The following is a 71,486-nucleotide window of genomic DNA, read 5'->3' on the forward strand; positions in this document are numbered from 1 at the left end:
AAGATACCTTCTCCCCCAAGTCCTCGAGAACTGGGGGGGGGGGGGTATGCGATGAGTCTGGGGTAGAGAATAGCTGTCATGTCGTGGCAGCTAGTCCTCGCTCTGCATGGGGCCAGGCAGGGTCACACCACTGTCTGAGGTCAGCACTGGAGACAGAAATCGGGCGAGGCTGCAGAGGCCCTTGGGTGTGTGCACGCGCCTAATAATCCAGTCTTGGTTTTCTGCACGGCCAGGCTTTTGAAATTGCTGGGGTTGCCCAAGGGAAGCTGGTCAGCTCTGCCTTGACTCCTGTAGCTCTTCTTCCTTCCTTCCTTCCTTCCTTCCTTCCTTCCTTCCTTCCTTGCTTCCTCCCTCTCTCCCTCCTCCCTTCCCTCCTCCTTCCTTCCTTTCTTTCTGTCTTTCTTCCTAGCAGCCTCTGGCTCAGCGCAGCCAGCTGAGATGAAGGAAGGAGGATGGAAAGGGTGTGGAGGTGGGGTATCACCAGGTCTAGAGTTGACAGTCCCACAGTGATTCAAGTGTGTGTATGTGTGTGTGTAGGGGGGGGTAATCTAGTGAAAGGGGGGAAAAGGTAGAGGGAGGGAGGGAGAAAGTTGGAGAAGCAATTCTTATACTTTGTAAGCATCCTGGTATCCCAGCTGAGTTAGATTGTCTAGGGGAGGGAGGAAGAAAGGGAGAGAGGGAGAGAGGGAGGGAGGGAGGGAGGGAGGGAAAGAGAGAGAGAGAGAGAGAGAGAGAGAGAGAGAGAGAGAGAGAGACTCTCATACCTCAAATTCTGGAACTTTAACCCCGGAAAGCGTCTCTCTGAAAGCTGCTGGCCGAGTCCCAAGACTCTCCCAGGTCCCCCAACTCCCCAACTTTTCTTCTCTGGAGGTGCAATGGCAGAGCAGGGCACTGCGACTGTATGTTACTGTTTGGGGGTGCTCCCGGACCTGCTGTTTAGTTTCGCGTTCTTCTGAGACCTTCTGCAGCCTGACAACTTAAAAGTATTTAGGGCTAAGGAGCAGCCAGCGAGCTGTGGAGGAGGTGTGCGCTGGAGGTGGGCAGTCGCTGGGAGGTTCCCGTAGTGGGTACCTCGTAGCAACAGTAGCAACAGCAGCTCAGACTCCAGAGTCACCATGCCTGCACCCCCACCTGGCCTCCGGCTTTCCTGCTAAGAGGAAGAGGGGTGGTGGTGAATGCTGCCGGCTGCACAGAGCGAGGTAACCGTACAAACAGATGGCCGGGCGGGAGCAGGCGGCAACAGTCGGCCGGGGAAGCGGAGAATGGCGGACTCCAGCCTGTCTCCCATTCTGCAGAGTCTGGCTTGCAGAGATTTTATCCGGGCCTGGACCTTTCAAGGCGAGAAGGAGCCGGGAGGCTGCCGAGGCTGGGGGAGCAGCGCTGAGGCTTGCAAGGCACACGGCCTGGTTCTGTCAAACCACATCTTGCTCGCCTCCGCCAGCCCCTCAGCTTCCCGGGATCCTGGCAATGGTTAGGGTGGGTTTCTTCCGGCGATGGCTGGCGGTAAATGCGAGAGTGTGTGGGGCGCCAGCCCTGTTTTCCTTTGTTATGAGAAGACTATGGGGCTCCCGTGGAAGTCTCCCCCAACTACTCCTGAGGGCAGAGGAAGAAAGCTGTCAGAGAATTGGGCCTCAGAAGCTGTCCGTGATCCCATTTCTGTCTCAGGCCACTACAACCCAGGTTGGGATCCAGTCTTTTTGCCTAAGAAGCTGCTAAAAGTGTGTGTGTGTGTGTGTGTGTGTGTGTGTGTGTGTGTGTGTGTGTGTGTAGGGGGCATCTCTTTCATGAAATCTTCTGGTGTTTTGAGGTGGAGGCGGTGGTAGAAATCCTTCTTTGAGGAAGAAGGCTGATCGAAGAACTTCAGCTGCTTCGGCTTCTTTCGTTGAAGCCCGGGGCTGCCCTAATAACCGCCTGGGTCCCTGGCAGCCCATTCAATGCTTTCTGCCCAGGATTTATCTGGGAGTGATTTTAGACTATCCTGGGAGCCAGCCCTGCAGTTTGAGTGAGCCAGTCCTGATTGAAGCTCAGAGAAGTTCCCTTTAGCCTGGTCACTCTACAAAACGCCTCACCACCCCTGTTTGCTAGCCATCTGAAAGAGCTCGAGGAGGAGGAGGATACAGACCACCGGCTTGCGGTTTGCAGTGGAGAGCCAGAAGCAATATCGCTGGTCTCTCTCAGATCTACCTCCTGTTGTCCCTCCCGTCTTCAGTGCAGCTACTTTTAATTTTAAAAAAATAACATTGCTTGAAGTTGGGAGAGGGGAAGACTTAATTTTAAATGTTGTTTCATGTAAGGCCTGTATAGTGAGAGGTCCACTCTTCTGTTTCCTCCGGGTGCCTCGATTCTAGCCCTTTCTCCCCTTGTGTTTTTTATTTTTGCAAGATGCGGGTCATTCTGGGCCTTTTGCCTATTGTGGGAAAATAATGTTTCTTAGGAGGTTTCATTTAAAAACAAAATGCTGGCATGGCCTCCTGAATTTGACAAAGACCATTTCTCAAAGGGGTGCTGGGTTTTTGTTTTCTGTTTTGTTTTGGGTTCCTACCCGATGGCTTCCAAAAATACCGACGCCTTATCTTTATTGGCTCTTCCAGGAGTTCAGACAAATTTGACGGACAGCTCTCTTATCGCCCAGAGCCTGAGCAGGGGGCCTTGCCGCCTCCTCCCTGTCTAAAGCGGGTATTTCGCAAGCAGTGGTGCGTGGTCGGAAAGTGAAATAATAAAAAGACTTTCCACAGCCTCCTTCAGCTGGGAGTGGAGGATCAAACTGCTGTCCCCGAAGTCGCTACACACTCTCCAACTCTGTCTCTTGTCCTCAGAATAGAACCTCGCGCGGGCTCAGGACCCGGGCGCACCATGGCGGATGCAGATGAGGGTTTTGGCCTTGCGCACACGCCTCTGGAGCCTGACTCCAAAGACAGGTCCTGTGATTCAAAACCCGAGAGCGCTCTGGGGGCTCCCAGCAAATCTCCATCATCCCCGCAGGCCGCCTTCACCCAGCAGGTAAGAAAAGCTGGCCCAGCGCTCAGACCGAGGCCTGAGCCCGGCTCCCAGCCAGCGGTAACTCCCCGCCTCTTTACTGGCTAGTCTCATCCAATCTCCCCCAATTCCACTCTATTCCAATCCACTTTATCGAGGCGTTTATCTTTATGGCCTGCGTATTTTAGAAACCTATTTACATTATTGGAGAGCTCTCAATTATCTGACTATTTGGGGTCAGCTAACAATGGCCCAGATAATTCTCTCCCAGCTGCCCCGGGTATGCCTTATTAAGGGTCGGGTCAGCGGCCGCTTCAGACCGGCATGAGCGATGGCTTGACCCCCCTTAGATCTTTCTTAGCCTTCGCCTCCGCCCGCCTGCTCTGCGTAGCCCGCCTTGCCTCTCACGCAATACCATTTATCTTGCTCCCGGGGCCTGGAGGAGAGCATACGAGGCTGGGACTAGGGCCCCCGGCGCCCCGAGCTCCACCTGGCTGGAAGCTGGTCCCGAGGAGAGGGAGGGGACTCGCACCCTGTGTCCTGCATCCTGAAACACTCAGCGTTTTGGGTGCTCCAGGTGAATTTAGAAACTAGTGTCACCCGGCACTGAGCAGGGAGACTTGACCGGGGAGATGGATTTGATGTTGAAATCCTTCCCGAGGAGTTCCATTTCCAGACTCCCTCCTTAACTTCACGTTTCCAGAAGGTGTCTGTGTATGCGTGTGTGTATGTGTGTGTGTGTGTGTGTGTGTGGTGGCAGTGATGGTAGTGATGGTAGTAGTGATAGTGGTGGTGTGTGTGCACGTGTGTGTGTGTGTGTGTATTAATAAAAGCAGAGAGGCTAAAGATTAGTTGGGAAGAAATTTTGCAGACTTTTTAAAAAGGGAAAACAAGTCTATTTTCTAGCCAACTAATAATTGTTTCAAAATGAAGATTTTTGTCTGAATGCTTTGGTATTGGTTTTTAAAAATAACTTCCAGTTGGAAGGGAAAATGTTAAAAAGCTCTGGGGCTTCCCCAAGACAGAGGTTGGGCAGCGGGATGGCCAGGGCCTGGAAGGACTGCTAATATAGACACTGAGAACTAATTTTTGGGTTTTGCTGCTGGGGGACGGAAAGAAACATTTTAAAACTGACTGTTTCCAGATAGTACCTCACATGTGCTAGAATCTCGGCACTTGGGAGGCCAAGGCCAGAGGATTGCCAAGTGTCTGATATTAGTACATGTGCTGGGTAGTGAATTCCAGGCCTGCCCGGGCTGCAGACTGAGACCTTGTCTCATGTAATAACAATAATGAATAAGATCGAAAAATTCTTGTATGTTTATAGTCACACCCAGTGATGATGATTGGCAGTAATGTATTTGCATAGCTGTGTGTTTTGCATCTGGGTGACTATACAAGAATATCCTGGTGGGGTTTTCTAGAAAGACAGCCTCCAAGCCATATCCCAGCTAAAAATGGATCAAAATTAGCTGGCCTGGTCTTCTCCAGAGGAGCGCAGTGGTGGGAGAGATGATTCCCAGTCCTCAGGCTGGTGGAGGAGACAGCAGGTACCTTGAGCAGAGAGGTTGCTGGAAGCAGGCTCAAGTCAGAACCCCCTTTCTTTGAACTTGCAGGATTGGGGTGGGGATAACAGAGAAGCCGCCTCTGCACACAGGAGCCCTTAGGGAAGAAGAAAGATTGCCCCATAAGGCTCCTCACTGACAAGTTTCTCTCTGTCTCTCAGGGCATGGAAGGGATCAAGGTGTTTCTTCATGAAAGAGAATTGTGGCTGAAATTCCACGAAGTAGGCACAGAGATGATCATCACAAAAGCGGGGAGGTGAGTCGGGCACAAAAGCCATTGGAGGGGAGACAATGGGGAGACTAGGCAGGGAGAAAAAGGGAACAGAGACAACATTTAAAACCAGAGCTCATTGTGGTTAAAGAGTCCTCAGCGGCTGGGGGACCTACCCCAAATGCTTACTTACCTCTGAGTGAGATTAAAGTGAACAGGAACCTGAACAGGTTATCATGGGGAGAGAGAGAGAGAGAGAGAGAGAGAGAGAGAGAGAGAGAGAGAGAGAGAGAGAGAGAGAGAGAGAGAGAGAGAATGGAGGTGGAGAAGGATTTGGACTTGATCCCTTGCCCCCACCCCTATTCCCACAATCTCTGACCTTGGAATAATTCCAGAGTCCCACCGACGATCGCCAACCCCTAAAACTGTTGAATGTATTCGCTACCTCTTTCATTGTTTATAGAAAGCCGGCGAAGCCTTTGAAAGCGAGCGGATGGCTCCTCTGAGCTCTGTACACAGACACGGATAAACACAGCCGATCAGCCATTGCGCAGGGACTAAAATTGCTCTACAAGGCTGGCCGAAGTTTCAACTAGAAAGACTAGGCCTGGGGGGGGGGGGCGGGGAAGGGTGGCAGAGCAGTCGCAAGCTCTGGGTCTCCTTTTGCGTGTCCCGGCCTGGGAAGCTACCCTTTGCTTCCTAACCGGCCATGCCACATAGGTTCCCCACCATCTAAGAGCATCTAAGAGGTCGGGAAATTGGCTAGAGCCAGCGTGTGAAGAGACGGAGGCCAGGCCAGTAGGCCCAAGATGCCGGGTGTGTAAAGGCAAAGGGTGGAGTTGATTTTTCCAGATTCCGCGGGTTCTCTAGCCCAAGCCGCCCTCAATAAACTGACAACGGTGACGTTTATTATTTCTTGAAATTAAACAATGTCGGCTCCCCCGCTCAGCCCAAGGCCCTAGTGAACTAGAAGGAGGTGGGTCTGTTTATATCAGACATCTGAGGTCTCTTTTCCCATCCTACTCAGGAAGGAAAGTCCCAGCCGGCTGCCTTTTTCCCCCTCGCTGGAGCCTAGAGGATTTAACTATAAAAGGCTTGCAAAATCAGTCTCTGGTGCCTCTGCCTGCCGGGCAGGCGCTCTTGCTAGGGCAGATAAACACGAAGAGGTCCGGGCTCCGGGCCTGTGACGGAGAGGCCTTCTCACCGCTCTTCTCACGCCGCTCCAATTTAGGTCCAACGACTTGTCCTGATGCGCAAAACCAGTCCGATGCCCTGCTTTCTGGGGCGCTGTGCCTCACCAGACCTTAAGGAAAAATTTCTAGTGGGGCCGAGGCACGGAGTGCCGGGAATACGTGTTCTGCATCAGTTCGGTGCCCTTAGCTTTCTAGTACAGGCTTTGGCTTTCTCTAAAACAGAATCTGGAAGGGGTTGGAATTTCTTTCCCGAGTGCCTGGGAGTTTAAGCTCCCCAGGGAATCCTGCCAAGCTCCGTGGAGAAGTTACAGATCATTTATGAGTAACCGCACGCTGGCGATGCGGGGCTGGCCGCTAACCCAGCGGACTTGGGAACCTCTTGGCACTCACCGTAAACCTGCACCTTCAAGGGCAGAGGACTAAAGTTAGTATCTAACGTGATGTGTTCCCGGGGTGCCACGTTGGTGGGCGGTCACAGGACCAGAGTGAGAAGGCCGCTAGCTTTGTGTGGAATGAGCTTCTTTCTCACCCTGATTCCAGGTTCCCCAGAAAGTGAGTCTCTGAACATAGAAGTCTGTAAGCAGCGCTCTCCGGGCCGAGTTTCTTCCTAGGTGCCTCTGCTGCTGCCTTCCTTCTAACTTCAGGGGAAACCCGGGGTGGATCTCACCGGGGATGGAGTGGGGCCAGTCTCTTCATTTCTCCAGGAACTGCTAAAATATCAGAAAGGGCTCTTCTGAGTATTGGCATTAACTCCCCCCTCCCCGCTTGCTTTCTCTCTGTGTGTTCCTCTCCCTCTCTCTCCCAGGCGGATGTTTCCTAGTTACAAAGTGAAGGTGACTGGCCTTAATCCCAAAACGAAGTACATTCTTCTCATGGATATTGTTCCCGCGGACGACCACAGATATAAATTTGCAGATAATAAATGGTAGGCGCCAGAGTTCCAGAGGGCAGGAGCGCTGGGAGGGAAGTGTAATGCCTGTTCCACCCCCAGTCACTGAACCAGCAAACTCTTTAGTACTTTCTTTTAGCTTCCACTAAGGCGCAAGACTTGTGTGCCTATTCTACTGCACAGAAAAGGGCTGCAGCAACTAGCTCCCATTTCATAGGCCTGAAAACTAAGGCTGCCAGGAAGCGAGGGGGACCCTGTGTACTTCTAACTCCATATGGGCTGCACATTTTTTTACTATTTTATTTTATTTTTTGTTAAAAGGGTATTGTTACCAAGTACTGGATATATTTCTGCGGGGCACAAAACCATTTACAGTTATTTTTTATGAGTTACCTGCTTTGAACATGACTTTTTTTTTTTTTTTATGAAACTGCAAAACCGGCCCATGGCTTTACTGGTAAAGCAGCCATGAGAGGAGAAGCCATTGCTGGGCTCCACCGCACTGTTGAGGCAGAGGCTGGAGGAGGATGGCTTCTTTGAAAGCACTTAAGGAGTTTTCAAGAATTTTGCATGTGTAGATCTTCAGCTCTCACCAATAATTTGTGTGCAGCAGAGGCCTTGCGGGCTCCCCACACTCCTGGAGCCGGGCTGGGGAAGGAACTGAAGATAGGGGAAGAAGAAAGAATCAGTGTGGGGTTCTCTGGAGCAGCGGAGGCTGTAACCGTCTGAAGGAGACCAGCTTTTTCCCAGACCAGTCCGGCAGCAGCCTGCCTCAGGCCAGCTGCCTCTGGACCACAGAAAGCCCAGCAGCTCTCATTTCCTCCACCCAGGTCCGTAACCGGCAAAGCCGAACCTGCCATGCCCGGCCGCCTCTATGTGCACCCGGACTCCCCGGCAACTGGAGCACACTGGATGCGGCAACTTGTCTCCTTCCAGAAACTGAAGCTCACCAACAACCACCTGGACCCTTTTGGGCATGTAAGTACCCTGGTCCACATCAGTGTGTGAAACAAACCCCCACACATTCACCCCATTTCCTCACTTCTCTCTGGGACTCAATCTTTTGAATCTAAATTTCTCCATCTATCTATCTATCTATCTATCTATCTATCTATCTATCTATCTATCTCTATCTATTTATTCATTCATTCGTTCATTTGTTTATTTATTTATTTTGGTTATGCTTCCCCACTTCCCTAGTTCTCTCTCAAAGGTTCCAGTCACGTAACCTCAAGCCGTCCCTTAACTATTTGGGACCCTCTCCAGGGCTAGGATTATCACTAAGAGCAGCCACATTCATCCCTTCCTCTACCTTTCTCATCTGGACATTTTTTGCCCCACCTTCCTGCCTCCTGTTCTCAGCTTCCCTCTTTCTCACATTCTTAATTCACGGGTACCTCTGCCTTCTTCTTCCTCTGTTTCTTCTATCTCCACCACTCCTTAATGGAAGGGACACTCCCTGTGGTCTACCCTAGAATCTGCCTTTCTTCTTCCCTGGGTGGCTGTCAACGGGGTGGGGGTGGGGGCTTCAGGCCACCCTATTTCTAAGCCCTAATTTGTAATTGAACTTTCTCAATGAAAGGGGAATGCCAGTATCCTGCCCCTTCTTTTACAGGTGGCAAGTGAACCCTGGCACCAGCTCCTGCTTCAAGCTTGGTGTTCTTGGGCAGAAAGATTTTATTTTATCTTACTATCCAGTCTCCTTTCTATTTTCATGCTTAGAGCAGAAACCTAAACCTGGGATCTCTTTAACTCCGAGAGGGAGGCTTGGTGAATCCTCCCAACTACATGGGGTATAGTGAGTGTGCAGAGCAAGTGTGCATAGTGAATGTGTATAATGAGTATTTATGGCTCCTCTCTTTAGTGATCATTGCCTTCAGTGGGTTCCCAGCCCAGCCTCACCCTTATTTATCCAAGCAACAAACAAACAAAAACAAAAAACAAACAAACAAAAACCCCACAGGCTTTTGGGAGAAGTAGTCCCAAATCTCTCAATTGCTTTGGCTTTGAATTCTGCATTTAGAGCCCATTGCTAGATGGTTCAAACACACTCATCTTTAGAAAGCTGTTACTCAAGGTTGTTTCTGCAAAGGGAAGTAACGGAGGTGCATATAGTCTTTTGGGGGGGGGGGTCAGAGGATTCACTGGGAGGGGCACATAGCCTCCAGTTTAGGGAAATGGGGGCCTGGATAGGATGGACTTGGGGATAAGTTCAAATGTTGAGTCTGCTCTTTCTGGGTGGCAGTGAAAGAGGCCACCAGGGACCTCGGTGGCAGGATGTCCACTGAGGGTTTCTGTATATGGGAGAGAAGCCTGGGTTGTGGCTCTAGTGCACAGATGGCCTAATCTCCAGGTGCGGGATTAGAAAGTTTGGGGTGTTCCTGTGGTTGCTTATCATGTGCATTAAGGTCCTGGGAGGCATGTTCCTCCCTGCCTCCTCATGAGTGCTGGGACCCTCGAGGGGGGGGGGTTTCTGTGAAACTGTCACATGGTCATCTCAGCTCTAAACTGCCCTTCTGTTTTTCTGACAGTGCTTTTTGGGGTCACTCTGGAGTAGACATCCAGGAGAGGTCCTTAGCCCCATCAACAAATACAGGCCACTGAGTGGTTTTTGTTTTGTTCTGTTTTAGTTCCTTCTCAACAACCTAAGGAAAAAAAGAGGGAAGTACTCTATCCCAACTTTGAATCTAGAGTCATCCTGATGGAATTAGGGGCCATTAGATCACCCTCTTTCTGCAGTCTCCACACTGTCCCCAGCTGTCAAAGCAATTTGGTTAAGCCGGGAGGACGGCTGTGCTGGCCCAGGGGTTGTGGCAGTCAGTCTGGGGCCCCAGTGCGTCTCTCTGTCGCCACACCGCCTGTGTCAGCCTGTGTCACCATAAGCCTGTGTGTGTGTGTGTGTGTGTGTGTGTGTGTGTGTGTGTGTGTGATCAGAGGTAGACACCTTCCAGTCATGAATTAAGGAGTCGCATCTCAAGGACCTTGCTCAAGGGAGTCTGCAAGCCAGAGACACCAAGTGGAATCCTGGCTCCATTGGGGCTTGGGATTCTGTGGGGAAAGCAGACCAGGTTTGGGGAATGGGTAAATGCGGCCTGTTGCATTAGAGAAGTTTTGGTGACTTTTAAACAGTCACACACACACACACACACACACACACACACACACACACACACACACACACACACACACACACACACACCCCAGCATCAAAATATGGGCATCGTCTGGACAGCAAGCCTGCTTTTATTACTCTGAATGCTTATGTAGTTGTCTGGACTCCATCTAGAACTGCAACCAGGATCCTCCTCCATCTCTGTCTCCTGATAATATTAACCTGATTGTAGCAATAGCCACAACAACGGGAGTAAGCCCCACTCAGGCAGGGTACCCCAAGAACTGAGAAGGACACAACCTCCATTCCAGCAGATATCTGTCTTTGAGTCCCAAATGTTAGAGAAAAGAAACCTCCAGGTCAACCCTCAATGGGGTTGACAGTGGGGGGGGGGCACTTCCTCCCCACCTCGCTGTTTTAGGAAGCCAGACTCAGCTCTCCCCCACCAACAGACTCTCTCTCTCTCTCTCTCTCTCTCTCTCTCTCTCTCTCTCTCTCTCTCTCTCTCTCTCTCTCTCTCTCTTTCTCTCTCACCTTCCCTCCCTCCCTCCCTCCCTCCCTCCCTCCCTCCCTCCCTCCCACGTTTCAAAACAAAGGGCCTAGGTTTGAGGTCTCTCCGTCTGGAGTTTCCTCAGCCCTTAGTCTTCCTCAGAAGGACTTTGAGGAGGGGTGTGTGCCATGACTATTTGTATGTATGGATGTACATTCTTCCTGTACCTCACCGGGCCCCATTGCTGTCCGGCTTTCCCAACCCCCACTCGTTCCCGCCTCCAGACTTGCCAGGCTCCCGTTGGGGGCGGGAAGTGCCCTTATACACAGAGTTAATTTATTAAGCAAACTTTATTAAGAATTCTGATTTACTGCCTTGTGTGCTTTGGGTAGGTTCCTGGAATATTACCTTGACTTTCTCATGTGGAAATTGTCATTTTTGAAATGTTTCTTTTAAACGAAATCACTGGCCCCTTTTCAAAACAGAAGAAAAAAAAAGACTAATTTTTTTCTTCCCGGAGAGCCTATATAATAAAGCTAATTGGCAGTGCGGATGGGGGAGGAGCGAGGATCTAGCTGGAAACAAAGGGAGTTTTGATTTTGTTTCTTCTGACAATCTCATTTTCTGTTATTTTTTAGATTATCCTGAACTCCATGCACAAATACCAGCCCCGATTACACATCGTGAAAGCAGACGAAAATAATGGATTTGGTTCAAAGAATACTGCGTTCTGCACCCACGTCTTTCCGGAGACCGCGTTTATCGCCGTGACTTCGTACCAGAATCACAAGGTAAGCCCCACTCTCTGGGAGCCTGTAGCGGCAGACGCCTGCTGGTATACGTGGACGCATGCGCTGGGTTTTCGCCCAGAATGCAGTCCTTTAAAGGCTGAGGGTGGGTCCGCAGTCCCGCAGACTCAACTTCTAGTCCCCTTCAAGGGCCTGGGCAGGGGTCGAGTTGGGTTTGTTTGTATTATATTCATGGTGGGGGAGGATCTCTCTCACCTACCCTTTTCTAGTTAGAACCAAATTTATTATTCACTTAACAATTGGCGCGAGCCTGCCGATAGGGTGGGGAGAAAAGTGCTAGAATTCTTGGCTAATGCTACCCTTGGAGAGGTTGCCTTTTCTGTTGAGACCAGTATCCTGGGTTTTTAAAAAAGAGGTCCCTCAAAAGACAATGGGGCAGGTAGCATAGCTGATGCTAACGTGTACGTGCGTGGGGGAGGGTGCTCCGTGTGTCCGCGTGAACTCAATGAGGGCTGACCCCCTGTCGTGGACCCTGCCCCACCCCCTCAATCTGAGCGAAGTTAGCTATAGGTTGCCAGGCTGGCAGGGCAGGGCATGGAAGGGTCATAGGCAGGTTTCGTTCCGGGTCATGCAGTGGAGCTCATCCTGGAGCGGGCTGGGTGGTAGATAATGCCTCAACCAATCCTGTTACAACCCACTGTGGGTAGTCTCTGAATTCAGACTGTGATGGATGGATGATCCCTTCCAGATCTAGAGAGAGCTCGCCTTCCTTGCCCCAGAAGAAACCCCTGCCCCCTCCCCAACACAAGAGCTGACTCCATTTGCAAGGGCGAAATGGTAAGGTCGGCTGAGGTGACTTAGTGAGTCTACCCTGAGTGGCACTCCTAGAGATCCCGGGTGACTCTGCAAACCCACACCCTCGGTTAACTGCTTAGAGGGTCCCAGACCTGACACACAAGGACCACAGATACCGCATCCTCCTCCCACTTAGGCAAGCCTAGGTTCATGGAGGAAGGGTAGTGTGTGTGTGTGTGTGTGTGTGTGTATCCTCGGCGCCTCGGCGTGGTCTGAGTTCTGTCCTGATAAAGCTGTGGCATGTGCACTGTGTGCAATCTGTAGACATTCACAGTCTGTTTCCCTCCCTTCTCTTTTTAGCTTCACGTAGTGTGCACTTCATTGTTTGTTTTTGTGCATGCTGGGCTTTGAACTCACAGCTTCAAGCATTGTTAAGCACACATCCTGCCACTGCGCTGCATTTCTGGCCCCTTGAGAAGACTGCCATGTCATGTGACATTTGGACGTAACCCCAGGGACAGTGTCATATTTCTGCGCGCGCGCACGTGTATGTGTGTGTGTGTGTGTGTGTGTGTGTGTGTGTGTGTGCGCGTGCGTGTGTGTGTGTATGAGTGTGTGGGGTTATATAAATGCTATGATTTGCTTATCTAGGTCAAGGCAGCACAACTTGTGTGAATTTATTCTTTCTTGCTACCTTTTTGTGAGTCTTGGGAATTGAACTCAGGTCTTCAGACTTGGAGGCAGGCCTCTTTACCTGCTGAGTCATTTTCTGACCATTGTGTGTGAGTTTTGAGCACAGTTTAATGAACTCTGGTCTAAATGTCACAGATCTGCCAGTGTGGGTCTCCAGCCACGCGTTTGGGTGTGTGTTTGATGACTGCATAGAAACCCCACTCACAGGAGTGGCTTCCTGTACTTAGTTGGGTGTGGTACTCTGGTTGAACTGCACGGGAAGGCCTTTTTAGCCAGGTGGAGAGATTTTGGAGACATAGAAGAGGGGAGATGAGTTTCTGCCTCCCTTCCATCTTCCACAGAATCTTCCCTACTTCTTACCTGTTGTCCCAGAGTTGTGACCAGAGTCCCAGAGTTGTTAATTTCCCACGTGAAGAGCCCTAAGTGATGCACTTCCCAGTCAATGCCAAGACCCTAAGAAACTTTCCTCAGGTCGATATGCAACGTGTAACACGACTTGGCCATGGTTCTTTATGATCTGTGGACAGCGTCTCGAGCTCTATTGTCCCAGTTGGAATGGGTGCCTAGAAGGCTGAGGGCACGGGTAAGCCAGCTGAGACGTAGATAAAAGGGTGGACCCGAGGACAGGGGAGGGGCAGAGTGCTCAGATTCAAAGTCTCCCATCTGTAAAATGGGAATCACGATAGCATCCACCTCATGAGGTTCTCGTGAGGATTACAGAAGATAATCACAAAATAAGCCCCAGGAGTGGTGTAGGGCTTCATGACAAGACAATGGTGTGGCTCTGGCCACTGCTCAGTTTGTTTGCGGGTCAGCTCTGTTCACATTTTTATTTATTTATTTTTATTTTTTTGGTGGTGGTGGGGATTCTTTGCCTGCTCACTGTCACTCTTTGGTTATATTAAAATCGGAATGACTGACATTTTAAAATTAGGTCTATTATTGTGGTTAAAAAAATAACTACGAATGTCAGTCTTTGTGAACTTCCTGGTTCATTGCCAATCAATAACTGGCTTGTTTTGTTTTGGATGAAAGAGTCGGGGGAGAATATTCTGGATGAGTGGACAGCCAGGAATATCTGAGGAGGGCAAGTCACTGTTTGGGGAGGGCTCCAAAGAATTCAGAGCCCCCAGGATGCTTTCTCCAGTGAGCCAGGTAGGGATGGATACTTAGCCAGGCTCCTGTCTTAGGCGATAAGGCATACACACACCTTTTCAGCACAGGACTCTCAGTGGCGACTGTATTTCCTCAGCCCAGCTGTGATCCTAAGCTGGATTCAGGAGTTATTTCCCCAGATGTTTGGCAGCCTGGAAAAAAAAAAGATATTTAAAACCTCAACTCTTCCCCAGCTTCGATGGACGTTCACTCCGGGAAACACATTTTGTAAGGGTTTTCACAGCGGTTGTCAGCAACTCCCAGCACACCGCCTAGAAACGTGTAGGTGTTAAACACCAGTCCCTCGGGCATTCCATTTCCCGTGGCTCTTGCTACAATGGCCGTAAGTGTGTGCAAGCATGCATGTCCCCCCATGTTAACTGACTTTTCCATTCCGAGGTGCCTTGCTCCAGCTTGACTCCTTGTGTATGGAGTCCATATTTATGAGGCACTAGCTTTCTGGTTGGTACCAGGAAATGAAGCCCCTAATAGAGAGACATAATTAAGATTTTTTTTGGCCCTCGTGAGTTGTTTTTTTTCCCCCAAAAGCAAGAATTCGCAACAATTATTTTCATTAATTTTTACAACCGCTGTCTCACCAGTTGGAGCCAGCATTTATATTCGCCCCCCTTCCACTCGCTCCCTCCCGGATATCCGGTTTTATGCTGATTTGAGAAGGGGGCGCCTTTGTATGGTAAATAGAAGTAGGTTTCCCTGGAGCTTTTGGTAGATGTGGGGCTTCCAGGTGTATGGATTTGGGGGCTCCTGAGCTGACGTGCAGTCTGCAGTTTAGAGACTGGTTTATAATGGATGAGGCCATGTGCAAAATAAGATGTTTTCCCGCACAGCCTGTCTAGAAGGATTTCCCCAGGATGATTCTCTGCGTGTGTGTACGTGTGTGTGTGTGTGTTGTGTATGCCTGTGGTGTATATGTGTGTGTGCACATATGTGTATGTGTGTTTGCTTGTGGTATGCTTATATATATGTGTGTGTGTGCACACATGTATGTATTATATTCATATATAGATGTGTGCTTTGGTGTGTGTATGTGTGTGTGTGCACTCTGTACACAAGTGGAGGTCATATGACAACTTGAGAGGGTCAATTCTCTCCCTCTCTTTTTTTTTTGGTTTTTCGAGACAGGGTTTCTCTGTAGCATTTTTAGAGCCTGTGCTGGAACTAGCTCTTGTAGACCAGGCTGGCCTCGAACTCACAGAGATCCGCCTGCCTCTGCCTCCCGAGTGCTGGGATTAAAGGCGTGCGCCACCACCGCCCGGCTCTCCCTCTCTTTTCTCAGTCCTAGGGATAGAGTTCAGGTTGCCAGGCTTGGGGACACACACCTTTCCCAGCTAAACCTCCTCTGGGGCCCACCTTCTCATTGAGACAGGGTTTTTCACTGAAGCCAGAACTTCCCAATTGGCTAGACAGGTTAGCTAGTGAGTTCCTGGGGATCCTGCCGTCTCCATACCCCTAGAGTCTGTGCTAGAGGCAATCTCCACCTGACTCATCAGCCAGCCCTCCCTAGCAGTCCCTACATCGTGGAGGTGTCTATGTCCATTAAGGAAGGGAGGCTGGATGTGGTGCAGCGCAGAGCCCTGGATCAGTGTGTGCCAGGCCCCGGATTCTATTTCCAGTACCGCCTAAAAGTAGACACATTTAAAATCAATTTAAAATCAATGCATTTAAGTGTATCTGTAACTATTTTTTTTTTACCCCATGCAACAAGCTTTTGTTTCATTTTTTGAAACAGAGTCGCAGTAAGGGTTTTCAAATTCTTGACTCTTCTGCTTTAGTCTTTCTGTAAGGTGGGATTATAGGTGTGAGCCACCATGCCTGGCTCTTGTCATCGTTTTGTACAAATTAAGGAACAGTGAAATTGCAAGAGACTTGAAGTGTCACAGAAGAGTCAGTGTGAGCAAAAATTCATTGTGTGTGTGTGTGTGTGTATGTGTGTGTTTGTTTTGGTCATTTTTGATTTTTTTAAATGAGTGTTTTGTTTGCATGTACGTCTGTGCATATGTGTGTGTGTGTGTGTGTGTGTCTGTGCATGTGTGTATGTGTGTGGTGCCTACAGGAGCCAAAATAAGGCATCAGATTTCCTGGAAGTGGCATCTCAGGAGCCTGTGAGCCACCATATGGATGTGGAGAAGCAAACATGGGTCTTCTAGAAGAGCAATCAATGTTCTCAATTGCTGAGCCGTTTCTCAAGCCCAGCAAAAAGCCTTTATTTATTTATTTTTAAGACAAAATAAAGCACATGGTTTTCACTTTTCCTTTGACCAGTTTTCAGGTCTTGAGTTCTTAGTGGGACAGTCGTGTTCTGGGCTGGGCTCTGATTTCGCCTGGGTTCCCAGTTCATTTGTGCTCCATGTTGTATTGACTAGAAGGGCTCAGCAGCAGGGGCTGCATGGGAGGCGGGGACACAACTGAGGATTGTTCCATCCTGTTAAAGTGGTCTAGTTATTGCTATTTGGTTTGTTTGTAATAGAGTTTCATGCAATTCAGGCTGATTTTCAACTCAGTATGTAGTCAATGACCTTGAATTTTTAATTCTCCTACCTCCATTGCATGAGTGCTGTGATCGCAGATGCATGACGTGGTGCTTCATTTACTCCTCTGCAATTGGATCTAGGACTTTCTATATGCCAGGCAGGCAACTAAGCTCCATGCCCCGTCCAAATTATTATTATTATTATTATTATTATCATCATCATCATCATCATCATCATCATCATCATCACAGGGTCTTGCTTATGTAGCCCAGACTAATCCCCAAGCTCTTGATCCTCCTGCCTCAGCCTTCAGAATGTTGAGATTACAGGTATGTGCAAGCATACATGGCTTTGGTTTTCAGTTAATCTTTGCAAATTCATTTTTTTAAAGAAATGATCCATCCTTCGTTGTATTGTACCTTTTGACAAACTCTCAGAAGGACAGGCAGACCTCTGAATTCAGAAGTTAATGTTTCAAAGATAGTTTCCTGAAATGGCACTGCGGGTTCCAGACAAAATCAGAAAGTGACAAGCGTGGCCACGCAGGCCTGTGATGCCAGCACCCAAGAGGCTGAGGCAGGAGGATCAAAAGTTAGAAGTTATAATTCAGGAGAATCCAGGCATGCAAGAGCCTTTTGGTATCCAGTAAAAAGATGTCAAACTTTTTTGACACCCACAGAAAGTTCTGAGACCAAAGCCTGTCTTCTGGCTTTAAAGATACAATTGTTGCCATTAGAGAAGGTTCTAGGACAAGCTGGTCCTGAACTAAAACTCACTCATGGAAAACTAGAGAGTTCATGGATCAGATTGAGCCATTCTCTGTCTCATATTATCCAAACTGTGAGAATTATCTCATCTGCCCAGCAATACACACACTTCAAAAAACAAACCTTGCTTTCCAACTTGACGGCCTGAGTTCCATCCCTGGGACCCACATGGGTGGAAGGTGAAAACTGACTCTCCCAAATCACCCTCTGTTCTCCACGCCAATGCAGCAACCCCCCCCCCCACACACACTTCAATAATTTTCTGATAAATTTAATAACTTGTCTTAGGGCCAATGAGATGGTTTGGTTTGCGATATACCTGCTGAGCAAGCCCGAAGACCTGAATTTGATTCCTAGAACCTCTGTAGAGGCAGAAAGAGAGAATCGCCTCCCTGAAGCTGTCCTGTGACCTCCATACATACTGTAGCACACACAGACACATTTACACAGGTGGTAACAACAGTAATAATAAATAGGGGCTGAGATGATGGCCCAGTTGTTAAGAGCACACCCTGCTCTTGCAGAGACCTTGAGTGTGACTCCCAGCGTCCACGTTAGGTGGCTCACAACCATCCAGGACTTTAGTTCCAGGGGATCCAGTGTTCTCTTCTGCCTCTGCAGGCACCTCACCCAGGTGCACAAACACATCATTTAAAATAAGGCAAATCTTTTTTTAAAAAAATAATAGTTGATTTTAATTTTTGTGGTGGTGGTGGGGCTTTTCGAGACAGGGTTTCTCTGTAGTTTTGGAACCTGTCCTGAAACTTGCTCAGTAGACCAAGCTGGCCTCGAACTCACAGAGATCCGCCTGCTTCTGCCTCCTGAGTGCTGGGATTGAAGGTATGCACCACCACTGCCTGGCTGATTTTAAAATATTGCATAAATACACATATTCCCTCCCTTGGTTTTGGTTTTGTTGTGGTGTATGTGTGTGTGTGGTTATTCAAGACGGAGTTTCTCTGTGTAACCTTGACTGTCCTGGAACTCACGCTGTGGACCAGGCTGGTCTCTAACTCACAGAGATCTGCCTGCCTCTGCCTCCTGGGTGCTGGGATTAAGGGTGTGCACCACCATGTCCACTTCTTTGTTTTTTACTTAACCAGGTCCATTTCTGCAGCTTCTTTGCTCCCCACTTCTAACTGATGCAATTCATGAGTGCTCTGGTTTTCCGTGAGTGAGTTTTAGCTCAGGACCAGCTTCTCCTAGAACCTTCTCTAATGGTATCAGTTGTCCTCTTAAAGCCAGAAGGCAGGCTTTGGTCTCAGAAATTTCTGTGGAGGGCTGGAGAGATGGCTTAGTGGTTAAGAGCACTGACTGCTCTTCCAGAGGTCATGAGTTCAATTCCCAGCAACCACATGTTGGCTCACAACCGTCTGTAATGAGATCTGGCGCCCTCTTCTGGCATGCGGGTATACATGGAGGCAGAATGTTGTATACATAATAAATAAATAAATCTTTAAACAAAAGAAATTTCTGTGGATATCAAAAGAGAGAGTTTGTCATCTTTTTTATTGAATTCCAAGTGATCCTGGCGCTTTTGGATTCTCCTTTGTTGTATAGAGTCGTTAACAGTATTTCCAAGTAAAATAGTTTTGAATAGAAAGGGAGTTGATTTAAATAAAAATAATAGTTGGGTGTGGGGGCTCATATCTGTTCCCCTATAACCCTAGCACTTAGAATTACCTTAGGTTGGAGGCCAGCCTGGGCTTCATAGAGATCCTGTCTCAGAAAAACAAAAGTAAATTAAAAAAAAATTCTTAAAATTGAGCTGGCTCAGCAGATAAAGTACTCACTACACAAACCTGAGATCTGGAATTCAGATCACCTAGCAACCACACAAATGCTGAGATGGTGCAGCTGAGCACCTATAGCCATGTTACTCAGGAAGTGGAGACAGGAGGAACCTCAGGGCAATTGGATAGCTAGGCTAGTTGGACCTGTAAGCTCTGGGCTCATGGGAGAGATCCTGCCACAGCATATATGGCGGAGGAAGACCCAGGAAGAAGCCTAGTGTCAACTTTGGGTCTACACATGCATGCTCCTAAACACATGAACATGCATATACATAGACATGTATACACACATACATGTAAACAAAGAAAAATAGACCCCCAATTTAAGCAAAGCAGTGTATAGATGCTCTTAGATGTGGCAGTGGCCCTGAAGGGGAACCCTGAGCCACTGATGGCAGCCATAATGCCCTAGTGTCTGTCATGAGATTCTTTGTGTGGCAGCTAAACTCACATACAACGTTTAGGAAACACTTGTAGCAAATTCCATATGGATGCAGTCTGCCACCTGGATCCACTATTACATTGACGCTAATATAATACGTGTTGATGGCTTAAATTAAGAGCTGGGTCCTGAACCAAAGCGTGAAAAAACACACAGTTCTGCTTCGGGGTTGTGACACGGATCTTAAAGACAGAGTCCCCACCTCCTTGCCTAGAAAACCGTAGCGCGTCAGAGCCACAGGACAGCCCCCATCTGCAGGAGCCTTAGGCATTGGTGTTTATTGTACTGGGCAGCGTTTTACACCTGGGGTCTGCAAAATGCTGAAATGGGGCATGACCGGACCTTTGAAAGCAATGATCAAGATGTGTTTTCTGCGACAGGGAGATTACCACATTGTGTGGGAAATGCAGTCACCACGTCAACACTCATGGCTGTCTAAGGAAGAGGAGCCAAATGTTGAGGCTTCCTTTCTCTTTGAAATGCAAAATGCTCCACACACATGTGCACGTATGTGCGTTCGTGCACGCGCGCACACAGACACACACACATGATGCAGAATATGACTCCAATTAATGAATAAACCAAATCCAGGTTTTCCCCTTAACAACCATCTGACCGAGGACATTTTCAAAGCCTCCACTCTAACGTGGAGTCCTGTCACTGTGACAGGCTGTTTTGTGTCCTCTGGGCTGTCCGGAGCCTCTTTCCCACATTTGTTATGCACTCTGGTCCCAAGGTCCTCTTGTGGTAATCAAGTGTGAACCAACTTGTTCTCCCTCCTCCTCTCAGATTACACAGCTGAAGATTGAGAACAACCCCTTCGCCAAAGGCTTTCGGGGCAGCGATGATATGGAACTGCATAGAATGTCTCGGATGCAAAGGTAAGAAGTCAGGGCAAAATGCACCCCACAGACTCTCCCAGCAGCATTTATGCCATCCAATGGAGAAAGAGGTCTCTCCCTCCCTCCTCCCTCCCTCCCTCCCTCCCTCCTCCTCCCTCCCTCCCTCCTCCTCCCTCCCTCCCTCCTCTCTCCCTCCCTCCCTCCCTCCCTCCCTCCCTTCTCTCTCCCTCCCTCCCTCCTCTCTCCCTCCCTCCCTCCCTCCCTCCCTCCCTCCCTTCTCTCTCCCTCCCTCCCTCCTCTCTCCCTCCCTCCCTCCTCCCTCCCTCCCTCCTCTCTCCCTCCCCACTCCCTTCCTTCTTCCTCTCTCCCTCCCTCCCTCCCTCCTCTCTCCCTCCCTCCCTCCCTCCTCTTTCCCTCCTTCCCTCCCTCCTCTCTCCCTCCCTCCTTCCCTTCCTCCCTCCTTCCCTCCCTCTGTCTCTGTATGTTCTCTCTCTGTAGGCCAAAGGTCAACACAGGTACCTGCCTCAATCACTTCTCTACCTTATTTTTTTGAGACAGAGTCTCTCACTGAACCTGGGCTCCTGATTCAGTCAGGCTGACTGGCCATTGAGCTCCAGGGATCCTCCTGTGTTCACCTCCCAACAAGTGGGATTGCGGGCAAGCCTCAGCACACCTAGATTTTGGGCGCCATGGGTGCTGGGGATCTGAACTCAGGTCTTCATGCTTGGGCAGCGTGCACTTTATGGAATGAGCCACTTTCCGGGCCCCCAGCCCTTTCTCTGATAACCTTTATGATCTGGATGGGCACTTTCAGGCAGCCTGCAGTGTGAACGTGGGGTAGGATAGAATCCAGCTGGCCCGGGTTCCAAGGCTATATGCTTCCTCTTCCGTGTGTCCTTCCCCTCCCCCCTCATCAAACTCTTCCACTTCCCTCATCCATCTCAGCTGCTGAAGGTTGTTCTTTTGGCAACAGCTCTCCATCAATGAGAGAGAAGTGAGCAACTCCATTTCCTGAGGGCGAAACACAGACCAACTTGACACCAGGTGGTTTCCAGGGAACCTCATGAGGATGGGAGTGCCGGTGGGGAGCCAGTACCAAAAAATCAATTGCTAGTTTTACATATCCTGTGGTCACAGCCGCTGAAATGACAGATAGAAAGGCCTGGAACAAACATACACAGAGAGAACTGGGTCTGATGGAAATGAGTGATCAAGTAGGGCAGAGGGCGTCGATTGATCTCTCAACTTCCAGCTTGACCCACTGCATGGCAAGAGAATTAGAAAGCACATCTTCAGCCGCTTGATCAAATGTGTGTGTACAAGCGCAGGTATGCGCATGTGCACACACAAGCATAGTTACACATGAATGAGTACATGCTAACACATACACAAGCACACAGATACACATGCATGCACACACACATGGTGTACATACAGATACACACGCATACGTACACACACACACAGTGGATGTACACACACTCTCTCTCTCTCTTTCTCTCTGTTTCTCTTTCCCTCTCAGCGCGTTTTGTGATTCAAAATAAAACGAAAGCATTGGTGACATTCTGGAAGAGAAGAAAAGGGAAAGTCAGTCATATTTGGAACATGGTGATTCCAAAAAGGGTGAGGGACCAAAAACAGAGAAAGGGATGGAGGTCCCATAGTCTTGGAGTCTAAATATTGGTCTAAGAACTGTGTGCTGTGCTATCAGTTTACCTTAATAAATATCATTTTATTCATATGTCTATGTACTATGTACATTCAGTGGCCACGGAGGCCAGAAGAGGGTGTCAGATCCCCTGGCACTGGGGTTGCAGATGGCTGTGAGATGCCATGGGGGTGCTGGCAGTCGCATCCGGGTCCTCTGGAAGAGCTCTTAACTGCTGAGCCGACTCTGTAGCCCCAGGAACATTTAAATCCAATCTTTGCAATGGTTTTTTAAATTGGCAGTTGCTATAGTTCTAGGGTCAGAGGAGTCTGTGCCAACAGCAATCCCGTCTAAGCAGAGAGGGATGCTACAACCTGAGGCTCCCAGACAGCCACGTGCAGAGTCACATTCCATGCTGATGGTGACTTTGCCTCAGACATTGCAACGGCCATTCTGAAGCCCTGTCTGAGAGCTACTGGTGAAGCCCAGGTCAGCAAAGGGTCGTAGCATTGCCCACCTCCTCCATCCTTCCTACAAGGCCACGATGGATTGGAGAGGTCAGGAGGCAATGGCCTGCTCTAGCCTCAGCAGTCCTAAGGCAGCTCTTTCTGTGCCGAGGACCGAATTCAGGGCCTTGCACGCAATAGACCCATGTTCTACTGCTGAGCCCAACTCTTCTTGATGCATCTTAGCATTCAGCACCTGTCTCCTGCCACACTGAACTCCAAGCCTCCTTGGCAGCGGCAGCCTCTTGACTTACATACACTGACTGCAGCCCCTTCTCCTCTGGAGCTTTCTCCAGGCAGTCCCACTCAGAGCCTTGGTGAGCACAACCAGACAAGATCACCGTGCACACGGGAACTCTCCAGGTTTCTGTCACTGTGGAAGGAGGTCCGGCAGACCACTTACCACTGATCGACCACACCCTTCCCATCAGGCCCCGCTACCCTGGCTTTGTTCATTTGGCTCATGGTAAAGGAGACACTCTGGATGCTTTTTCTTGTTTGTAGCCCTGGGACCTGTGTTCGGTTTGCCCCTGATCGTTCCCCTCCGTCCCCTTGCCTTCTCTCTTTCTTCCTTTAATAGTCTTTCCCTGATGGACCCGGCTCTTTGGAAGCTCACAGGAGCATGTGCAGATACTAAAGGAGAGGCAGGTGGGGAAAGGACAGGTGTTTGAGAGCTAGGACCCACGGATGTCCTAACCCGCCTTCACCGCCACCACCGCCGCTCCAGGTCGAGTAGGTCTCTTTCCATTCAGGTGTCAGATGGGAGAGAGGAAAAGGGAGGGGGCGAGGAGGGAGGGGGGAGGTGAGTGGCAGTGGCATATCATGCTGGAGCAGATCTCTCAACCTAAGAACTATAGGTCTTTGTGGTCATAGGAGTTGTGTTGGGGAAATGGGAGAAGGCTAGACCTTCTTGGGGATTATCCAGCTCTTTGTAGGTGGCCTTAGGGACAGTGATGGAGGAAGCAAAGTGGCTGACATAACAGAGTTTCAAGGTCAGTGAAAGCTGGGGTCATCCCTTGCTCTGTGTCACTTGTAAGAATTACTTGGCTGGGAGGTGGTGACACACGCCTTTAATCCCAGCCCTTGGGAGGCAGAGGTAGACTGATTTCTGTGAGTTCGAGGCCAGCCTGATCTACAAAGCCAGTTCCAGGACAGCCAGGGCTACGCAGAGAAACCCTGTCTCAAAAAAAAAAAAAACAAAAAAACAAAAAAATGAAAAATAGACAAACAAAAAAAGCATTACTTGAGAAAATGCCGGCAGGGATCCTGGGTCCCGGTTCAGGCAAACTCTCCCTGGGACTCTCGGTTCTGACTTTATTCGGAATTTATTTTGGGCTGTTGTCTCAAGTCCCAGGTTGCTGTAGGTAGTGACAAGCAGGGACCGCGGCTCTTGGAGTCAGCTGTGATAAAGGCCGGCTCACTGTTAATCTTGTAATTCTGTTTCCTGTCCCCCACACACTCGGTGACAGCTGATGTAGGAGGAGGGATGGAATCTGGAAGGGAGAGAGAGGCGGACACTGGAGGCTGCACAGCTCCTCTAGGGCAGCTTGGCCAAGACCTGGACACGCGTCCTGCTCTAGCGCGGTGCTCTCTCTCTTCTGATTCTGCGTTTGGGCAAACAGGGCAGTGGCTTAGCTCTTCTTCATATTCATTTATGGTGTCTGGTTACAGGAGCTGTCACTGCTTATAATAAACACGGGAGAGCTGGGGGAAAAATTGGACCACGTAAAAGGCCCATTTCCAGCTTCCTGTGACAGTGTGCACACACCCAGGTGTTAGGAAAGGCGGGGACTGCCGTAAAAACAGCTTCTCGGGGTCAGTGTTCCTCAAAATTCTGAGAGACGAGTGACGGGGGAACTGGTTTTAGAGGGTGCATGGGATCACCCGCGTGTCAGTGCTGAGGTCTCAGAGATGCTACTATGTAGAGAATGAGACTAAGTCAACAGGAGGGGAGGAAGGAAAGGGGAGAGGAGGGAGGAAAGGAATGAAGGAAGAGAGAGGGAAGGAAGGGAGGGGGGACACAAGGATAGAGGGAAGGAGGGAGGGGGAGGGAGGAAGGGAGGAAGGGAGAGAGGGAGCGAGGGAGGGAGGGAGGGAGAGAGGGAGGGGCAGAGGGAGGGACGGAGGGAGGGAGGGAGGGACAGAGGGAGCAGGCAGGAGGGCTCCCAGCTGAGTGAAGGAAATGACTGACACTTGCAGTGGTTGGCGTCCAGAATAGGTGATGTCGAATAGACAGGTGATGCTGTCGAGATAACACAAAGACAGCAGAAATGGCGCACCTGCGCGCACAGCAGCTCAGCCACCAGGGAGGACTGAGACTCCTCTGTGGCCAGAGACAACCCTACACCCTGCTCTTCGCTGATGTCCCTGCCTTGAACTTGGCTTTGGTGTCTATGAAGTATCTAGACAGCTTGAAAATACCTGGGAATTGCAGACGATCAGGGCCCGTGAGGTAAAGAAATGCTCTAACTCAGCCTTCCAGCATTGCCACAAATCCCCGAGATAATCACCCTAATAAGAGAAAAACTTAACTGGGTCACAGTTTCAGACATTCCCGTCCACAGTGGGTGGGTGCTTGGTTCTGTGGCAAGGCAGAAGCCCAGGGCAGAAGACAGCAGCAGATCCAGAGACTCACCTTGTGGCAAGTGCCAAAGGGGATGCATGCAGGGGGGGAGTCTTCCAAGATCCTGTGGAGGGCAGACCCTGAAACACACGGGCTTCCTGCTAGGACTCACCTGTTATATTTTATTTTATGAGTATGATTATTTGCATATCTATGTACCACTTAGATATTAATGCTCTCAGAAGCCAGAAAAGGGCATTGGCACTGGAGTTACAGATGGCTGTGAGCTGCCTTGCAGGGTGCTGGGAATGGAACCTGGGTCCCCTGGAAGGGCAGCCAGTGCTCTTAGCTGCTGAGCCATCTCTCCAGCTACAGGTCCCTCTCAAGTCTTCAATCCATGAGCCTTTGGGAGAGACTTACCTACAGGATAACTCTTGATGTCAAATAGACAAATCCCAAACAGTCCTAGACTGGCTGGGAGGTCCTGTCCCGAGCTTATTCTGTCCATTCTTTGTGTGTGACTGTCTGAGCCAGATAAAGTGGAACACAGGGTTACCCCAAATTCCCTGAAATGCATCTTTAGGCTGCATACAGGAGAAAAGGGTGTTGGGTGACCTCAGTTCTCCCACAGAGGACCTCGGGGCCATTGAAGGACTGTTGCATTCCATGTCGTAGAGTTCAGTGAAACCCGTCTATGATCCACACTTGCAGCGTACGCTGACCAGGCCACACACTGCTTTTGATTTCTTTATCTGGGTGGGGCTGGGAGCTGAGGACTATGACTTAAGGAAGGAAAGGTAGGTTCTCAGGCAGTCCCCTCATGGTCTGCATTCCATGCTGCCAGTGCACGGGAGCACCACAAACAGCTTCTCCAACACAGGCTCTGTCTATAGGAGGAGATTCTTCATGTCCTTCATTGGCCTAGATGGAGTGACCCTGAGGTTTAAACTGCCTGGCAGGCACAGAAAGACACAGCCACAGGGACGTCCCATGTTGCTTGCTGGCCATGCTGGGTGACGGTGCATATCTTGGAGAGGTCACAGGGCAGGCGGTCCTGTCACGATCACACAGGTGACTGAGATGCAGAGCAATCTCTATGAGCAAGGTCTTGGGGGTGGAGGGGGTCCCCTCCTATATGATGAGAGGTGTGGAGGGAAGCCCCCTTCTACAGAGTGAGGAATGGGCATTGAATTCAAGGCAGCTGCAGAGGCCCCTGGGTGCGCTTTACAGAATGAACCCTTGTGGCCTTTCTCCTACAGGTGGTCCAGACTGAATGTCCCTCACCCAAAGTGTTTAAGCTCAGAGACCTTTCAGAGTTGGAAGTTCTGTGAATTTTGGATCATTGCATGTACATGAACGATTTCAACTGCACATACGAAGATTCATTTGTGTCTCCATGCCTTGTACACACAGCCTGAAGGGATTACTATACAGTATTTATTTATTTATTTATTTATTTAAATTTTATTGATTTTTATTGAGTTCTACATTTTTTGCTCTTCTCCTCCCTGCCTCTCCCCTCCTCCTCAACCCTCTTCCATGGTCCCCATGCTCCCAATTTACTCAGGAGATCTTGTCTTTTTCTACTTCCCATGTAGATTAGATCCACATGTCTCTCTTAGGGTCCTCATTGTTGTCTAGGTTCTCTGGGATTATGATTTGTGGGCTGTTTTTTTTTTTTTGGTTTATGTTTTAAAACCACTTATGAGTGAGTACATGTGATAATTGTCTTTCTGGGGCTGGGTTACCTCACTCAAAATGATGTTTTATAGCTCCATCCATTTGCCTGCAAAATTCAAGATATTGTTGTATTTTTCTGTAAATGTGCCACGTTTTCATTCAGTCGAGGAGCATTTAGGTTGTTTCCAGGAGTTTTGTTTTGTTTTGTTTTTTACAGAACTTGTCAGTTCTTTGGATTACTTATATTTTGTTCTTGCTTGTTTGCTGGGGACAGACCCCATGGCTTTTGCACATGCCAAATAAATGACCAATCACTGAGACACATCCCCAGTCCTACATCATCATCATCATTATATTATTATTATTATTATTATTATTATTATTATTATTAGTGTGTGTGTGTGTGTGTGTGTGTGTGTGTGTGTGCATACCATGCATGCTTGTATTGGCAGTAAGAGGACAGTTTTGTAGAGCTGTTTTTTTCATTTTTCCCCTTTGTGGGTCCTGGGGATGGAACTCAGGTCTCTACGCTAGTCCAACAAATGCCTTTACCTGCTGAGCCTTCTTGCCTGTCTTGTACCTGCGCTTTAGATTGAAGCAAGTGTGCAGTTTCCCAGTCCTAGGTGGTCTTCCCAGTGCTCAGAAGGCTTCAGGCCTTGGAGCATTTGGATTTGGGGGTTCAGGATATGCAGCCTGTGTGGAATCAGCTAATTTTGTGATTCAGCACACTTCGTGGCTGTGATGCCCTCAGAGAGGAGTGATGCTATCTGTGTTTCTTTGTTCTTTTGATAGGAAGTGGTTGGTAAGGTAGATGTAGCTGGATTTTGAGCTGTCCTAGGCAGACAGCCAGCGTGGGGGAGTTTGGATCTCAGGACACAGTAGCCAGGTCAGAACCACCCACCCCCATCCCACCACAGTCTTGGAGGAACTCATCCTGGCTACATTGTACAGGATCATTCATTGTCTTCCACCTCTGCTCGGCCTTGCTTGTATCACTCTTCCCACTGTGTCCTTTCCCCTTCTTAAAGTCAAATGAAAGCAGCTGGGAGTGGCGCAGGCCTCTGTCTTGGGAAGCAGAGGTAGGCGGATCTCTGAGTTTAAAGCCAGCCTGATCTACATAGCAAGTTCCAGGACAGCCAGAGCTACATAGTGAACCCCCCCCTCTCTCTCTGTCTCTCTCTGTCTCTCTCTCTCTCTCTCTCTCTCTCTCTCTCTCTCTCTCTCTCTCTCTCTCTCTCTCTCTCTCTCTCTCTCTCAAACTCACACTAAATTAAATGAACTCAAGAAAGACCTGGAATACAGTATATACATAGGGAAAAAAAAATTCAACGATTTCAAGGGACTTGTGGGGCTGTGGCCCGTCCAAAGTTACAGTTCTTCTGTTCCTGCCTCCATCCCTTCTGTTTGTAAATCAAATTTCAGCCCCTGACCACATACATGTCTGGCTTTCTCATGGAAGGCTTAGCGCTCTTGCTTTCTCTTGCTTGTGGCTGAAGACCAACCCAATGCGCAGTGACCGAGAAGTGACTTGACACTTCTTTGTGTCAGAAATCCAGACTCCTGACTCTCCTGTAATTGTGGATTCTGCCCCTGCACCACGGGGTGGGGGTGGGGGGCGACCATGTTTATCTCAAAACAAGAGGGAGGTTGAGGTTGTAAGTGGGAAGTTCAGCCATTCTTTCTCCTCCTCCCTCCCCCACTTCCCTCTTGTCTTGCCCCCTTCCCTTCCCTCCCAGGAACACCTAGTTCTTACCCCTTTGCAAATTACCACCCACCCTGTGCAGCATGATCACCCCATGCCATGCTGGCTACTCAGTGTCTTTCTAGAGCTTGTTCCTCATGCATGCCTGGAGCTCTCTATTCCTTGGCCAGCCTGACTCCATGCCTCCTCCTTCAGCCTATGGCAGCCACCACTCTACTCTCTCCTGCCAGAAGTTGGCCCATTTTAGGACTCTACCTAGGAGTGAGGCCCCACCTTCTATCTTCCCGTGTCTGGCTTCTCTCCCTTAACACAACACCCTCCAGCTTCATTCACGGTGTCTCCAGTGAGAGCAGTTCTTCCTTTTTGGAGGTTGACCCACACTCTGCTCTACACACACTCCTCATTCCCTTTATCCGTTCACCTGCATAGGTTTTCAATTTCTTGGCTCCGGTGACCAGGACAGTGATGGGCACGGGAACCCAGTCACCAATTCTATCCTTTCTGGATGCAGACCCAGCGAGGGACTGCTGGATCATACAGTACTTCTATTTTTAGCTTTAGAAGGAACTCTGTAATGTTTCCCTGACTGTGCCAGATCGCATCCCCACCAGCAGTGGAGAGGGTTCCCTTTTCTCCACCTTCTCGCTAACACCTGTTATCTCATGTCATTTCGATAGCGGCCATCCTAGCAGGTGTGAGGTGACAGCTCCCGGAGAGACCGACCGCCTTGCATTTCCGCTGCGGTGGTGGAGCTGACCCTTTCCTCCATTCCTGTGCCTTGTTGGAGAAATCTCTGCCTAGGTCCTTTACATAATTTATATTTTTTAATTTAGTTAATTATTTTGGGGATGCTGGTGGTTCATCTCAGTGCTTTGATCTTGCTAAGCACGTGCCTCACCACTGAGCTACACTCCCAGACTCCACCCCATCACCACCACCACCATCACCACCACCACCATCATCACCACCATCATCATCACCACCACCACCATCATCACCACCATCACCACCATCATCACTACCATCTTTCTCTTTCCCTCATCTGTATTGTGGCAGTATTGATCAGGTTTACAAGCAAACTTGCTACAAAAGAGTGCTCTACATCTCTCTGGCAGTCTGTGGCTCCGGGATGGGACGAAAGCTTCCCATGCCTTCCTGCTCATGTGTCTTCTTTGTCACATATGCGCCCGCCTATCTGCCTGTCCATTCTTCCAGGCCATCTGTCTGGTGCACCCACATAACCATCCACCCATCTACCATCCGTCTCTCCAATGTGTCCACGCTACTCCTCCACCTGTCCTGCTCACTATAACAGATGACATTTAAGCTAAGTCACAGGAATGGCATTAACTGACATTCAATTTTTTGTTCACAGTTCTTTCTCTGAGATTTCTAGAGTGAAATGTACATATTGTAAGTTTACCTTCTGGTTCTTGATAAATGTACATAATTGTAAAATCTAAACCCATGCCAAAATCTAGAATATACCAGAAAAATCCCCCTTTCCCCCTTATTTATTAGCATGTATAAGTGTGTGTATCTATGTCTATATGTCTGTGTGTGCATGTATGTGTTCATGTGTGTATGTATATGTATGTGCATGTGCACACGTGTATGTTTGTGTGTATACATATGTATGTGTGTATGTATGTGTGTATATGTTTGTGTATGTATGTGTATGCACGTGTGTGTGTGCATCTGTGTGTATGCATGTGTGTGTGGCCTCAAGGTTAATGTTAGGTGTCTTCCTAGATTGACATAAGGTCCTTCACTTGAACTCAGAGTTCGTTGATCCAGTTGGTCTAGACACCCTGTCTGCTCCTGGGATCCCCTGTTTCTCCCTCCCTCACACTGGGATTACAGATGGGATTCCAGTCCTGCTCAGCACTATGTGAGTGCTGGGAATGTGAATTCCGGTCCTCAGGCTTTTAGAGCAAGTTGGTCGCCCACTGAGTCATCTCTCTAGCTGGCAAACTTGTCAGTATTTGAGACTGAACTGTTGGGTCTGCATTGTGCAGTGTGCCAGGCATGAGGGAAGAGTGTCTGATGGACAGCCTGAGAGCTCTTTAGGGCTCTGCCCCATTCAAGTCCACTGCTGTGCCTCCATGGAGTTTCCTCCTTGTGATTCCCAGATGTCCTGCAGGGCTGGCCTTGGATTCCCCTTCCTGTAAATGGAAGAAAAGAGACAAAGGGACAAAGGGAGACAGGCCTAGCTTGCTCCATGGTTTCAGAGCTGTCAGGAGCACTTGCTGAAACTACCTTTGGGATGTCAGACCCCTTTCAGGGAGCTGGGTGCAAACACACACCTCTCTCTAGGAAACTGGCAAACCCGAAGTACCTGATCTTTGAGATGGGAAGGCGGTTCAGAGCCCATTCAGAGCCCCTGCTAGGTGCCAAGCTCTGTTTCAGAATGTGCTGTGCAGGATGGAGTTGTGTATTCCTGCCTCCTAGCATTCAGAAGGCTGAGACAGGAGGATTGAGAGTTGGGATCCAAACTGACTGCATAATGAGTCCTCTAGCTATCCTGCCCCTATTAAAAAAACTCAGCTGGCAGAGTATTTGCTTAGCATTCATAAAGCCTGGGTTCCATCCCCAGTACTACATTACTATGTTAACCAAACCTGATGGGCATGCCTTGCTCTCAGATGGGCATCTCAGCTCTCAGATGCAGGGGAAGGAGGATCAAGGTCAGGGCTGTAGAGATGGCTCAGCAGCTAAGAGCACTGGCTGCTCTTCCAGAGGACCTAGGTTCAATTCTCACCACCTACATATCGGCTCACAACTGTCTATAACTCCAATTTCAGGGGATTCAGTGCCCTCTTCTGAACTTCTTGGGCACCAGGAACACATGTGGCTCACAGACACACATGCAAGAAGAACTCTCATGCACATAAAATAAAACAAATAGACCTAATTTCTCAAATATAAATTTAAAAAATGGGTCAGGAGAGATGACTCAGTGGTTAAGAGCACTTGTTGCTCTTTCAGAGGACCTGGATTTAATTCTCAGAACCCACATAGTGACTTAAAACTATATATAACTCCAGTTCCTGGGGACCCAGTGCCCTTTTCTGGTCTCCATGGAGACCAGGCACACACATGGTACACAGACACACATTCACACAAATCACTCATACACATTAAAAACAAAACAAAACAAAAGTTGAAGGCCATCCTCGGCTATGTATTGAGTTTGAGGCTAGCCTGGGTGCTCGCTCTCTCTCTCTCTCTCTCTCTCTCTCTCTCTCTCTCTCTCTCTCTCCCTCCCTCCCTCCCTCCCTCCCTCCCTCCCTCCCTCCCTCCCTTCCTCCCTTCCTCCTCTCTTTCTCTGTGCTTAAGTATGGGGCATCCACCCAGCCAGGCCAGCACCAGAACCAGGAGCCAGTTCCCGCTGTTACTCTCTCTAGAGATGTACAATCACGTGACCCCATAGCTGCAAAGCAAGGTTGTCCCTAAAGTTGTCTCTAGCATGAGGAGGAGTCCTTGAGAGTCTTGGTCCCTCTCAACCCACACAACCCTAGTGGGAAATTTTCGTAGAGTATTTGCGCCTATTCTCCACAGCAAGATGGTCCTCTCTGCCTTTCTGCCATGAGCTGAGAACCAAATTTATCTGTTATCTGTGCTGATCTGTATGTTGCCTGGGGTGATTGCCTCCTGAGGTGTGCCCTCCTGGTTTCCCATGGTGCTCACATATGTCCGGTCATAACAACTCCCCCAAGTAGATTAGAAGGTGCGCGCACTAGGAAAGCTCCCTAGGGGCCGTATTTGCCTGGCCCATTTTAATTTGGGTCTCAGATGAAAGTAGGGAGCCCGTAAAGGAATGTGCCCCACAAGAACAGGACTTTTATGGCCCTCACCCCACTTTGGTTGTTTAAAAATGCTGCCAGAAATTGGGTAAGCATCTCCTAGAGAAAACAAAACTGAACAAAAGCCCCCTCCACATCACCTCCCCGCCACCTGCTCTCGTGAAAAGGTCGATTCAATCCGCTCGGGTGCAGTGGAAAACGGGTTCATTAGCTGGCGGCAAGCTGATGGTGCAGATTGGCCCTCGACTTCAATCTTCCCTTGTAATGTTTTACAACCCAGACCCAGTGACAATGGCGTCATTCACTCCGCGCTCGCTCGCAGGGAACAGAACGTCAGGGAGCCTAAGTCAGGGAGGGTCTGCTCTGTGGGTTCTGGCACCCAGGGAGAGCCGAGGGACCCGGGATCTGGCTTGTGTCTGGTGCCTCTGAGCAGAGCCGGTTGGTGGGATTGCCGGAGGATGACAAGTTCAGCAACAGTGGGGCTTGCCCGATGACCTCAACCCTGCTCTGTGTAGATGGCTCCCAACTCTGTCATCATCAGCCTGTTTGTGCCGGCAGATACCGCCCCCGTCACCACATCCAAGTTTATCCTCAAGAGTTTAGGAGCAGAATAGACTTTGAATGTATCCGCTTGTTGGCTCTTTTAAGTTCTTTGAACTTGAATTTTCCTATCTATATGGTAGCTCTTAAGTACTTGCACACAATGAGGGATGGTCTAGGAGCAAATGAGGGGAGACATTGATGACAGTCAGTACGGTGGCCGGAACATGGGTGAGCGTTCATGAAACAGTACCAATCATGGTAGTGATGGTGGTGGTGGTGGTGGTGATGATGGTGGTGGTGCTGGTGGTGCTGGTGGTGATGGTGGTGATGGTGAAAACCTGCCGTCCATGGCTGCCTTACACACACATACTCCTTTTCAACATTGACTCTATTGTGATGCTCTGGCTTCTTCACGGGTGTCCTCAAGCTTCAGAGGAAAACAACTTGTGCCTTCCCATCTCAGGCACCATGATGATCCCACCAGAGAGACACTAACAGTTCCTCTGTACTGATGGATCCTTTGGTGGGTCCACTGAGGAGCTCCGTGGGGACCACCCTGCTGTGGTTTACTTCAGACATTTCCTTCCCTGTATCTCTCTCCCCTCACTGGGTGGAGGAGGCACACTGCCTTCCCTTACCCACAGCCTGGCACGGTCAGATGGCCTCGGGACGTAGCACCTCAGGCACTAAACGAGATGTTCTGATACACACGGGGGATGATGTTTGAGGCTCCTTAGAGGGAAGCAAGCTGTGAGGGACACGTGGTTATTGAGGGTAATATCACTTTTCCACTTCTGGAAGTGTTTATAAAACAGGGTTTGGCCTTTCTCGGGGTGAGTAATTCTGCAGTTTGGCAAGGCTGGATGGGAGAATTCCACGGAGCACACTGGTACGATCCCTTGTAAATTCCCTCAGCCAATATTTTTGGAGGCTTATTTTCTTTAATTAAAAAAAATAACCATCCCCGTTAAACATATAAAACCCCAAATGGTTTCTCCCTTCCTCCCGAAGTGCTGACAGCCTAGCGCTTGACCTCGGCAGACCCAGGCAGAATTACCGGCAAGAACCGATGGCTTCGGTAGTGTTTTGTTTTATTATTTTGCCGTTTCTTTTATTCTTGTTTTTCCATTACATGGTTTGAACCACAAAGCCAGAGCTCTCGAGCTAATGGCATTCTGCTTAGCTTCCTGGCTGACTGGTGGCCGTGTGGAGCATCCCAGCTGGGATCGGAGATGGCACAGGCCCCCGGGGGAGGCGTAGCCAAGAGACTCTTTTGGGCGTCATGAATAGTGGGCGTGTAGTGTCATGGAAACTTGACAGGGTCTTCATGTCCCTTGCCTGGCCACTGTGATGGGTTTCCTCATAACAGACATAGACAAGGGCAGAGAGTAGAGAAGTCTATATCCCTGGTGCATAGAAGGGGACCTTGGTCCCGGGCCTCTGCTTTAGACATTGAAAGATGTATTTAGGTAATGGTTGAGCTAGAATTCTGGTTGTGTCTTTTAACAAGTTCTGAGTCTGTGGGCAAGTTGTCTCATCTCTCTGTGCTTCAGCTTCCTAATCTGTAAAATGGGCACAGAAATCATAACACCATCATAACTCATGAATAGGGTGTCATGGACTCATGCCTGTGGCATTCTCAACAATTTTTAATGTATATGGGACTTGCTACTGAGATTGTATAGTGTATGCCTTGCACTTTATTTCTTTTCTAATTTATTGCAGTTCAGTTATTAAAACTCAGAGTCTTATACATCCCATGTGAATACCACTGAGCTCCATTCTTAGTCTGTTATCAATTAACTAATTAACAAATTTTGGTGCTGAAAATTGAAACTCAGCTTCTAGGCATGTACTCTACCACTAAGCCACATCTCCAGCAATGTATGTATGCATGTAGCACGTATTATACATGATTTGTATGCATGATGCATGCATGTACAATATATTATTATGTGTGTATGTATGGTGCATGCATGTGTGATGTATGTATGATCCACGTATGATGCATGTATGATATATGTATTATGATGCGTGCATAATGTACGTATGATATATGCATGAATGATGGATGGATGTGGTGCTGGGGATTGAACCAAGAGCTTCATGCATGCTAGGTGAGCGCTGTACCTCTGCGCTGTACCTCCAGTCCCAAACGCACGCTTTAATTTCCACAAGTAAGCGTTTGTTTTAGCTGCATGGAAGGAGCTGAGTTGGTACCCCAAGCACTTACTTTCACACGTGTGTTTGATTGTTCCATAGTGAACTAAACCGAGTTGGATCAAAAATTACTTTCAAAAATGCCTAAAGAAATATTTGATTCCAGGTTATGACAAAAAAAAGTCCTGACACTTGGGATTTCCTGATCCATATGTGTTTTGTATCATAATATGTTCCTAGTGCCAGGGGTCTCTGGCTGAGTGTTGAAGTCTATAAATTTCTTAGAATACTGTGATTAACTTCATAAATCATAGGCTTTAGAAAGAAGACTAATCATGCTGAAATGGTTATCAAATTATTATCATTGTTATTGTTATTTTGGACTCCGGGTCCTCCTGCCTCTACCTCCCAAGTGCTGGGATTATAGATACAATCCACTCTGCCCAGTTTATTTGGTGTTGGGGATCAAATGCAGGGATTTGTGCACACTAAGCAAGCACTTGACCAACCCTACATCCTCAGCTTAAGAGGGACCAGATTCTGAGAGCCTGAGAGGATGCTGAGCAGGAAGCCTCAGGGTGGATGCCGAGCTCATCAGGGTGTGGGTGTGATGCAAGGAGGACCTGGATTTGGTTCTGTGATTTCCATCTTCTTTATCTTCCTATCTCTCCCCTCCTGTTTCTCTTCTCTCTACTTAAAACATTAACCACAGTGTTTGGCACTTGCTGTGTCCTTCTCATTCCTTTGCTCAACAACCCTTTAAACCAGGAATTTTTAAAAGTGGGGCATTTTCACTTGTAATATCTTGAATGTATATTAAAAATTTTAATTATGCATATATGTGGGGAGCATTATGTGCACACAATCGCAGGTACCTACAAATTCCACAAGAGGGTGTTGGCTCTTCCGGAGCTGGAGTTACAGGTGGTTGTGAGCTGTCTGATATAGGGGCTGGTAACCAAACTTAACTACTGAGCCATCTCTCCAGCCCCTAAGGATTTCTTTTAATTATTATTAGTGTGTGTGTCCCCATGCATATGTACATGTGATATGTATTTGGGGCGTGCGTGTGCCCTAGTGTGTCAGAGCACAGCTTTGTGGAGTTGGTTCTCTCCTTCCACCTTTACAAGACTTCCAGGGATTGAACTCGCGCCTCTAAGCTCGGGCAGCAAGTTCTCTACCCATGGACTCATCTTTCCTGACTGTAAACTAGGGATGTTTTTTGCCCCCAGTTTACAGATGGGAAAAAGCAAGATGTAGAGCAGTTAGGTACAGCAGTGTGACAAAGACGGTTACTTAAAACGAATTCAAGGTCACAAGCAGGAATCTGAGCACAGTAGAAAGACCTAAGGCTGCACCTTGCACCTGACTGTCCAGGGTTCTCTGCTCTACTTGAGCAAAGACATATCCTTTTAAAAAAGTATTCAGAAGTTAAGCATAAATGTCTGGGCAGCCATCCATCTTTTGATATGGACAATTCAAAGACACGTGGACGAGCTGAAGCAGTTCCGATGCCCGATGTCGGGGCGGGTTTTAGGTGTCCCCCTGGCTGTTTTCAGACCTTCTTGCAAAATGCACGAGATGTGAAAAGTGAGTGCCTGAACATTTGGATTTGTGGTATGGGATGCCAGAAGTGTCACTGGGCCATCTTGATCACCAAAGACCCCTTGGGTTTCATTTGTTGACGTTTCTAGTGGATTCGTTGGCACGTGGCTCAGCCGCAGAGCACCGATGGACCTAACTTTCTGTCTTCTTCCTTCCAGTAAAGAGTACCCCGTGGTTCCCAGGAGCACAGTGCGGCACAAAGTGGCCTCCAACCACAGTCCCTTCAGCAGTGAGACCCGAGCTCTCTCCACCTCATCCAATTTAGGGTCCCAGTACCAGTGCGAGAATGGTGTCTCCGGCCCCTCCCAGGACCTTCTGCCCCCACCCAACCCATACCCACTGGCGCAGGAGCACAGCCAAATTTACCACTGCACCAAGAGGAAAGGTGAGTGTGACAGGCCTGCCAGCGCCCCCTCCCTTGCCGCACCCCTCCCCAGGGTGGAGTGCACGGGGCTTCCATCTAGTGTTATCAGTTTTCCAATAAGTAGCACAGAAACATAGAAGGCTAGGAGATTCAAACCACGCAGGAAACAAGTAAGAGGTTCATTTAGGATGTCTCTCAGTTCAGCCTCCCCTTGAGCAAGATGGGAAATGTCTAGATCTGTTTTATAAAGTATGCATGTGTGTGTGTGTGTGTGTGTATGTGTGTGTGTGTGTGTGTGTATAGCATGTGTACACACACAGGGAAATACATGCATACATACATACATAGTATATACACACATACATGCATACTAATGTATGTAGACAGGAGGGTTGCAGCCCACCTTTGGGAGTCGGAAGTGTTTTTGTGATGTGGGCTAACTTAACCTTTGTCTCCTCTGATTTAAAAGAGGCCCCCGGTGTTATGTGTCTTTTGGGGTTTGATATGAAGGAACAGTAGGCTTGTGCATATGTTTTGTGCTTGTCTGGGGTGGGCTCAGTCAATGGCAAATGTTCTGTTCTAAAACACCTAAGTCAGAGTCTGGCCTGTTGCTACTCACCCCATCAGTGCCTGTTGGGTGCCAGCAGAAGTCCAGTGACCTGTTTCTGGACCTTTAGTTGAGCCACTGTCCTCAGACACCACCAGCAAAGCTACTTCTGTAGAAGCTGTAGTAGAATTCTCAGGAGCTGGGCTTCCCGGAGGAAGAAAACATGTTCTGAGTGACTAGCCCAGGCTGCCCCATCCTTGCATTCGGAAAGGATAGATTCGCTGGCGTTGGTCCTTGCCTGGGGATTGATGCCTGACTTCCAGATGGACCCCAAACCCTTCAAACTCCCTGAATTTCCGAGGCCTGAACAATGTCACCCCAACATCCCCCAGCCTGGCTCCCCACACATCCACCCCCGGGTAGGCTGGATACCAGATGCGGCAAGCTTGTCTGTTCCCTCGGCTTGCAGTGAGGGAAAGAGTATCCAAGGAGGAGTTCCTGTTCAAACATCCTGTCTGGTGTGATGGATAAAAAGGTCGTTACTTGTCTTGGTCTCTGAGTAAGTCTTCTCCCAATGTAGGTTCGGAGACCTCTCCTTAAAGGTGGTAAACTGAGGCACAGAAAAGGGCTGGTGGGTTTTTTCTTCTAAGACAGGGTCAGACTTCCTATATAGCTCAGGCTGGTCTGAAACTCACTGTGTAGCCCAGGCTGGCCTCAGACTCACTGTGTAGCCCAGGTTGGCTCTGAACTCCCAGTTGTCTGTATCAGCTTCCCAAGTAGTGAGATTGCAGGCAAACCCCACTGCACCTGGCTGGCCAGTGGTTCACGAAGGTGGAATTGCCAGCTAAGTCTGGTTTGCACACCCGATACCCTGTGTCTCAAAGAAGCACACTTTTGTCGGTGTTACCACCAAGCACACTCTAAAAATGTCATCTCCTGAGGGAGACTGCTGTGGAGACTTGGTCATACATAGCAAGAGAGAACTCAGCAGGTTCGCATTAGGGAGCTCTGTCGATTAAATTAATGCCAGACCAAAAGAGAAGAGAGGCTAGGAAGAAGATTGAGAAGAATCAAAGCCCGTTTGGGGTCAATACTCACAGCAGAGCCCTTAGCCACGCCTTCTGCACGGATGTGGTGCTGGGAAGGCTGCAAAATGCCAGAGTCAACCTCTCTGCTTAGATGCACTTAGAATCAGCGTAGCGGGTCTGAGGCAGGGGTCTGCCTGTTGCAGAAAGGGTTGCAACTGCTGTCCACTTGCAGCTGGGTGACCCTGGGCAAATCATTCACTTTTCTGGACTTGGAGTACCTCTAACGGTGAGTCCTACCAGTTAGGTGGGTGAGGGCATGAGACACGAGAATACGTGGGAAGTGCCTGGCCCGCTACCGGCATAGCTGAGCACCTGAAGCAGCAGCCCAAGCTGTCCCCTGACTTTCATATATGAGGTGCACACGTGTACCTGCAAACATGAATGCCACACACACACAGCTGCAGATTGCTAATGGATATCAAGCTGGAAAAAATGGACAGGGCGTTGGATTAGGGAGAGTGGAAGGGAGCGGGTGGGTGTCCACCCTTTCTGGAAAAGCTTAGCGTGTGGGTGCCCAGAGCAAAGGAGAAGACTGGAGAGAGAGGCAGGGCCAACTGGGTGCCTCCTAAGCCATTTCTGTTACTGACTCGTGCTATCTGAACAGCAGTGGGAGGCCGTCAGGGGGTCAGCAGCCTGCCAGTGTCGTGGTTAGATGTTGTGTTTGGCAGTGTCACTTGGCTGTGATAGGAGGGGACAGGAATGACACCAGACACCTGTTGAGAGGTGACTGCAGGTTGTGAGGTCTGCCATGGTGGCTCAGAGCTGGAGAAGTGAGTGGAACCAGGATCTTGGGACTGGCTAGAGATAAAAATGTGAAAATGTGTCTCCCCCCCCCCCACCCCGTCACTTCAGATTGGACACTAAAGCTCAGAGAGATGGAGAAATTTCCCCAAAGTCTCTTAGTTGGTGAGACACCTGGCCCCGCATCCTCTGTGAAGCCAGTGGGCTTGGGGTACTAGGGAGTGCAGTATATACTCCACAGAAAGCCTCGGCCTTCCCAGAAACTTCTGCCTTCCTTGCCACCTTCTACACTCCCAACCCCCAAAGGGAGCTTTGGGTGACAGGGAAGCCAATGGGGTCAGAAGGCAATTCATCATCAGTCCCCACGGTGTGAGGTGATAAACGAATCAGGGAGGCTTCCTTCCAGTTTGGGACTCCCTAGGAGAGATAACTCTGTGGGTGGTTTCCCCCCTGGCCCCAGCCTGGCCCTGCTATCTGACTTCCCCTCATTGTCTGTCTGCCTTCCAGCCAGCCCAGGAGCCAGGCCCATGCAATGTCAAAGGGCCCCACAGGCCAGGAGCCTATCCTTGTGTTTGGAAGAGGCTGTCTCCAGCCTATCTCTCTCAATGGATGGAGTCACAAAAGCTGGGAAGGTCGTTTTTACCAGTGCCACTCCATCAAATCCAGGATCTGAAGACGGGAGAGAGCACTTGTCTGTCTTTCTTTCCCGTGTATACCCTGACTCTCACCATTCTCTCCTTAGCAAGCAAACCGACCCAGATTAAGATGTAGCAAAGACATTCACAGCACTGGCTATCAAAGGGAAGTCCACAGGAGAGATGAGGAGGGCCTACTTGTTTCCCATACTATGGGGTTTGTTTTTTAAGGACTTTACATGTACTTATTTGTTTTGTGTGCCCACGCATGTATGGATGCGTGGGCGCACATTTACCACGCTAAGTGCGTAGAGTTCAGAGGACAGCTTGCAGGAGTGGGTTCCAGCCTTACCTCGTGTGGGTCTCAGGGATCGAACTCAGGTTGCCAGGCTTTTCAGCAGGTGCGTTTCTGGGCCGAGCCGTCATGCCAACCCGATGTTGTGTGCTTTTAAAAGTTATTAGAGCTTCAGTGTTTTCCCTTAACTAATTTGTTCAGGGCAACCTGAGCTGGAGAAATGCCCAGTCCCTCCTTCCTCTGTCCTGTGCACCAATGTCAAATTCTAAAGTGATACGCTCGATGATGAGTGATGAGTGGCAGGACCGGGGAGAAGTCATCAAAGGCATACTTACTGAGAACATGGTATACACTGGGCCATGTAAACAGAGAGCAAATTGGATAGAGATCTGCTCTCATGAAACATGTATTCTTGTGGGGGAGATAGGCATGAAGCCAGTGGGTAAACTCATGGTGGTTGCTTGGGTTCTGAGTCAAGGTGTTTTTGTTTTTACTTGAGATCTACCCATGATGCCATTCCAAGGTCTCCATTTTAACTCAAGTACTGAGAGTTTGGGTCATTTATTTCTCCATCCATCATCCATCCATCCATCCATTCATCCATCCATCCATCCATCCTTCATCCATCTATCTATCCGTCCATCTGTGTAAGGTGTTGGCTGACCCTATTGAGTTTCATTAACAGAAGAAAGTCCAGGGTCACCCATCCTCACATTTTGTGACTCAGAAGGTCTGAATGAAGCCATCTTCTGACTCCCTGCCGATCCCTCAGCTGAGAGTTCTGTGTGCTGGGTTCCAACATCTCTGTCTGTGGAGACGCCACAACATTGTCTTGCATTAACTCAAGCCAGCAAGGGATATGACCCACTTGGGAACTGTGACCATATTTGCTCAATGGAATCAGTGACTTGAAAAGTGGCCCTGGGAAGCTTCCAGCTCTGGAATCCACCCAAATTCCTCTGAGTATTGGATGACCTTCAGAGAGCCATCTGCCTAGTATGCTAAGAGAGAAAATTAGAGAAAGTGGGGAGACGTGGGTTATGCAGACGGATAAGATTGGAAGTAAGAGATTTCGTACTTCAAGCACTGAGCCAACTGCTGTGTAAGGCAGACAGACAGGAGGCCACAGTTGGTATTTCCCTAGTTAAACCTAAGCAGGATTGGGGGTTGCCCCATGTACAGCCACGGACTTAGAGCAGCTCAGGTCTCCATCCATGGCTACTGGAAGCATAAGCTTTCAAGCCACGGCTCTGCCTTAAAGTCAGGATTCTGAGCTCATCACTAAAACCATTTTATCCCCAATTAAAACAACCCCCCCCCACCCAAACAAACAAACTAAAGCAGTTTCTAGAAAATACTAAAAGAGCAGGGCTTCCTGCAGTACTATACTGTATGGGTGGCCAGATTCAGGAAAAACTTCCCTGTTACTCAAAAGAATTAGCTGGATTTGCAGGGTGGCAAGTGTCCTTGAGCAGTCTTGCTGCGCGCACATGCGCGCTCTGAAGCAGAATCCTCAGGTCCTCGGGTAGTCCCATTAGAACACTTGACGTCTGGTTATGGCTCTTTCCACCACCAGGGAAGCTAACCTCATCCCAGACAATAAAAAGAATGAAACCAGGTCTTCCCCCTGGACACACACTGAGACTGCATGCAGTGCTTTGACCATGCCTGACCTGAAGCCTGGACCCTGTGGTAGAATTCCTTTATAGTGTGATGATGCATGGGAAGACTTGAGAATCCTCAGGTCCTGTGTTCAGCAGGAACCCAGCTTGGGAGTTTTCCCGAGCATTCTGCACCAGGTCTTTCTGGGTCTTAAAGACTGGAATGTATAATTTTATGATTTTCCAAACTGTGTTCCGACCTTTTTCTTATTATTCTTCCTCCCCGTCCCACCCCCTTTTAAACTTGTAATGAATCTGGAAGGGATCAAAAACTTAAAAATGGTTCCTTTTTGCCTTTCTTTTTCTCTTGCCAAGGGTACCCTGCAGCTGTACTTTCTGTTATTGAAAAGGGGAACGCCCTAGTTAATAATAATAATAAAAAATCCAAAGCTATGAGCCCAGCCGGCAACAGTGAGATCTTTGGGTTTAAGGTCTGATGGGCTGAAGGAAGATTGGGAGGAGGAATCTAGAGAGGAGGTGGCAGGCATGAAAATGAGCCAAGGGTGGCAATGTCAAGAGTCCAAAAGCCCTAGCTAGTTGAAAGTTTTTTTAAAGTAAACACTGCAAAACATCTGGATGTCTTCAAACATCTGCGTGGTTGGCATTGTGTACACAGAACACCTGCAGAAGTGACTGCAAGAGTTTCCTTGGGGGGGATGTTTTGAATTTTTTTTGGTACCAATGTTTGGGCACCCTATGGTTCCCAGATGTGTTGCAAAACGTCTAGCTAAAAATAAACGTACAATGCCGTGAGGCAGGCACAAGCCACACTGTGCAGGGAGGCTTCCACGCTGCCTGCTGGCATCACCTGGGGAACACAGTGACTTGTGCTGTGTGGCTGACGCCATTTCTACACTTAGCTATCCGTTTGAGGGGCTGTTTAATAAACCAACCCATGGGCTTTGCCGGCAAATGGGTACTTTAAATCCCAGTCCGTTCTCTGAGTGACAAGATAGTTAGCTTTTGTTAGTCCCTGTTCCCAGTTGGAGGGACGTATGTCTGCCTGGGTCGTAGCTCCAGCCAAAACACCTGGTACACTGCCTGGCACTTGGCAGAGCTCAGGCAATACCCGCTGGGTTGACAGATGAACGGCACTGACCATTGGAAAGCTGGAGAGCACAGAGACAGGGCGTCGTAGGCACAGGAAGTCAGTGCCCGCCCACTTTGATTTCTGTTCCTGTCGCTTCTCTGAGGTTCATTCCTGCTCTGAGAAGTGGGAGCAAGGACAGTCACATTGAGGGGCTTTGTAAGACAGAGCGGAGTCACATCGTAGGTGGCGTCGTGAGTAGTTTCTTCCTCATGGCGTTTAGTCGAACAGCTAGCTTCATGACTGCTGACCATGCAAAAAAGATGCGTGACCGAGACAATTGTACTTCTCAAAGACAGCCATGGTTTCCTCACCTCCCCATCCTTCCTCCCCTTCTCCTTCCTTCCTTCCTTCCCTTCCTCCCTTCCTCCCTCTCTCCCTCCTTTCGGTAACAAAACAATTGCCACTGATTGAGCTCACCCCAGACAAGCCTACAGCATACACACAAGCCTATATCTTCATGACAAACCCCAAAAGACACAATCTACCGGGAGCCTGAAGTACAGTCTCATCTAAATAAGACAGAGGAGACCAAGGTTAAGTTAGCCCACACCACAAAAACACTTCCGACTCCCAAAGGTGGGCTGCAACCCTCCTGTCTGACCCTGAAGAACATGGGTTGAAGGCCACCCTGTCCCTTCTGTGTGACTCACAGCGACTGTCTCTTTACATCTTCCAGGGACTCAGTATCCACAGTGACTACATACCACCTATGTGGGATAGCCATAGTCTGCTGGGCGCTGACCAGGCCTCCAGGGCTCTGAGACACCTGTCCCCATTGACAAGTGAGAAACCCCGAGAGGATTAGCACTCAGGAAGCTGAGGCAGGAGGATTGCAAGTTCTAGGTCAGCCTGGGCTACAGAATGAGGCCTTGTATCAAAACACATAGAAACAAACAAATGTTCAGATAAGTTAAACTCAACTACACTGCACATGTTAACCGTGATGGTTAGTGGTTCTGGCTACCACACCGCACATGTTAACCGTGATGGTTAGTGGTTCTGTCTCCCAGAAGGGGGCTGATGGAGTTTTCTTTCTTGACACAGATCCTTTGACTCCTCACCCTTCTCTTCTTCCCCTCCTCATTTCTTATACACACACACACACACACACACACACACACACACACCCCACATGATCAAATCTGGAGCAAGAACCCTCTCATTGGGCTGCATTCCCAGTTTCATATGTCATTTGTCAACATATGTTGATCAGAAAGAGATCAGGAGACGAGAAATGATAATCTCTAATCGGGAGGGTCAGATCTGCCCCAGGGAATGGGTGTGTTTGAAATGACAGCCTGGCAGATACCTTCAGGTATGGCCTCCCTGCAGGGAGCAGCTGGCAGCAGCTAGAGACCAGTTCTTCCAAGAGAATGATGTACCATGTTGTCTTGGCTATGAGCAATACTCTTTAAATTATCAGGGGACTAATGACATGAATCTTTTTTCTTCTTCTTCTTCTTTGTTGAGTTTTGGAATGCATACATGTGACATGTTTTGAGCAAATCCATTTCTCTTTTCTCTCCTCAATTTAATCTTATCATGGGGGTGAGGTCTGCATCACTAAACTGCATCAGAAGTGAAGAGATGGTTGTTGGAGGGTGGACTCCCCCTTTCCACTTCCCCTACTCCAATCCCTGACAATACACTAAGAGAAAAATAAAATGATTCTTGCCCAAATGTGTTGAGGGCTCTTAGCCTAAAGACTGGGTCTTAGTAAGTTTTTGGCCCCCTGAAAGTTGTAGAAAACTGTGTGTGCATACAATTTTCAAAACATTCTATTTCTGCAAATTCTTCTAGGAAATGACCCATGCCAGCACATTGGTTAGCTCCCAAGAGGGCCAACAGTCCCAAAGTGCCTAATGGAGACTCTTATCTCCATTACCCTGTTCTGAGACTAAGTAGTGCACAGAAGAGGGACATGACCCAGTTCACAAGACACAGAGACACAGGGATTGATATTGACTCAACAACTAATAAAGGGGATTTGTTCAAAATTACATTCATCCACCCACCCACCCACCCACCCATCCATCCATCCATCATCCACCTACCCATCCATCCATTCATCCACCTACCCACCCACCCAACCAACCACCCATCCACCCACCCATCCACCCACCCACCCACCCACCCATCCATCCATCCATCATCCACCTACCCATCCATCCATTCATCCACCTACCCACCCACCCAACCAACCACCCATCCACCCACCCATCCACCCATCCATCCATCCACTCACCCATCCATCATCAATCTACCCATGCATCTATCCACCATTCACCCACTCATTGACCCACCTGTCAATCCATCGTCCATCCACCTATCCATTGCATGGGATGCTTATTGTTTCCTTCATGCACTGTGACATTGATGAGTAGACACTTTACAGTGAGAAGGTCGGATCACTAGTCACAGAGCCACCATTATCATAAGGCCTTGGGCAAGCTTCTTACCCTCTGTGTTCCTTTTCTCTCAGGTATAAAACAGGACTCCTAGCCCACCTCATAAGGTTGCTGTGAGGATTGAGTGGGTCACCTTGTGGGAAGTGGTTAGAACACAGCCAGGCATTGTCAGCATCACATGTATTTGTTGTTATTATTGTTTCTGGCACTACTGTTGTTTTTATTATTGCTGCACGTATACCAGGTTTGGGATGTTAGAGGACAGATGAGATAATGTACAAGAGGGGGAAACAATGGTACTACTAATGTTATCATTAATAATAAGGCTGGCGATGATGATGATGGTGATGATGATGCTGATGGTGATGATGATATGCTTTTTGGCACTTTTCTGTGTACTAGGCTCTGGATTAATTGCTTAGTGGACACATTTTCTCATTTAATTCTCAGTGTTCCTTTCTGTAGGAAGTGCTATAGAGGACTTCGTTACATTTTGTAGATGCAGAGATTAACTTAGTTCAAGGTCACGAGTTTGGCTTAAAAGTCATAGCCCCAACCATGGCCATGGTGGTCCACTTTCTTTCTTTTTCTTTTTTTGCTCAGAATGGAGGTTGGAGTTGACAGCCCCTAGTGTAGGCCCGGTGGCTATCTCTGGTCTCGGCTGTGGTGTAGGGTGGCTAATTTCTTTCCCGTCTTTGCAGATGAGGAATGCTCCAGCACTGAGCACCCCTATAAGAAGCCGTACATGGAGACATCCCCCAGCGAGGAGGATGCCTTCTACCGCCCGGGCTATCCCCAGCAGCAGGGCCTGAGTGCCTCTTACAGGACTGAGTCGGCCCAGCGGCAGGCCTGCATGTACGCCAGCTCCGCACCACCCAGTGAGACAGTGCCCAGCCTGGAGGACATCAGCTGTAACACGTGGCCCAGCATGCCGTCCTACAGCAGCTGCACGGTCACCACAGTGCAGCCCATGGACCGCCTCCCTTATCAGCACTTCTCCGCTCATTTTACTTCCGGGCCCCTGGTCCCTCGGCTAGCTGGCATGACCAACCATGGGTCTCCTCAGCTCGGCGAGGGAATGTTCCAGCACCAGACATCAGTGGCCCATCAGCCTGTGGTCAGGCAATGCGGGCCTCAGACTGGCCTTCAGTCTCCAGGGGGCCTGCAGCCCCCAGAGTTCCTCTACTCTCACGGCGTGCCCAGGACCCTGTCCCCTCACCAGTATCACCCGGTACACGGCGTTGGCATGGTGCCAGAGTGGAGTGACAATAGCTAAAGGCAGAATTTAGCCAGAGAGAGAGGGGCAAGAGAGAGAGGAGAGGAAAAGAGAGAGAGAGAGAGAGGAGGGACAGTAGCAATGAGAACCCCACAGATGAGAAACTCATGTGACCTCTTGTCACCTCTGTACCTGAGGCTCCCAAGGCCACTGATCTGATCAGTGACGTCACCATTCCGAAACTGTGGCTCTGTCGTTTTTTGCTTCAAAACCTACAAAACAGGAAAAGAGACTAGTCCCACCCCCCACAACCTCCATCAGCCAGGTGCACCCACAGCGCCCCAGCTGTCTTCCCCGATTGTTTCTTTTGGGTTCTAGAACACACTGCCTCATTGAGTGTTTGACCCCGGCGCACAGTGAGAGACATTCTGTGTCTTGGTGTTAATGTTGACTTTGTTATATAATAAATAATAATATATTTTTTTCTTTGAATTTTCTTACTGGGACCCAGTCCCTTAATGGAGGGAGAACAGAGACAGATATGTCTCAAAACAATTCCTTTTGGGGCTTCCCTCCAATAAACGAGCTAAGATGTACATTCAGTTACCGTCCTCTAACGAAAATACCTACCTCCGTCTCGCGAGATGTCTACGAAGGTCCCAGAGGTACCTGCTAGCTTTTGGATTGGGTTTTGCTTTGTTTTTCCCCTTTCGGTTTTGACCTGCCCTCCCCAGCTTCATGGCATTCAAAGTTGCCTTCTACTGAGCGCATGGAGTTAGGACGTTGGACTTCATCTGCCTTCTCGCCTGCCACCTCGCCTTTCAGCGTCTTTCCCCCCAGCTCCAGGTCTCTCCGTCTGTGGCTAGGACGGGGCCTATGACTTCTCGGCTGGAAACCTTGCTTCGACAAACTGAAAGAGCCCTGGTGACAGAGGGGAACAGAACTGGGATTCAGATCAGGGGGACAAGCTCCCCGTTTCCAAGATGTAGGGGAGGGGAAAAAAGCGAGAATAAGTATACTTCGTGGTTAAAAAGCAAAGCAAAGAAGACAACCAGGAAGTCAGCCCCAGGCTGGCTCAAACAGCCCCTGTGGCGAACAGGATGCACAGCTAAAACGGCTCCAAGTGCTGAAGGAGAGGAAGCCATATTACCAGTGCCTCCGCCTGCAAGAAAATGCCCCAGCACCAGTCACCTGGGACACAAACCACAAGCATCAAAAGTTGAAAAACAGTATTAAAAAAGTGTGTAAGTACTACAGTATTGTAGGGTTTCTCAGATGTAATATTTTACTAGTACTATTTATTTATAAATAGGAATTCTAATTAAGTAGTAACAGGAAACCCAGCCTGGGGGCTGACCCAAGACCTTTTAATTTTATTGGTACTCAAAACTAAGTTTGTGTTTTTTCCTCTCTCTCTCTCCTGCTTTTAAATGTGTTTCCCTTTCTTGGTCTTTTTTTTTTTTTTTAAGGTTTTGTGTCTTTTCTTTTTTTCTTTATTTTTTTCTTCTCTCTCTCTCTCTTTCTCTCTCTCTCTTTTTTCTTTCTCTCTTTCTATCTTTCTGACCCTAATAAACAGAACAGGGTAATCTGTGTGGTTGAGGATGCGGAAAATCAGTGAGCGAGTGAGTGTGTTTGCACGTGAGTGTCCTATGCAATTTTTGTCTTTTTGTGTCTCTAAGAGGGGGGGTGGGTGAGAATCAAGTAACCGTTTCTTACATTTGTGTGCCCATTAATGCCTAATAAATACCATGTGCTTAAGAGAATACACAAGACGTGAACACCTGTTTTTTGTTCGTTTCTCTGTTTTCTGCGGCTGAATAAGGGGATGGCTGTTGGGCAGAGGGAGCAGGGAGGCTTGTGGCTGCCATTCGTTCTGTCCTCCTGACCTTCAGGGGTATTTCAGACCTACGGCTCCCAAGTAGGGTGGAGTGAAATACATTATACACAGGATTAGAATCTTGGGGTGTGATGTGTTTAAAACTGAATTTACCTGGGTATTAGAACCAAGGACCTTCAGGAATCCAGTCTGGCTGTCTGACAGAAACAAGTTAAGGGAGGAAGGGGTTGATTTCTTTTCAGGATTCTGGAAGGTTCTGTCCATGCTTGTCTGGCTCCACTGACTGAAGGAGAATGTTGTGGAGGTGGTTCTTCGGTTCATGGGGGACAGGAAGCCCCCTAGTGATCCACTTCTGACTGGCCACAGCTTCTCAAGAGAGCAAGCCCACCAGGAGCAAATACTCAAAATAGAAGTGGATAACGTTTCACAATCAAACCATAACACAAGCTGGTCTCAAAGTGGGTGGTATATCCTACAAGCTACTGCCTTGGCCTGGGTTTTCTGAGGTGTCTTTTCCTGAACTATTTTTAGGTCAGCTGCGTTGAGAGGTTCTCCATCCAAACAACTTATGGGCCAGTGGGTTTTTTTTTTAATTATTTTGTTTGAGGCAGGCTCTCTCTCATGTAGTTCTGACTGTCCTGGAACTCTCTCTATAAATACTAGGCTGGCTCGTAATTCACAGAGATCCTCCTGTCTCTGCCTCCTGAGTTCTGGGATTAAGTACGTGCACCACCACCACCCTGCTGGACCAGTATTTTTTTTTCTTTAAATCCAGAAATTTCAGATTTGTGCATCTGTCACTCATGACAGATGGAGCAAGCAGCAGATTGGCCGAGAAGTAGTACTGGCGGGGGATGGGGAGCTGTTTGGGCAGGGAAAGTGGCCGATCTGCAAACGACCAGCTTCCACCTCCAGCCAGCATCCGTATTTTGTACTTCAATCGTGGCTACTGTGGAGTTTTTTATTGAACCGGCAGGGCTGGGGTGTGATACCCAAACGATCACATCTTTTCACTGTGTGTCTGTCAAGAGGTACAGAGGTTATTGCTACATTCTTAATCTGTCTAGGGCGAGCTCCCTCTGACCTAGGCTCATTGTCAGTACTGGGGATGCTGGGACAAATGAGGTGGTAGGAACTCAGTACTCCTGGGTGCTTGTAACTTAATGAGGTGAAAGGTCCCTAGTCTTATGAATGCAAATGGTCCCTGTGGGCTCATAGGGGTGGCACTGTTGGTAGTTGTGGCCTTGCTGGAGTAGGTGTGTCACTGCGGCTGAACTTTGGGGTTTTAGAAGCCCAAGCCAGGTCCAGTGGCTCTCTCTCCTGCTGCTTCCAGATCTGGATGTAGAACTCTCAGCTTCTTCTCCAGCACCGTGTCTGTTTGCATATCTGTCATGTCTCCCACCTTGAGGAGAATGGACTAAGCCTCTGAACCATAAGCCAGCTCTAATGAAATGTTTATCAGAGTTGGTGTGGTCATGGTGTCTCTGCACGCAACAGAATTCTCAGACTCCATGGATGGACTGTAATGTTGGGGAAACGTGAGGACCGAGTTCACAGTGTCATTGAGGGATAGGACAAGGGGACCAAACATGGTCTGTGGTGGTGTGTGTGAATGTGGGAGTGTATGTGAGATGTGTGTGAAAAGATGTGTGTGCATGTGTGTATGTGAATGTATATGTGGTGTGTGAGAAAGTGTGTGTGTGTGTATGTGTGTGAATTTGATCATGTATATATGTGTATGGATGTGAACATGGTGAACATGTATGTGTGTGTAGAACGTGAACATATGTGTGTATATGTGTATGTATGTATTTGTGTAATGTACATATATCTCTGTGTGTAAGAGAGAGTTGTTTGCATGTGTGGCATTTGAGCTGTGTCTCCCTCACACAGACCCACATACACTCACACCCCTTCACACCCATCACACATACTTCCACATACATCCCTTCACACCTTTCACACACACTCCCAGATACTCACACCACTTCACACTCCCTCATGCACACTCCTACATACATTCACACCCCTTCACACCCCTCAGAAACACTCCCATATACATTCCCACCTCTTCAAACCCCTCAGACACACTCCCACATACACTCCCACCCCTTCACACCCCTCAGACACACTCCCACATACACTCCCACCCTGTCACACCCCTCACACACACTCCCACATGCACTCCCACCCCTTCACACCCCTCACACACACTCCCACATGCACTCCCACCCCTTCACACCCCTCACACACACTCCCACCCCTTCACACCCCTCACACACACTCCCACATACCCTCACATACTCACACTCTCACATACTCATGCTCATGCTCACTCACACACTCACATACACATGCTCTCTCTCTCTCTCTCTCTCTCTCTCTCTCTCACACACACACACACACACACACATACACACATAAACACTCATTCTGTACCAGGCATTTACCTCTGTTTTGTGGCCTGAATTATTTTATTCATCCCACGCTTGCTGTCCCCGTGGCCTTGGGTGGGCCACTTAACTCTGTGGCCTTCTATTTGATCGTCCTTGGGGTGGGAGATTCCATCGATTACGGCAGGGACTGTTGGCTGTGGTAAGGAGGCAGTGAGGCTGTGGGGCAAACTGCAGAAGCCCCGCAGAGAGGAAATTCCTGGGCCCTCAGCTGGTAAGGAGAGCAGTCTCTAGCTGCTATTACTGCTTCTTACTCTCCTCCTTTCTCGTCCTCGTCTCTTTTCTTCAGAAATTCACCCCCACCATCTTCTACTGTAGATTTAGGCTGAGTGTGGGTGAGGAAAACACCACACACCACCGGCAGTATCGGCAGTATCATCACCAGTACAGTCACCATGACGACCACCATCCCCATCCCCATCATCACCACTACAGTCACCATGATGACCACCATCCCCATCCCCATCATCACCACTACAGTCACCATGACGACCACCATCCCCATCCCCATCATCACCACTACAGTCACCATGACGACCACCATCCCCATCCCCATCATCACCACTACAGTCACCATGACGACCACCATCCCCATCCCCATCATCACCACTACAGTCACCATGACGACCACCATCACCATCCCCATCATCACCACTACAGTCACCATCCCCCCCCCACCGTCTCTACCATCATCATCTCTGTCACCACCACCGCAGGCCCCACCTTCGCCATCACCACCATCATCACCAGGATCATGACAGCCACCACCTTGCTTCCTTCCCCAAGGCAGTTTGGAGAACTTTCCTTCCTTGCTGGTCCTTTTCATTTCCAGAACTGCGGGTGTCTAGGGCTAGGAGGTCTCTGCAGGAGTAGGGACAGCCCAACTGTTTGTTCACACATCAGAAGTGCTCCTCAGTGGACACAGCCCACCACCTGGGAAGGGTTCTGTCTGTCATAGGATGTATCTAACATCATATGACCTGTGTGTGTGTGTGAGAGGGGGAGGGAGGGAGGGAGAGTACCACCAGTGAGAATGAACCCACCCAAACCAAGCTCAGTGCCCCACTGACTTTGCTGGAACTACCCACAGAAACACGGGTGATTCTAGTCATTATCTATGTACTATGATGAGCTACAAAGCTTGCAGCTCACAAGTGAGGACCTGAGTTCACATCCTTAGCTCCCACATAGCAGCCTAGCATGGTGGTGCATCCCTAGTGCTGGAGGCAGAGACAGGTCGATCCTGAAGACTCATAGGAGAGCCATTCCCACCCCCACCATTGCTGCTTCATCTGAAATATACATCTATAAAGTCCAGCTATAAATAATACCTTTCTCCAACTTTCTCCGCCACCTGCCCCTTTTCCTTGAATAAGAAGAGAGTGGTTGAAGAAGGAGGATGGAGCAGACAGGGGTGGGGACAGCGCTTGAGGCGAGGGAGCAGCTCCTACCTTACTCTTCCTTCTGGCACACAGAAGCTGTCTTTGGCAAGTAATCCCAGTAATCCCTCCGCCCCTCCCCCATCCCAGCCTTGACCTTGTGGCATTAAAGATAAACTCCTAGGAAAATAATTTTTCAAGTCCTGCCTGATCAAAGATCCATATAAAAGCTTCCCCTCTTTTTTGTGTCCTGCAAGGAGTGTGTGTGGGGGGGGGAACCCAGCCCCCACCGAAGTTCCAAATGAACCAGCGATACATTTGCGGACAGTCAGCTAAACTAGGGCCATCCCCATCATATCCTTCACTGGGACAGAACCAGAAGGAAGCAATTCTGTGCCCTCTGAGAGTCCAAGCTGGGGGTATGTTAGTGATTAAGGGGATCTTGGCCTGGGGGAGGCGGAGAGATACGACTCAGATTCACGAAAGCATCATAAATCTCCCATTTTATTCAAAATGTGTGTTTTATAGTCATTTCCTGGCCAATGGCTGCCTTGAATAAATATATGACATATCTGGGTTTAGCTCTTGGGCTCCGAGCTGGGGCTTGCCTGGAGGGCCAGGCAATCTGAGGATTTCCCAGAGCAGGGGAAGAGTGGGTCACGAAGCTGTTTGTATTCTAGAGTCCCCCACATCCTCCATCAAAAACAAAAACAGAAGTTGGCGTCAATGGGACCAAGAGAGATGGAAGTCCACCTGCTCTTCCGTCAGGCCCCCATCCCTGCTGTCACCCCCACGCAGCACCCATTCATGAGGGTGCCTCCCCAGGTTTCAGCTGCTAAGCTCTGTGGGCTGCGTTTGGTTAGATCTGCCAGTTTCAACATTTGGCTAAAAGACCTTGGCTTGGCTGATCAAAGGTTGGCAAAAATAGCTTTTTAAAGGGAAATTTGTGCGTGTGTGTGTGTGTGTGTGTGTGTGTGTGCGCGCGTGTGTGTGTGCACACATGGAATTGAACCCAAGGGTTTTGTGCATGCTAGGCAAATGCTCTACCACTGTGCTACCCCCAGTCCTCTTATTACACTTCATTTTGAGACAGAGTCTTCCTAGGTAGCCAGGCTAGCCTCAAACTTGTGATTTTCCTGCCTCAGCCTCCTGAGAAGCTGGACTTACAGGAGTCTACCATGATGCCTGGTTTGTGCAGCAGAGCTGAGATTCGAACCCAGGGCTTCATACATGTTAGCCAGGTGGATAACCAACTGGTCACATTCTCAGCCCATCTCTTCCCCCGTGATGTGGAACACTTCCAGTTTGTTGAGCTATGGAGCCAAAGCCCTCAGTTTTGACCATGAAGAGATAGCAGTCCAGCGTGGCATTGGGTGCCATGTGCTTGGATGCCACCTCCTGCCCCGGGCATCTGAGTGTGCCCTCAAAAATATATACAACTATACCAGGAGTGTTGGCTCTATTCTTTAACCCTAGCACAGGGGCAGCAAAGGCAGAAGGGTCTTGAGTCTGAGGTCAGCTAAAGTCACAAAGGGGTACCCAGTCTAAAAGAACAAACAACATGAAGGCCAAAAAAAGACAGCCATTGAAAACGTGGGAAAGCCAGTAGCAGCTGACACCTGCCAAGGCTTCATTTGTTCTCCGATGACTGTATTCGGCCTGAAGGCTCCCACTCTCTTTCTGTCTCTCACACTTTTCGAGGCTTTCTCTGGCGTGGGATTCTGTTGTTGCCTTGAATGTAGACTTGGGAGCAGAGGCTTCATTCAGACAGAGTGTGGCTGAGCATCCTTCTCCAGCACCGTGGGCTCGGCTGAAAGCAGCTCCCGCAGAGGCTGCAGCCAGGTTATCTAGGCACGGAGGGTGGAACACACACCTTCAACTCCTTTTAAAATGGAGGCTTCTTCTCTTATTATTCTCTATAAGATGCACTAATTCATTTAAGCCATAATCTGTTTTATTTGAGGTGTATTTTTATTTATCTATGTATGTGTATCTGTATGTGGGTATGTGCCTCTGAGGACACTCACCCGTAGAACTCAGAAGAGGGCTCCAGATACCCAGAGCTGGCATTATAGGCACTTGTGAGTCACTCTGGGGATTCTGGAAACTGAACCAGGGTCCTCTGAAAGAGCAGCAAGCGGCTTGCACCCCAAACACTTCTTGACACCCAGGTCCCATGCTGGGAGGAAGCATAGCTTATCCCAGTGAGGTCCACAGGGTTAAGAGTTGAGACCTCAACCTAGGGCGAGCACCCTCCCCTCATCTCAGGAGCGAAGAACTCCCACATTGCACATTGCGGCAGGACTTTTCTCGCCATGGCACTAAGTCAAGCTACCCTGGTCGGGCTCTGTCCCCTTCCAGGCGCTAGAATCTAGGAGCATCGTAAGTGGCGGTTTTACGACTCTGCATTTTAGGAGTTCTGGCTTCTCAGCCTTCCATCTGGAACACTCTGTGCAGGTGAAAGAAATCCATCTGTCCCCGAGGCTGGTGTCTAAACAAGGAGAGTTAGCCGCGACAGTCTGCACGCGGACCAGAGGCAGACGGAGCCCCGAGAGTCTGCACGTGGACCAGAGGCAGACGGGGGAGTCCACTAAAGGTCAGGGGTGGGCAGCTTTTGGGGTCTTGGAAAGATGATGTAGAATCTTGTATCTTGTAGTTGTTGGAACCGGGAAGATGGCTCAGTGGTGAAGAGAAGGTACTGTCCTTGCAGAGGACCTGAGTGGGGTTCCCAGCACCCACTCTGGACAGCTCACAGCTGCTGGTGACTGCTCCAGCGGACCCTGCACTGGCACGTATGTATACTGTACTCCCACGCAGACATACACAGATACCCTTAATGTTTAAAAGAAACAGCAGGAGGACGAGGCAGCAGGAGCTCTGTGAGTCTGAGGCCAGCCTGGTCTAAAAATCAAATTCCAGGACAGCCAGAGGGGGGAAAAATTATGCAGTTTTTTTGTTTGTTTTTGTTTTGTTTTTCCATTTTTTTTCTCAGTTTCACTCTGTTGCCTGGGTTGGTCTCCAAACTTGCCACCCTCCTGCGTTAGCCTTCCAAGTGCAGGAATGGCATGCACGAGGCTTCCTACTTAGGCTGGTCATTCAGCTGATGGCATCAGTGTGGTAAACCCAACAGTAAACACTGTAGGACAGGGTCCCCTAGGGCCCTCACTGTAGGACAGGGTCCCCTAGATCCCTCACTGTAGGACAGGATCCCCTAAATCCCTCACTGTAGGACTAGGTCCCCTAGATCCCTCACTGTAGGACAGGGTCCCCTAGATCCCTCAATGTAGGACAGGGTCCCCTAGGTAAAGGACAGTGTCCGCTAGGGCCCTTATTGTAGTACAATGTCTTCTCAGGCCCCTTGTTGTACTAAAATCCCCAAGTGAAGATACAGAGATTTCAGACATCAGGTAGCCCACACGGCGCTACTGAGCCACAGCAGTCTCCAGAGGCTTGGCTTGAATTTAAAGAGACATTTTCCAGGAGCTCCAGCTGAAGTACCAATACCCAGGGTAGAGACAGGGGCAAGGTCCAGAACTCCCTGTGGCGTTAACAGAACACAAAAAGCTGTACATCGTTAAAAGTGATCCATCAGCAGGATAGCTCATCTATGATCAGGGCGATTTGTTAAGTGCTTATCTTGCAAGGGTGAGGTTCTGAGTTTGATCTCCAGGACCCACTTTTTAAAAGTGATTTTATGTGGTAGTGCGTGTTGAAGAGGTCCTTGAAGTTCACTGGCCAGCTAGTTTAGCTGAATTGGTGAGTCCCAGGTTCCAGCAAGCTACCCTGTCTCAAATAAAATACAAGCAATAATAAACGAGAGGGATGTCTTCTGAAGGATGAGAGCTGAAGTTGTCCTCTGGCCTCCTCTCTCTCTCTCTCTCTCTCTCTCTCTCTCTCTCTCTCTCTCTCTCTCTCTCTCTCTCATACACACACACACGCGCGCGCGCGCGCACACACACACACACACACACACACACACACACAGGACAAAAACAGTCATGGTACTTTAAAAGGCTGGCCTTGCAGGCTCTATTCAAGGTCAGAGAAACAGTGACAGACTAAGAAGCTCCCAACTTTATCAGGCAATGGGAGTACTGGAGACCAAACTCACCTTTGCCAGGCTCAGTGTGTGTAGGTGTGGGGCAGTCAGCCCAGGGGAGGCAGCATCTATGAACAGACATAGCTAAGATGCAACCTCGAGTCACTGGCCACATCCACCACCAGAATGCCTGCTGGAGAACAGGGAGGATCATAAATGATGATCAGATATTGAAGGTGACTTAGCTGACTTAGCAGAGAGAAGCTTCAGGAAGCCGACTCAGATTTGGTGTAGGGCCTCTTTTTTTTTTTGGTGTAGGGTCTTCCATTTGATTAACGCAGCCCCTTCCCCAGAGTGATCTCTCCTTCGTGGGGCGCTAAAGTCATCAGAGATTCGTTATGGTCTGTGAAGCCCTCAGATCATCAGTGTGACCCCAGGCATGTTACCTAACTTCTCTGGTTTCTACTTTGTTATCTCTGAGACAGGGAGAACAGCCTCTCCACTTCATAGCAGTCAGAATGGCTGCAGCACATGTGGAAGAACTGGTGAGCGGAGCGCCAAAGTGGTTGCACTGGGGCTCCCTCCTCCGACACTTTCTCTTTCTGGCTCTCTCCCCTCCACTGCCACTTGAGAGAGACAAGCTGCAGTTTCAAGTGGTTCCAGTCCCGTGGGAGGAGAGTCAGAGGAAGGACTAGACAAAACTGCATCTCCAGCACCCAGCACCCAGCACCTGGGTCAGGCCAAAGAAGGCTAAGCAAAGGGCACGACCTTCCCAGCTTGGAAATCCCATTCTTGGGAGGAAACTGGCCAGCCAGGGCATCCTGTCCCTAAAGCCCTGCTTCTCCCCTCCCCCAGGAGGAGACAGTCAGTCCTGCAGATAGTGTCAGGAAAGATGGATGGAGGGGGCTTATCTTGCTGAAAGAGAAGCGGCTTCTCCCTCTTCCTTCCCAGTCTGGGAATGGGGCTTTCTCCTAGGCTCACAGTGGTGTGTGTTCCCTATGCTTATGCCCTAGGAAGTCTCTTCCTGTACCCAGAGTGGCTCACCTGGCTTCCTCTCCATTGCTCACAATACAGTCCTGACCTCAAAGAGGCTGAGAGTAGATTCTGGAAACTTGGATAAAGAGGGAGGTGAGAGAGAAGAGAAGAGGAGGGGAGGGGAGGAGAGAAGAGAGAGATGAAGGGGAGAAGGGGAGATGAAGAGGAGGAGGATAGAAAAGAGGAAGAGATAAGGAAAGAGGGGAGAGAGAGGAGGAAGAAGAAAAGAGAGACAGAGAGATAGGAGGAGGAAGAGGAGAAGGAGAGAAGATCAGGCTCTTTCTTTGCTGACCGTCCCCACCCCTCCACCCCTGAGACTGACTCCAGGCCAATGGTTCTCAACTTTCTTATTGTTGCAACCCTTTAATGCAGTTCTCACATTGTGGTGAGCCCCAACCATAAAATAATTTCATCGCTAATTCATAACTCATTTTGCTAGTTATGAGTAGTAATGTAAATAGCTGACACGTAGGATATCTCATATATGACCCCCAAAGGGGTCTCCACCCACAGGTTGAGAACTACTGTTTAGACTCTAGAACTGCATTCTAGAGCTGGGCATTCTTTCTGGATTTGGGGCAAGGAGATGGAGAGGAAGTGGGAGAAACAGTCTCGGACTGAATCCTAGATCCACACTGTAGGGACAATCTTATAAAATTGTTAGGACCTTGATGTATCTTGGTGGTAGAGCATTCTCAATGGCAACTTTCTCAGAGGTTTTAGGGGACCAAGGAGGGCCTGTGACTTTATTTAGAAATCCAATTTTGACCTCTCTCTCTCTCTCTTCTCCTTTCCTTCTACACTTTCTTCCTATTTCTTCTCCCCCTCCCTCCAGGCCTGTCTTTTTCTCTTTCTTGTGTGCAATACTGGAGGTAAAATTTTGTATGACAGTTAGGATTGAGACCCAGATATTATCTCATTCAATGTCCATATTTGACAGGATAAAACTAAGACTTAGAGAAGGGAAGGAGATGACTCAATCAGCAGATCATAGTCCTTTGCAAGCCAAGATCCTAACCTGATTCTTTCATCTGTGCTCACAGGGGAGGGTGACAGCTGGTGACAGGCACATGCAGGTGCTGTACATTGTTCCTCTGCTCCCATTCAACAGGGACATCAGGCACATTAGAGAAAGAGCCAGAGCAATCCCATGCCTCATGCTGTCCCGGACTTAAGGCTCACAAAATGTCCTAAATGATGGGGATGTGAGCTAAGATCTGTAGGCCAGGGTTGGAGAGTCTCCTGATGGGTGTGGGAGGACATCAGGAAGCAAAGAGGGAAGTGCTACCACCCACCCACTCACCCACCATCCACACACCCGTTCACCCCTCTGCCCATGTCCTCATTTCCTATCTTTTCACACATCTATCCATCCTTCACCCGTCTGTTTGCCCATCCATCCCCAACCCTCATCATTCATCTGTCTACCATCAATCTACACATTCCCCATCCGCTTATCTACCCATCCATCCATCCATCCATCATCCACTTTTCCATCCATCCATCCATCCATCCATCCATCCATCCATCCATGTAACCAACCACTAATGCATCCATCCATCCACCCTCTGCCCATATACACATCCATTCCAGTTACTCATTCATTTGCCCATTCATTCATTCACCTACCTTACCCATTTGGCCTAAAGCCTAGGACCGGTCTCTCTGGAATAATAAGGCCAAATAATCAAAAATCAGTGGTTTATCCTCAAAACAGAAACAGGAATATGTAAATATTGGATATGTCTCAATTTGGTTTCTCCATGAAGTAGACACTGAGATAATTTGGTTTTGAGAGGTTTATTAGGGGGGTATTTTGGGGTCCAACACATGGGGTACAGAGGAGAGAATGAAGGAGTAGACATTAGGCTGGCAGGCTGTGGCAAGGCCTTCCTGGAGCAGACCCCACAGACAGCACTGGGTTGGTTGTCTATTTCTGTACCTGGTACAAATTTGGCATGTGTTCATCATTTTGCAGTATGGGAAAGTCAGTTGGTTCTCCAGTGACTCATGGTCCATGATTCAGGGTCTTACAATCCTGAGGCCTGAGTGTGGGTCCCACATTAAAGATAGGCTGTAGAAAGGCCCACTTCTAAAACCCCAGGGCTGTTGGGTGAATTCAGTTTCCTTCAGGCTACAGGACTGTGATTGTTGCTGGAAGCCATACTTGGTTTCCTGCCAGTGGGTGTCCCCAGCATGGTCATTGGCTTCATCAAAGCCAACAAGGCACCCCAAAGAAAGCTGGTGTTCTAGTCTTAAAGGACTAGTTGTCAGAGTGACAGTATTATTCTCTTCTGCATTCTATGTTTTAATGCATGCACATGTGCATACATAATGCATGTTCCTGTGTGCAGGTGCATGTGGAGGCCAGAGCTAACCTTGATTTCCACTTCTCACCTTGGTTTTTTGAGGCAGGATCTTCTGCTGGCCTGGAGCTACAAATTTGTTCAGCTGACTGGTCAGTGTGCCAAGCTGCATGTCTTAGCTTCCCCAGCACTGGAACCACAAGCACGTGTTGCCTGCTGTTCTTTTTTTTTAAACGTGGCTCTCGGGGGTCATATCAGGCACTTTACTGGCTGAGCTATTCTTCTGGCCCCTTTTGTGAATTCTAGAAACTGGTCACAGGTCCTACCTACATCCATGAGGAGGGGAGCCTACAAGAACATGAGAATAAAAGCAAGGAGTTATTGGATGCCCCCTTAGGATCTATCAACCACCATCTTTGAGGCTGGAATGGCTAATCTAAGCTGTTCCATGTTGGAGACAGGACGGAGTCATCTTCACACCTCCCCATAAAACTATCATTGGATGTGAGCCACCACAGGAAAAGACGGTGACTTTGGCAGGGGTGACTTTCTGCTGATGAGGCCTCTCTGACAGCTTGACAGCTGAGAACTGTGAGCTGACACTCTTTTGAGTGGGGACTCATCTCTTCGTTCCCTTTTCTAAAGGGGGAAGTCCACAAGCAGCTTGGGCTCACAGCCATCACATTGCTATGCAGCCAACATTAGACTCGACAGAAGTCGTCCCTCTATGGGAGAGAAAGTAGAAAATGAAGACGCGTCCATGTCCACACAAATGAGTGATTCACTCACCTCCCTGTGCAGATTCCAGCACCAAGATGCTATATCCATGTTCTCGGACTTTCTGGTGGGATTGAAACTCTTGATGCAGAGAAAAGGTGGCTTGATTTGTGATAAACCGATTATAATTTATCCAATTTATGGATAAATGGATGGATGGATGAATAGATTCAATGGAAGGCTAAAGAGAAAGATGGCCAGCTGGATGAATGGATAGATAGATAGATAGATAGATAGATAGATAGATAGATGATAGATAGATAGATGATAGATAGATAGATAGATAGATAGATAGATAGATAGATGATAGAGATAGATAGATGATAGAGATAGATAGATAGATAGATAGATGATAGAGATAGATAGATGATAGAGATAGATAGATAGATAGATAGATGATAGATAGATAGATGATAGATAGAGATAGATAGATAGATGATAGATAGATAGATGATAGATAGATGATAGAGATAGATAGATGATAGATAGAGATAGATAGATAGATAGATAGATGATAGAGATAGATAGATGATAGAGATAGATAGATAGATAGATAGATAGATAGATAGATAGATAGATAGATAGATAGATAGATAGATAGAGAGAGAGATAGATGATAGATAGATAGATAGATAGATAGATAGATAGATAGATAGATAGATGGATGGATAATGGAGAGATGGGTAGCCTGGTGGATAGGTGGGTGGACAGATGATAGAGAAATGACATGGTGGATGGGGGTGAATTCAGTAAGTAGAAAAGTTCTCGCCAGCAGACATCCGGCTCTCCGTGCTGCCATGGCTTTACATATGAAGATGGGTTCTACACATGGGAAACAGGAGCAGGTGGTAGAATGTAGTCTCTTAGGGGAGGTGGAACTCAGTGGCTCAAACCTCTGGTTTTCATCCTAGACCAGCAGAAGTTGAGCGGTCCTTCCTGGCAGTTCCACTCCAAACATAGAATAGCACAGACTTCCTATCCAGAAGGCATAGTCCCCAGGGTGACCAAAGAAAAGTCACAGAAGGTCATGGTGATCTGTAACCCCACACAAGGATGAAGAGGAAACTCTGGGGTCCAACTCTAAGAACTGGTTGGTCTCAGGAGTCACAGGCTGCTGCCTGCCTCCCAATGAATACCAAATTTATCTTTGTAACCAAAAAGCCCTACCAATCATGGGGATGGCCCACTTGAAACGACTCTCTGAAATGAATTTGTTCACAACTGGGTTAGATCCAACACTTTTATTACCATGTCTCTGTGGGGGTTAGATTGCTCCTGGGAAGTATGCATTGTGGAGGCCGTGGGAATCTAATGTTGTCTATGTTAATCAAGCCTTGATTGGGCTAGCCTGGTCACCTACCATCCCAGAATCTGTTCAGTCACACCAGGAGATTTTTTTTTCTAAGGGTCTCTGTGGTTTGCAAAGGTTTGGGGGAGGGGGTGTTGGGTTTCAGAGAGAGAGAGAGAGAAGAGACATGATCTGGCCTTAAACCGCTCCCAGACAGCAGGCTCTTAGCGCCTAAGCCTCAAGGAGTGAGACACTCTCCTCGAGAGACATCGGAGCCAACACCTGGAAGAGATTGATTGGGAGACAGCTAAATGCATCTGCGTGATTTATGAACCAGAGCTATTGTGACCAAGGTGTGCGGGCTGTTGGGGAGGATCGGATGAGCCTAGCCACTTACTTGGGGTTCCACCCTGGAAGGAGGGGGAGGAACCCACAGAGAGGAGTGGGAGCTGGCTCCAAGGCCAAGTGGAGAGGGGCTGTGGGAGCTTGTTTCTAGGGATTCAGGAGCCCGCGCCTCACATTCATCATGCAGATGAACAGCCTGTTGTGAGCGAGCACATCTGCCAGGAGGCCGGGAGCTTGCCCCAGTTCATCTCTTTGGCCTTAGCAAAGGCCTATCCAGCTTCAGATCCGCGCCAAGGGTTTAATCCACACGTGTACTGCCGAGAGATCAAGGCTTGGATCTGGGGCTCTCCGTACCCCACTCTCCTTTCCAAGAGCCCTTTTCTTTGTTTTGCTTTTTGTTTGCTTTTGTCTTTTTCAAACAAGGTCTCACTTATGTAGTTCAGGCTGGCCTCGAAGCCGGGATACTCTCCTGCTTTAGTCTCCCAAGATGTAGGATTACGGGCATGAACTTTCCGATTCTTTTATTTTTTTTGGGGGGGGGGTTTCAAGACAGAATTTCTCTGTGTGGAGACCTGGCTGTCCTAGAACTTGCTTTGTAGACCAGGTTGGCCTCGAACTCCTGAATATCTGCCTGCCTCTGCCTCTTAGGAGTACTGGGATTACAGGCATGTGCCACCATCACCCAACTGAACTCCCCAATTCTTTTGAGGGTGTTTTAATGACCCTTGCAGTCTTTTGGGCATATTGGTGACTTTCTTTGTAACTGTCTTCTGTAGGTCCTGTGTGGGAACTAGGGAAGAAGTGAGTTTTCTGCCTCACAGGCCTTTGCAGCAAGGAGAGGAACGACACCATGGGGTTTCTAATCAGGCAATGAAAATCAAGACTACATTAAATAAAACTTTTTCTTCCCGGAAAGAGTGTAAGGGCCAGCAGGGATGGATGTCTCCCAGGACCGTGTCTTCCAGACGCAGCAGGACTGACTTACCCATTAACTCACAGAGACTGTCATAGTCACACAAGCTGCTCAGGTTCAAGCCAGATGACGTCACAGCACAGAGAGGAGGAGCTGAGCGCAAGGTAACCAAGACCCCATCTGTAATTGATACCCACTGACAAGAGACAAATTAGTTTTCTCCAACAGAGTCTCACTCCATGCCCAGGAGTTGATGGCCAATACAAAACAAGCTGGGTGGCATTTTTGTAGGGGTTTGGCCTCATTTTGCTTTGCAAATTTGCAAGATATTTTTTGTCTTGTTAGTCTTTTACTTGTATATTTTGGTTTTCATTTTTTGGTGTTTTATGTGTTTTTTTTTTGTAGAGAAAGAGAGAGGAGAGATAAGTTGGGTATGTGGGGAGGTGGGGAAGAGCTGGGAGAAGTTGAGGGAAGGGAAAAGCATAATTAGAATATACTGTCTGAATTTTTTTTCAATGAAGGAAAGTGGGGGAGAAAAGAATCCACCTTACCCCAATAGGAATGGCTGCCATCAAGAATGTGGACAAGGATGGCACAGTAGGAAGAAGCCTTCACTGCTGGTGAGGATGCAAAACAATCCAGACACTGCGGAAGCAATCTCTAAAAGGAACTACCATAGCATCCCACTGTCCGCCTGAGAGTACAAACCCACAGGGGTCTACACGGCTGCTTCAGACACCTGCACACCCATGTAACATGGAACACTGTCCGCAAAAAGCTAAGACACAGAGCCAGCCCCGATTCCCATCAGTGGATGCATGGACAAAGAAAACCCAGCACAGATGCACAGCGGAGTATTATTCAGCCCGAAAGAACAAAGTCAGGCATTGTGATGGAAAGGGAGGGGACCACAGGCCATGCTGAGTGGTATGAGCCAGATTCAGAAGGACAAATGTTGTACGTTTTCATTCAGGAGCAGAATAGCAGAAGCTAGATTTTTAAAGAAGACAATAGGGTAGAAGGGGAAACTTTGGGGAGAGGAATCCTAGTGGGAGGGGAGAGAGAGGACAAGAGAGGATCATGGAGGAATAATATGCTAACGTAGAAAAAGATCGAGAATCTTTGAACCCAAGAGAAAGAGTCTACGTCTTGACTGTGCAACCTGGAACAAATCGCTTAACCTCTCCAAGTGTCTCTTACTTATCCATGACATAAATCACAGCTCTGTGTTTGGATCAGAACAGATACATTGACAAGACGATGGTACTTGACTCAAGAGGCAACCCATCGCATGAACTCAACACAGGAGACACAAAATAAGAAAAAGGGGAAATCTACCCATCAAAAGCTATTGCTAGTGCTGTACAATACTCTTGGTCATGGATAATTCTAGTAAAGAGAAAAGTTCTATAATCTACCAGATGTTTAAAAAATTGTGTGTGTGCACACTATGCATGAACTCACACATGTGTGGTGGCCAGAGGAAGACTTGGGTGTCCTTCTCTATCCATCTCTTCCTTATTCCCTTAAGACAGGGTCTCTCACTAAGCCTGGAACTGGCAAGCGTGCCCCAGCATCACCGTGGGTACTGCCCTCTAGTTCCCAGAATGCACAGTGCCTCCAGTGTGGCCAATGAGAAAATTCTATCCCATCTGCCACAGTAATTGGTGGGTTTAGGAACGCTCCTGTGACTTCAAACCTGTCCAGTGAAATTCAGCGTGGGAGCTTTGGTTGGTGCTGCTGGGAAAGGGAGCCCTGACTGTGTGCAGGCTTTGGCTCTGAGTGGAGAGGGTCTCACGTGGTGACAGTGCTGGAGGCCTGTGTCCTTGAAAATGGCTTACAGAGTAGGTCCTTAGAATCCTCTCTACAAAAAGAAGTTCAGAAGACAATGAGGATGCTATTAACTCAAGGCAGCCGTTCTATTGTGTGCATGGTGTGTGCTTGTGTGTGAACACATAGAAGCCAGAGGGGCCCATCACGGGGACTTTCCTCAATCTCCCTCTACTTACAGTCTCTCTCTCTCTCTCTCTCTCTCTCTCTCTCTCTCTCTGTGTGTGTGTGTGTGTGTGTGTATGTGCGTGCGTGCACGCACACACATGTGTGTTTTGAGACAGAGTCTCACTATGTAGCCCTGGCTGGCCAGGAACTCACCATGTATACCAAGCTGGCTTGGAACTCAGAGAGACCCTCTTGCCTCTGCCTCCTGGGTTCTGGGATTAAAACTGAGAGCCATCAAGCCTCATTCTGCATTACTTTAACCTGAATCCTGCCTTTCAGCCTGGTGTGGTTGGCCACCAAGCCCCAGGGAATCCCCTTTCTCCACGCCCCAGTTATGGGAAAATGTCTCCATCAGATCCAGCTGTAGGACATTTTCTTAACTCGTGATTGGTGGGGAAGGACCCAGCCCACTGTGGGTGGGGCCATCCCTGGGTTAGTGGCTCTGGGTTCTAAGAAAGCAGGCTGAGCAAGTCGTGGGGAGCCTCCATGGCCTCTGCATCAGGCCCTGCCTCCAGGTTCCTGCTCTGTTTAAGTTGCTGTCCTCACTGCTTTTGATTATGAATTGGTACATGGAGCTGTGAGTGAATAAACCCTTTCCTTCTTAAGTTGCTTTTTGTCATGTGTTTCATCACAGCAATAACCCTATCCAAGACAGGAATCTTCTTCACGGGTCAGCTGCTGGAGGGGGGGTGGTGGAAGCCTCTTACTGGTTGGGACAGCTGGGGACCTTCCGGCTGGACATTTAAGACTTCTCATCCCTTCTTCCTGAGGTCTGCCTGGAGCTTTCCAGGAGACAGTGGGTCAGGAATATTCAGGACACAGCCATACCCCTTTTCTCCCTAGAATTAGAGAATTAAGCCCTCAGTTACCAAGTCAAGCTGGCCATCCCAGCACAACATCGACGCTCTCCCCTTGTTCTCCGCCACAAAGACAGCCTTTTCCTCCACATTTGACTTCTGAGTCTCTCTCTCTCTCTCTCTCTCTCTCTCTCTCTCTCTCTCTCTCTCTCTTTCTTCTCTCTCTCCCTTAAGGGAATGAGCCTGGATCTCTCCTAGCCTGCATCCCAGGCCAGCAGATTGACCTGTGACAGACTCTTTTCCTTCCTTTAAATCTAACCCACCCTGATGTGAGTTTTTTCTTTCATTGCTACTCCAGGGTTCTGGTTCCAAAGCTTGAAACCTGACTGCTGGGCAGTTTTGAATGCAGAATAAGGAACCAGTTCCACTGGCTTCCTTCACAGCATGAAGGGGGTCTGAGCATGCAGTGGGCCAAGCGGAGGTACTTTGCTTTAGTATCTCTCTCAGGTGGGATTCACACAGTCCAGCTCTGGGGGTAAAGCAAGGGAGCCAAGGTGTGTCCTGATTCTGGCATCCCCATTATCCCATAAAAACTGTTCCTCATCAGCAAGTAAGGATGGAAGGAAATAGCAGCCCTTTTGAGATACGGAGGTCTGAATCCAAGTTGGGCATGGTGGTGCATGGCTGTGATGAGGGTCCTCAGGAGGCAGGAGGATTATGACTGTGATAACAGCCTGGGTAACTTAGCGAGGCCTTGTTTCAAAATAAGAGGTTAAAGAAGGAGATACCTGCCTAGGCTGCTCGAGGGCCTAGGTCCCAGTTCTCAGTAAAAGAAGACAGAGGGAGAGGAGGAAGAAGAAGACTTTGGGGAGGGAAAAGCAATGATGATGAGAAGTATCTGGCTTTACGTGGGTTCTGGGGATTTCAACTCTGGTTCTCATCCTTGTACATCAAGTTCTTTGCCCATGGAGCCGTCTCCTCGGCTGAAACCCTCAAAGGTGGTTCCCTTCACTCATCCCCTGCCTCCTCTTGCTCACATGTGGATTGTTTTTTCTCCTTGTGTTAAATGTATCTAGCATACCGGGAGTTAGCTGGGTCCATCTGGAGCAGACCTGGACTCTGCAAAGCCTACCCTGGCAGGGCCCAACCCACGCAGGACTCAATGAATATTTCCATTCAGCCTTCCCACTACAGTGCCAGCCAGTGTGTAGATGTCACTGAAAGAGTTCCCAACCCCTGTGATTAGAAACACTGCTGCACAGCGGGTCCATCCAACGGCTTCAGAAAGACCCAACCACTTCCCATTTCTTTTCTTTTCTTTTCTTTTTTTTTTTTTTTGAAAAAAAAAAAAAAGCTAACAAAACCAATCCATGGCTGTTCTTGAAGCAGACTCATTTGGAAATAAAATCTTTCCACAAAGTGAGTTTTGGCCACACTTCTTCATTTTGGGTCCAAAAATGACTTTTTGAGAGCATGCTAGCAAAACTCTGGCAGACCTGAAGCTGGAGGCGGAGGTGGCTCCAGCACCAGGGAGGTGCGCTCGCAGTGGGGCACACAAACACTTGCTTTTAATTCCCAGCGTCCAGGCATCTCATTAGACAATTCATCAAGCTCCATACAGGAAAAGGCTTAGTTTCAGCCTCCCTGGCACTACCTGAATCTCAGCCCTGGCTCGTAGCCTCCAGTGATTAGGGTCAGAGCCAAGCTAGGCCTTCCAGCTAGCAACAGGCCTGGAGGACTTAGGTATTGGGCAGCAGGCTGGGCAGGGATCTGTGGGCCTGGCCACTGGCCGAGGCTAGACACTGTAAATGGGTGGTGTGGGGGCTCAGGCAGGGAGCACCGTTGATTGCATACATGCTGTGCAAGTGGGAAACCCAAGTTCAATTCCCCAGCACTCTCGTAAAGCGCCAGACACTGTCGGAGTATACGCTTGAAATCCTGCACTGGCGAGGAAGAGACAGGTGGATCCCTGGGGATCGCTGACCAGCCAGTCTGGCCAATCAGCAAGCCCTGGGTCCTAATAAGTCAGCGACTCTATATCCAAAAACAAAACAAAACAGAAACAATCCCATCTAGTGTCACCCTCTGACCTTCACAGACATGTGCACTCATACGTGCACTAGGATGTGACATGGACTTCTAACCCATGGTGGGTGGTGCGCTCCCTGGGCTGATGTCCTGGGTTCTATAAGAAAGCAGGCTGAGCAAGCCACAGAGAACAAGCCAGTGAGCAGCTCCCCTCCAAGGCCTTTGCATCAGCCCCTGCCTCCAGGTTCCTGCCCTGCTGACTTCCTTCGGCGATGGACGATGATGTGGAGGTGTAAAGCCCAATAAATACTTTCTTCCCCAAGTCTCTCTGGTCATGGTGCCTCATCTTGGCAGTCATCACCCTAACTAGGACAGAGTGACAAGGACGTTCAAGTTCAAGGGCAGCCTCTCTGAGATGGCACTGGAGCTGAGACCTCAAAGAACGACGTGAGGGAGCCATGCTGACAAACGGTGGTGAGCAAACAGCAAACACAAAGGTTCTGACAGAGGGGTGGGACTGGCATGCCAGAGGGAGAGTGGAGCCTGGCATCACTGCGGAGAAGGAAGTCATGAAAGTGGTGGGGGCTGGGTCAAGGAAGCGCAGGAAGGTGCCAGAGAAGGACTCAACTGGAAATCAAAACTGGCTCTCCGGCTGCGGTGTCCTGAAGCGAGGGAGGTAAGCCTGGGCCGTTCTTCCTTCTTACAGTCCGTCCATCCACACAGCATCCAGAGAGTGAGAAGCTGTGGGAAGGCAAGGCAGTCATCGCTATTGGAAGTTAGACAAAAGGGATTTAATTTAGGGTGCAAGCCAACACTGGAAGGCTAACCCCAGGCCTATGCTACCAGCCAGCCAGGATTATCAGTCACCCAGCTGTCATGATGATCCATGGCTCTTGACACAATTGGCACTGGCTGTCTCTCTGAGTCTGGGTTCTAAGCTCTGTCTGGCCAAGTCAGGGTGGGCAGGGTACGCAGGTCTCCAGAGATGAAGAGAGCATAGAGCCCCTCCTAGGGAGAGAACGAAGTGTCAGTGAGGTCCTATTAAACCAGTTGGATGGGGGAGGGGGGAGAGGGTTAAGGGCAGGCCTCCTGGGGAGACAAGGTACATTGGGTTAAGAGCAGGAATCTGGATTTTGTGTTGTGTTGGAGGGAAGAGCATCGAAGGCAGAGGGAAGAGTCACAAATAAGACAGACCTCCATGGATGCAGGAAAAACTGGCGTGTGTGGTACACAGTGCCGATTCTCAACCCATTACTTGTTTCTCCGTGTACAGACTCCGGTGGGAGCACAGCTCTTTCAAGGTGCTTCCTTTTAAACCCTTGTGGAAGTGGATGACTAGTGGCTGGCTCTGGAGGCCTCTAGTTACTGAGATTATTCATTGAATTGTTCCCAAGAAGTCACTTCCCAGCCCGACCAATGATTGATGTCAAATGATCCAACTTGATCCGGACACGCGGAGTTCTGTTTACCTCCCAGGCTCAGTTGGCAGAGTGCTTGCTTGGCGTGTACAGGGTCCCAGGTTTCACCCTCACCCAGCACTGTGTCAACTGGGCATGGTGACGCATGCCTCCTGTAATCCCTGTACTCAGGAATGAAGGCAGGAAGGTCAGAAGTTGGGGTTATCCTTGGCTGCGTAGTGAGTCAAGGCCAGCCTGAGTTACGTGAGACCTTAACTTAAAAAGAAAAAGGAAGGAAGGGAGGGGGGGAGGGAGGGAGGGAGGGAGGGAGGGAGGGAGGGAGGGAGGGAGGGAAGAAGGAAGGAAGGAAGGAAGGAAGGAAGGAAGGAAGGAAGGAAGGAAGGGAGGGAGGGAGGGAGGGAGGGAGGGAGGGAGGAAGGAAGGAAGGAAGGAAGGGAGGGAGGGAGGGAGGAAGGAAGGAAGGAAGGAAAGGTAGTAGGGAGGGGAAGTGGGAAGGAAGGAGAAACAAAGGAAAGAAGGACCCAGTTTGCTTCAGAGACAGGCACATCTACCTGGCCAAGTCTCCGATACCCCAAGGATCTTCTCATCCCAGACATCAGACACTTCGATAAGACTCCTTGGCTCACTTCACCCAGCTCATTCAATTGGATCTGCTTGGTTTAAAAATCCCCACCAATGAAACCATGCAGACCTCCCACTAAACTGCCCAGACTGGAGGGGTTTAGCCAGTTCCAAGCAGGCTCCAGTGGGACATGGAGCCCAGCACAGAAGAACCGTATCCATCATGGGTGGCAGCATTCTTTATTTGTTTTTTATTTCCAGTCTCAGCTCTCTCAGTTTCGGTGGTGGAGGTAATCGCACACTCCCTTGGGGACATCAAATGCTCACTGTGCTCTGGGTGCCGCACTAGGTACAGCAGGGGTGTGAGTCACGGCTCTGACCTCAGCGAAAGTCAGTGGGGTCTGCAGCCTAGTGAGGGGAGAGACTGTCAACTGGAGTGGCTCAGAGCCATATAGTCATCCATGGGGCAATTTAAACAAGTGTTTATTAAGCAGCTATTTGATGCCATCCTGGACACAGGACTGATATGCAAAACTACAGCAAAACGGTTATGCCCCAAATGGATATTTATATTTCTTTACACGAATCCATTGACTGGGTGAGCGAATGAGGGGCAGAGGCGCATGCCATGACACATGCACAGATGTCAGAGGACACCTTGGAGGGGTTGATTCCCTCCTTCCACCCTGCAGGTCCCCAAAATGGAACTCAGATCCTCAGGCTGCTGAGCCATCTTGCCAGCGCCCATGGGAGATATTAATGGTACTGAGGTGGCAATCAGATATATTCCCCCCAGCCCTCAACCCGCCACTGTTCTTAAGACCTTATCTGCCATGCTGTGAGCCTTTCATGGCTCCCAGTGCCAGCCTACAAATGCTCAGATCTCTTCTCCACACTAGACCAGCATGATTTTAGTCTGGCCATTGACATTTGTGGAACTGTGGAGCAAGGTGCTTCTCTAGCCTCAGCTTTCTTTAGAATGGAGACAAGGTTAGCTTCTAACCCAGAGGAGCCTCACAAGGACCCCATGAATATCGGGCATCATTACCTGTAGCTCAACCATTGAGATGCAGCCCCAGCCCCCGACTGCTTGACACAGGGTCTCACTGTGTGGCTCAGGCTGGTCTTAAACATGTGATCCCCCTGCCTCAGTCTCTTGAGTGCTGCGATGTCAGGCTCAAGTTTATTGTTTTAATCAGAGTACTGGAATATTAAGCTTTAATCATGACTACCAGTATAGAAATATATACCTAGACTCCCTGGCACGTAAGCACATCCATGTGACATGCTGTTTGCTAAACACATTTAAGCAGAAATGACATGTACAGTTTTCTGTTTGTGCATCTAAAGGGGAGTGATATGTCCCGTTGTAGCTTTTTTCTTTGCACCCTCTGCCTGGGATGTGGACACAATGTCAGGATCTGTAGCAGCCATCGTGGGTCACGAGACAGATGCTGTGTGGTGGCCATGGCAGAGCAACAGCCACTAGTTGCCCCCAGCCCAGGCTTCTGGAGTTGCAACATTTAGTTCAGTTCAGTTGAGGACACATTACCTAGGCCCCCGCTCTAACAGAGAGGGCTTGCGTTAGAAACCCAATGAGAAGACTCTGGTTCTTCCCTGGAGGAGATCCAGGTCATCTGCCTCATCTGCCTTCATGTTCCCCTCAGCAATCACTAAGTTGCACCGACCAGATGGACGCACGGTGCTTCGTAAGCTCTTTGGATGCTGATGGGAGCATCCAGCCCATAATTCCCAGGGCTCGTCACACTCTTTTACACTTTGACTAACCACAGTCCTGCAATGTAGATTTTACTGTTCGTCCCATAATGTTTTTATGATTATTTTTTAATGTTCTGTTAATTTGTATGTGTGTGTGTGTGTGTGTGTGTG

The 71,486-nt window shown here is 48.9% G+C and overlaps 1 protein-coding gene across 1 annotated transcript; it reads left to right on the top strand.

Annotated features, from left to right (window-relative positions):
- The first annotated feature begins 2,853 nt into the window (after positions 1-2,853).
- Positions 2,854-46,482, top strand: Tbx5 (T-box transcription factor 5). Its single transcript, XM_038346382.1, has 8 exons — positions 2,854-3,000; positions 4,703-4,797; positions 6,751-6,870; positions 7,665-7,812; positions 11,075-11,227; positions 20,112-20,203; positions 36,536-36,762; positions 45,908-46,482. Exons 1-8 carry the CDS (start codon positions 2,854-2,856, stop codon positions 46,480-46,482), a joined length of 1,557 nt encoding a protein of 518 aa, XP_038202310.1.
- The last annotated feature ends 25,004 nt before the right edge of the window (positions 46,483-71,486 follow it).

This window comes from Arvicola amphibius, chromosome 10, assembly GCF_903992535.2.
Source record: "Arvicola amphibius chromosome 10, mArvAmp1.2, whole genome shotgun sequence".
Lineage (NCBI taxonomy): Eukaryota > Metazoa > Chordata > Mammalia > Rodentia > Cricetidae > Arvicola > Arvicola amphibius.

Coding starts and splice junctions, on each gene's coding strand:
- Tbx5 (XM_038346382.1), top strand. CDS start 2,854: ATGGCGGATGCAGATGAGGGTTTTGGCCTTGCGCACACGCCTCTGGAG. Junction 11,228..20,111: donor CTTCGTACCAGAATCACAAG/GTAAGCCCCACT, acceptor TCCTCCTCTCAG/ATTACACAGCTGAAGATTGA. Junction 20,204..36,535: donor AGAATGTCTCGGATGCAAAG/GTAAGAAGTCAG, acceptor TCTTCCTTCCAG/TAAAGAGTACCCCGTGGTTC.